At 26.9% G+C, this 56,464-nt stretch overlaps 1 protein-coding gene and 1 long non-coding RNA gene across 2 annotated transcripts; one reads left to right on the forward strand and one right to left on the reverse strand.

Annotated features, from left to right (window-relative positions):
* The first annotated feature begins 14,622 nt into the window (after positions 1-14,622).
* LOC135922180 (importin-5-like) lies at positions 14,623-41,235 on the forward strand. Its single transcript, XM_065456632.1, has 23 exons — positions 14,623-14,761; positions 14,801-14,881; positions 14,924-15,116; positions 15,161-15,354; positions 15,530-15,634; positions 25,966-26,130; positions 26,209-26,341; positions 26,978-27,241; positions 27,705-27,829; positions 29,141-29,230; positions 29,472-29,681; positions 33,733-33,897; positions 35,655-35,852; positions 35,965-36,097; positions 36,505-36,726; positions 36,886-37,058; positions 37,796-37,904; positions 37,983-38,164; positions 38,584-38,658; positions 39,139-39,283; positions 40,475-40,718; positions 40,828-40,969; positions 41,015-41,235. Exons 1-23 carry the CDS (start codon positions 14,693-14,695, stop codon positions 41,096-41,098), a joined length of 3,501 nt encoding a protein of 1,166 aa, XP_065312704.1. The 5' UTR covers positions 14,623-14,692; the 3' UTR covers positions 41,099-41,235.
* A 7,088-nt stretch (positions 41,236-48,323) lies between these two features.
* On the reverse strand, positions 48,324-48,906 carry LOC135922276 (uncharacterized). The gene is made up of 3 exons (XR_010570846.1): positions 48,769-48,906; positions 48,579-48,727; positions 48,324-48,538 (listed from the first exon to the last, which is right to left on the reverse strand). It is a non-coding gene; the product is annotated as an uncharacterized LOC135922276 (long non-coding RNA).
* Between the last annotated feature and the right edge of the window lie 7,558 nt (positions 48,907-56,464).

Raw genomic sequence — 56,464 nt, forward strand, 5'->3', positions numbered from 1 at the left:
TGGTAGTTAGAGCTTCCTTTTAGATGACATGATGGAAGCTAGATAAGTAATAGAGATAATTATCGTGAGATATTAAATTTCTAAAAGATTATCTTCCATTTTAAATGATATATAAACGACTACACCGTTGACCATTATTGTTTATCTAAAATACACAATCATATTCTCTCAGCCGTTGTTGTAATAATCTTAAATTACATAGCAACACAAATAATATACACTGGTTAATTTGCAGTAATAGCCATGACACTCGCAATGTAAACTTATATCAGAATTTATTATGTTGGATAAATTGATAAATTAAAAACACTAAAAATCTTTGAAAGAAATAATTATACAAATATATTGTAGCCTGGAGTTATTTACACACAGCAATGCCATATTAGAAATGAAACATTTTCTAACTATAAAATAAGGACCAGAATGATATGATGAAACAATTAAGATTTTATATATTGTCGATATTATATCTTAAAATAATAGTAGTTTGTAATAATATCAAAAATATACTTGTATTAAAAATTTAATTCAAAACTGTTTTTCAAAAAAGAAAAAAATAGAAAAGAGAAGAGAAGAGAAGAGAAGAGAAGAAAAGATATCAAATTTATTACATCTATTGCAGGATGGATAATAAAATGTTTAATTTTTAAAATTATTTTTAACTAAATAGATGGCGTTAAATACTTGAATGCATATTATTACTATATTTATTATCAAAACCATTTATTAGCAAAACTTATTATAATATTAACTGTAATATATTATATAGTTGTCAAATACGTCTATAAAAGTTTATCTAATATTTTATAACCAACTGTATATAATAGAAGTTTATAATCTATATCTCTATTTATTTACTTTTTATAAAGTAATCTCTTATACTTATTTGGATCTTGAAAATATTTATAGGAATAGGTATGATAATTAAATTTAAAATAAATATACAGTTGATTAGTCATTTTGAACTTTGCTAATTACAATATTAAATTTGTTAATTTTGAAATAATATATGATTATATTTATTTAATTAGGGTTATATAATAATTTAAATAATAAAGGTCAATTAAAATTCAACTGTTAAAGCTAAATTAATATTTAGTTATTGATATTATATTTTTAATACAGAATTTGATTGCAAGCTGACATAGTGAAAATATAATTTATATGTATTAATCTAATCTAATAATTAAAATAGTATTCAATTAATAAAAATTTAAATAGTCTTATTAATTTCTAAATAATTAAATCTATATATTACTTAATGGAATTATAAAAGAAATCATTCAGGGAGCTATCAAAAAAATTCATTTTAGTTCAAGGGGTTATTAAGGAGCCATTAAAAAAAAAATTTGCTTCAGGGGGCTCTTCAAATTTTTCTCAGGGCTCGATCCCCTGTGCCCCCCCTAGCGACGCCACTGAGCCACATAAATATAGATGCTGGTTAATTTGCAGTCATAACCATGACACTCACTATGTAAACTCTTAGAATTTATTATGTTATATAAATTAATAAACCAAAAACATTAAAAATCTTTATAAGAAATAATTATGCAAATATATTGAAGCCTTGAGTTATTTACATGTATAGGATGCTATATCAGAAATGAAACATTTTGTAACTATAAAATAAAAACCAGAGTGATATGATATGATAAAATAAATTAATTAAGATTTTATATATTATTGCCACCTCTAGTTGGTATATTATATCTTAAAATAATAGTAGTTTGTAATAATATCAAAAATATACTCGTATTAAAAATTTAACTCAAAACTGTTTTTCAAAGAGAAAAAATGGCTTTCCTAAAAACACATAAAAAAAAAAGAAGTAAAGTAAAGAATACCTAATAAGATTACATCCATTGTTGGATGAATAATAAGATGTTTAATTTTTAATAATATTTTTAAATAAATAGAGAGCATCAGCGTCTACATGACAGGATTTTCACTGGATGCAAACCCCCTTAAAAAACCTTTGCCTATCCCTTTAAAAAATTTCGGCCGCCTTCGACGGCGGTGTCTTTTTATCATTATTTTTACATATTTATTTATTGATACTATTTTCAAAGAATTCCTTAAATTAATCTATCTCTACTACCAGCGTCTACATGACAGGATTTTCACTGGATGCAAACCCCCTTCAAAAACCTTTGCCTACCCCCCTAAAAAATCGCCACCTTCGGCGGCGGTGTCTCTTTATTATTATTTTTACCTATTTATTTATTGATACTCTTTTCAAAGAATTTATAAAGGATAACCTAAATTAATCTATATCTACTATCAACTATCTATATTTTGTGATTATAAATAATTAATTTTATAGATAATCAATTCAATTAAAATGGCATTATGAGCTTGCTAAAATATCTAAACCTTTTAAATTACATTAAAAAGGATAGTTTATTTGGAAAACAATGTGTATGATTGTTTGCAATATATAGATTTTGTCGATGAATTGTATTATAATAATACTATAATAAAAGTATAATTTTTACAGCAATAAATTTTGTCCTATTTCATCTCAAAATTTAATAGATAACCCCCACCCCCCCCAAAAAATTTTTTTTTTTTATCATACCCCCAATAAAAGCTTACCTCCTACCCCCTCAAAAAAATAGGATGCAAACTGTTCCTACCCCTCCCACTCATGTAGATGCTGTATACTCCCCTGTACTGACTTATATGAATAAAATGATGCTGATTATTATTGAATAAAAATAAAACAGGATAGAAAGAAATTTACAAACTAGACATGTTTTTCAAATAAATATTTAAAATTTATTTTAAAAATATAAAAATAATCAATTGTCTCTCAATTATTATTTATATATTAAAACGTTAAAATACTTTTAAAAAAATTGCAGGAGAAATTAAAAAATTGCGGTCTGGAGATTTCCAATTGCGGTAGTTTTGCGGGAGAGAAATGTCTGCATGTAAACTAAAAAATTGCGGGAGTCTCCCGCTGATGGGGGGAGACATGGCAACCCTGGCACGCAAGGTTGTATCCAGGCTTCTTCCCCACCAGCTTCCAATAAGCTGGTGCCCCTATTCTTCACCATGATGCAAGTGAGGTGATCTTGCATTGAGATTTGGCCGATATATGAATGTGAGAATGGTTTAGAATTTATAATGATACAACTAAAGTCTTTATTTGTGAAGATTTAAATTTTTATTATATATCTTTGAATTTCTTTATAACAAAAAGAAAATTGCTCAGATTCAGATATTTGAAACAGAGAAAAAGGGTTCGGTTCATCCGGTGGAAAATTTGAAGTGATAGAACGGTAAATATTATTTTATTTTAATCATATTTATTTGCAGATTCTATGAACATTATATCTCAATATTTTACAAAAAGCAAAGTTGAGTTAATAAACAAATTCAATATAGACCATAAACTTAAAATTTACCAATACCCCTTCCTATAATATACATTTTACTTAATCGGGTACGGGCTTTTCTCTCTCTTCTTATCTCCCGTAGGCGTTTAAGCAAGTGGTTTCGCCTCTTGCGCGCACAGGTAACTGCAGCCTGCCCAAAAATTGTGGATGGGCTCATCTCATAGGCTACCCCCAAATTTCTTAACCCAATTAGATGGGATGAGATAGTCCAAGCGTAGCTCTGCTGTTTCATATAGCGATAAAGGGCAATTGTGCTTATTATGACGTATGACGTAAAAATCAATTTATTTATGAAAGAAAAATTTTATATACCGTTTTTCATTTTCCAATACAAATACACATATATATATATATATGTATTTAGATTAAATTTCTTTTTAACATAAATTGAACAAACAAAATGTACAATTTACATATCACATGAGAATCATAGATTGTGAGAATTTAATAGGGTTACAATTAGGAGAAAGATCATGATTTAAGGTTAACAAATATGTTTGGTAAGATTATAGTGGTAAGAAGAAATATATATATATGTGTGTAGTTTAATTCTGTTAGAAAATAGATAGTTAAATGCAGCCCACGCGCATCATAGATGTATATGCTACACCACCAATACAAACGGCAGCGGGTAGACGATGGGAGTCAGATGTGGTAAAGAAAAGAAAGCTAGAATGTTGGTCGTGTGCAAGTAATGAGAGTATGTCTAAATATCTTTGCAGCCAACAATAACTCGTAACCTGCAGAAGAAGGAACCAGTAAGTCAATTCTCGATAAAGATTCTGAAGGATATGGAGGACATAATTAAGTATGGGGGTGTTGTATACATGCAAATGATGTTGAAATTTTTTTTTATCAGAAATATAATTAACTTTTGTTATATTCATATTTTAGAATTTTATTTATATTTCAGACAAATTTGGATGTTAAAAATGAATGAATATAAAATTTGAATAATTAGTTAAAGTTCATAAAAAGTTTATATAAGAAAGAAATTGTTTTGATAACTTTTATTGTATTTTATACTTTCAAAAATTGTTATATTTAATAATAATAAATTAATATCTTATTCCATATTTAATTTCTGACTCTGATATACACAAATCTGAAAAGAAATCGTTATTTGCTTAGGAGGGCGTATATGCCTCTCTTAATATACATTAATGACATGTTCGGCTAGTAAGCTATTCAAATTCATAGCATTTTAATAAAGAAGATATGCATAACTAGTTTCCTTTTATAGTACTGAGTATTTTAACCTTTTTTAACTTTAATAATTTTATATTTTAAGTTTCTCCTGTTCTTTCTCATCTTTCCATAATCTTACACTTGGAAATATTTTTCTTTAAATAACTTCGGTCTAAAAATCATTGTCTCCTAATCATATTACACACTTTCAAACCTCTTTGTCAAGTGTATAAAAATTATATTTTATTTTAATTTCGATCTTAGTCACATTTTTCCAGCAATCAAAATTAACAACTACCAATAAATAACCTCATATTAAACCTACTCGGCCAATATCTCTTAAATAACCTTAAACGTTAATAATCTACAGTAAAACAGCATATAATCATTTTAAATATAAATGTAAGGAATAGAGGAGCTGTACGCCCAACCTCCTTCACATATATCTATTCATTTTAATTAAAATTTTTAGTTTCCTCGATTAAAATTTCCTGTGTATAATTCGTAGTATTGGTTCATTACATTTTCTGAATCTGAAGCATTGAATTTTTATGAAATTTTTTCTTCTTTTTTTATTCACAACTTGAATTGTAAATTGTTATAATAGAACAATCTTTGTTGAAAATGATTTTATTACTTTACTTTTTTATTAATTATTTATCTATCTTAATAAAGAACTTGCTTACCTATGACATCCGTTAGCGGAAGTCGTTCCTAAGTTAGCATGTTAAGTTATATCAAGCCCAAATAATTCTTCTTGTTTTATGAATAAGGTATTGATAAACCCAGTTCCCATGTGACTAAGCTCCAAAATACCTGGTAATCGACCGTTGTTGATCCCCATCCATCCTCGTCCTATCACTCGTGGAGTCTCTGTGCCTAGCCCAGAACACAACAGATGTTTTTTATTAAATAATAAAATGCCTATAAAGGCTAGTGGATATATTGGTTAAAATATTTCATTTTAATACAAAATACTCTTAGATTTGCAAGGATATCTTGTTGAACCAAGGGAATTTCATTTATCTGACTTGAAAAATTATCTAGATTTTTTAAAATGTGGTATATTAATATGTTAGTCAATAAAATAGTAACAAGCCCCAAGATTTTGGCAAATGTTGCAGACAAATTTGGCTTTTATTTGGTAAATCTTGAGGATTAGTTAATATTTTTGACTAAAATTGATTCTAGCCATTTTTTTTAAATCAGTTAAATTGATGCTTTTACCTACATTAAAAAATGGAGATGAAATAAAAAGAATTAGTCTATAATATTATTTTACTACTTTTACAATATTTGAAAGGTAGGCATGGGTGAAAGTCAAGGAATGCAAATATCAAATTTAGAAAGATCCGTTTAGAAAATTTAGCAATCATATTTATAAAATTCATAAGAATATTTATTTCTTTCAGCTCTAGTACAATATTTTATGTGATATTTTCATAATGACAATTAAATCAATATCATTTTTTTAAATATTACATAAAATACTAGCATCAGGAGCGTCGCTGGCTAAGTGCTTTAGGCGTTAAAGTAGTCCCTTTTTCAAAATTAGCACCAGATGTAGAAAATGTATTGGTGACTCTTTTTTTTAAAACCATTTTTTAAATATATAATTATAAAAAAATCGAAAATTAAAAGTTTAAAGTTTAAAGCCCCATTAGATGGGGGTGTCATATAAATGCAATAAGAGCAAGTAGCAAAATTGTATAACTATTCTTTTAGAGCAGAGGATTTTATTTAACAATGATGGTTGTTACTTTATATTATATGTCACGTAATATACTTTTTTAGATGTATATAACTGAGTAGAATAAGTCACGTGAAGGCATTGTGGGATGTCTTTTTTAAAAAATTATTCTATAAAAATAGCGTGAAGGTAGTGGGCAAGTCATTCATGGTACTAGCGTAATTTTATGATTATTTTATTTATATCATTATTATTGGAATTTTTTTTTTGCTGAATATTAAAAAAAATTTTGTTTATTTTTAAGAAGGATTCATTTCTTAAAAAAAAATTTAGCAAAGAATATTTTAAGGTTGTAAATTGTTTGGAGAGAAAATCAAGACTTTCGGTACAAGTACAACTATAAATATTTTATTGGAACAGTTCTATAGCAAATGTTTTTTCATCAGGATATTGTCGAAGCACAAAGTTTAACTACTTTAATAACAAAATTTGACACTATCTTTTTATTTTTTAAAATTAATCTTTTTCTGAAAATATTTAAAAATACTCACAATCTGATCTGCTGATATGGATATTATATCTGTAAATATAGTTAATTTTGAAAATTGTGGATACTTTTTTAATGATTTTTTAAATAATCGTTTAAATTTTCTCATCTATATGATATAAATATAAATAGTAGAAGGATAAAAAAAGGTCCTGAAAATTGATTTGTATATCCAATAAAAATGGTTATCAAGGATTCATATGAATTTGATAAAATTCGTATTACAATTATTTAATATATTTTAATTGATATTTGTTGTCTGAGTGAGTTAAAAGAAAAAATTTTCGGTGAAAATATTGAAATATTTAAGGCAATGAAACTGCTCAGTTGGTTTTCCAAATAATGATAGATTTATATCCAACCTTTTAACTTTGTAGATATTCTTTGCCCGAAAACGGAACTTCTAAATTTTTTTTATTTCCTGTTCATTATAAGAATAACTTGTCTGAGTGTAAATTAAATGAATAAATTGTATTATAAACGTATATTAATTGTGTACTGGCTAGTAATGTTGTTAAACGGATAGATTTGAGTTATTTTTTAGCCATGGAGATAGTCCCTAAGTCTTGAATAGATGTCCAAATCTTTGTGCTATAAAAATCTTCAAGCCTGCGTAATATTTTTATGTATAAAATATCGAGTTAACTCTTTACAAAAATCGATTAAATCGAGCCAATTGATTACACTACTAGCTAGAGTAGAATTATTTCATATAGAATTATTTTGTCCTCATACTAGTTATTTTAATAAATTACTTTAACATTAATTTGTATTTACTAGAATTTTTAAAGTGGCTCACTACAATTATCACGCTACCGCAGCGCACTATCATTTTTTGTTATAGCTAATAGCGTGCTTCTTTCTTTTTTTTTTATAAAATATGCATTGAGTTAGCACGCTACTTTTTAAAAATATAACTTTAAACAAGAAAATTAAAATATAGTTTCATTATGATTTATAATTTTAAATTTATTATTTAATTTTAAAATTTAAAGTCCGTGTAGACAGATTCAGGTGATAATATAAAAGAGGTATAAGTTACACAAGAAGATTTATGTATTAATAAGTTTTCACTTCCAAAATTTCAAAAGTATATTTAAATGTAAGAAAAATAAAAATATCAAAATCTGGCTATTAATTCATATGTTTGAATTGTAAAAAAGTAATATCTACTAATAATTCGAGCAGTTATAACCTTAAAAGACATCTAAAGATAATTTTTATTTTAAAATTCTATTCATATTTTTATTTTTTAAGAATGTTCATGTTAATTGTTTTAAAGAATTAATAAACTTTGGTCAACTTATTATGGACAGGATGATTTTACTATGGAGGGGGGAGCATTATTGGGTAAATTTTTTCCAATAAATTTTGTTAGAGATCTTTAACTCCATTTAGTGTGGGTCTTTAGCTATACTTGATTTTATAAAAATAATTTTTGGTTTTCCCTTTTTTTTGTAAAATGCTTTTTTTCTAAAATTTTTGAATTACTGTCGTTATTTTAAAAAGTTATTATTTTTTTTTAAATTTTTATTCAAATTCTTTTTTATAATGATATATTATATACATTTTTTGGGGAGAGGGGAGTGAAGGTGTGTTGGGCAGAAATATTTATTAGCTTAAAATGATGATAGGGAGGGGAACCCCCTCCCATTGGCTACGCGCCTGCAAATGGCTATGATTATTTTTATAAAATAATCTTAGGCTTTTATAGTCGTTATTTAAAAATATCAACCTTTATTTTACTTTCAAGTTATTGCTTAAAGTGATATATTGTATTGAGGGGAGGGAGTATGTATAAGGGTAACATTTTTATTAACTTAAAATGATATTTACAAAGCAGGCAAATTTTATATAGTGGGAGACACTTTTGCCTATGATATTTTTCTTTCTCCACCACCTCGCATTATCAAATATATATAAATATAATATTAAACTCTATATGTCTATTTTCAGTCCCACATTATTAATACGTAAATGTGATAAAAAAAAATTTGAAAATTTTTACGAAATAAAATATATTATTTAAAAAGTATGCTAATTTTGCAATATTATAAGCGGAAATATAATATCATGTAATACAAAATTTAGATATTTATTCTATAAAATATATATTATATTAATTAGCTTTATATGATATTTTTTTTAAAATCTTAATAAACTGAAATAAATATTAACGTTTTGAATAATTTTTTAACGTATATATATATTCAGATAGATCTCCATTTAAAATAAAAATTTGTTATCAAAAACAAAAATTTAGATAAAAAAAAAAATCAAAGGTTACTACAAATTTTATTGTTTATTTATCAAAGTGGTTATTAAAAGAATAATTACAAAGATTTTTTGATATTTGAGTATACAAAAAATGCTTATTTTCAATGATTGCTTATTTTCCAATTAATTTTATGCTCATTTTAGAATTAGTTGCATTATAATTCTACCAAAAATACAAAATAAAATCTAACTTGATAAAAATACTTTTTCTTATTTTTAAAATTCTTTTAATAGGGGGTTAATAGAATTTATTATTTGTTATATGGGCAAAGCATTTGAGTTAGTTTTGACATTTATGTTAGATTCTACATTTGTATAAGATATTATTTTTATTAACGAATTTATATAATAATAAATTATAGTTAGAAGATATAAATCTATGGATATAAACCTGGAACCAAGCAAAACTAGCTGAAAATCTGCCAAAGGAAGTATGGGAGGCTAAGACCAATATAATTTATATATAGATGGAGTTGAAAAAAATTGTAAACACCTTTTAAAAAATAATTTTATACCTTGGAGATAGCGATGCCTCTGACTAATGTAACTAAGTAACCTTTTGATACATTATAATGCAAAGAAAATTGGGTTATATTATCGAGTCAAAGTAAAATGTTTTTCAAAATTATACCACTTCCATAAGAGCACTCATAATAGGTTCTTATAAAAATAAAATATGTGATTACTTTATAGTAAAGACTTCTAAATGCCTTAATTATCTGCTCTTTGAACCTCTCCCATCCCACAGCCTATAAATAACTATTCTTTTAACTATTAAATTTTATATATTTAACATAAAATATTTGATAGCTTATACTATATATTACAATTTAGAGATCAGAAATAAACATGCCTTAACCCTTCAATACTCCGTTGAAAAAAAGGACGTTAGTACTCGGGTGGGGTTTAATAGACCCCAATTTCAAATGTATATATCTCTAGTTATATTCATTATATTTTCATTTGATATTTGGATATAAGATAGATCTAACCTTAAGCTTGATAAAATATTTATATTTCTTAAGCCTATATTAAAGATGTTGAGGATAATTATAATTTATGCCAAAAATTCTTAAAAAAAGCTTACTTTTTTAAAATTTAAAAAATAACTTATCCATCATATAATCGGTTAATGATGCCTATTACCAAATGAATGAATGGAAATATTCTAAATACCAACTAATTTGCTAAATACCGACCAAAATTTATTAAAATGTAATAAGACCCTTATTATTTAATATATTATAACGGAATCACGTGGTCGAGTCCGGCCTTCTACATATCATCCCCCCCCAAGGATGGAACCACCAAGTTAGATTAAGAAAAAAAACATGACCATTCCTGGGATTCGAACCCGCGACCATGGGATCAGAAAGTGAAGTTCTTGCCTACTAGGCCATAGAGGCTTTCTAAAAGTCACGATTTTTCAAATATATATTATAAATATATTTGGTAGTGCCTATCCAAATGAAAAATAAACAAAAATTAAATTTGATAGGTAGAACCTTAAGGTAGTAAGCACCATTAACCCATATAATCATGATAATTCATAATATGGATCTTTATTCTTCAATATAAAAAAAAATTACACTAATACATTCTAATATATAAAAAATATAGAACATTGAAATAAATTTGACATGCAAAACATTTATTACATAAAATATTAATGTGTTCTAAACATAAATTTATTTTACATATTTGACAAAAATATTATGTTTTTTTATGAAGAGTATAGTTTCATGCCATATTTTGATGGTTTATTTGGCATTTATTGCCTGAATGGGCATTTGCCATGAAATTCTGGAAACATTTCATCTAGGGTTGCATGTTCTAATATTGTAAAAGATCTGTGGCAGTTATCAACAAATTCTTGTAAAATATTTATAATGTGGGTTGCTTTGTCTACCATTTTTCTCTCTTCTCTTGTTAATATGTCATCAAATCTTATTGTATGAATTAGAATTCTGAATCTTTTTAATGTCATTGTTGCTCAAAATATCTCAATCAAACCCATCAGATTTCCATAATTGAGTCACTTTATTTTTAGCTAATTTTAGAGGGAAATAGATATGATAAATAATTGCATATTTACCTTAATCTTATCTTATCTAGCACGTTGGTCATAAACCTGCCCAAAATGAGCGAACGTGAATTTATGAAGGCCCGCCCTTCATAAAATTATGCCGATTTTTTTTCTCAAGGATACCAACGAACCTTGTACCCAGTTGTAGTTTAACTAAATGAGTGAAACTTACCCTTTCCGATATTGTAATTGTAATTTAATAATTAATAATATAAAGACATATATATCTTATCTGTTTTTTAGTCTTGAATAATTATATTCATGATGAGGAGTGAGTTAAGAATATTTGAATCCATAGACATCAAAATTCCATTTCATTTGTTAGGTTATATTCTTCCAAAAGATGAACCGGAAAATCTTCGCCATTTGGGATGGATAGATCTATTTATCTAAATAATATTTAAGTTTATTGTCTGGTATATGATAAAAATAATTTGAGAAATGAGTCAGATGGTGAAAATAAGAATAAAATAACTCCATCAAAAAAAATGTTTAAGTTTTCTCTTGCATATATCTCAATCAAAATTAAAGATATTTAGATTTTGTTATAATAAATTTTATAATATATTACTCTGGTGGGGTCACACAAACCCCAATCAGTCACAAAATGCTTATATCTTAAAAACTACTCACCGAAATATATGAAATTTGGAATATAGATTCTAAGATATATTTGATGAAGCTACTGAAGAATCCAGATCATAATATTTAACCGTTTTTATGTAATATCATTTCTAGCATGCCTGAGGTTTCATATACCCGACCAGAGTATTGAAGGGTTAATTATCTGCTCTTTGCACCTCCCCCCTCCCACACTAGCCTATAAATAACCATAGGCGTAGCCAGGATTTTCATAAGGGGGGGATTAAAAAATTACTGGGGTTTAGCCCCCAGATCCCATTTTGGGCTGCTTCGGCCGTGTTACTTTAGTCTATATATAGTCATTAAATATTTTTACAAATTTTAATAAAAAAAATAAGCATGGAACAAATATGAAATATATTTTTATTAGTTTATATAAAATAAAAATATAATAAATTACTTGTATTGTATATACCATAATATAAAAGCATGGTATAATTTATTCCAAATAATTATAATAAATTTATTTATAAAAAGTAAGTAGACATATAGTTGATTTTACTCTATTATACAGAATTAGTTATAAAATACTAGGTAAAATTCCACTTGTATATTACAGTTAATATTTTAACAAATTTCACTAATCAATGCTCTTGATATTAAATATAGCAATAATTTTCATTCAATTATTTAACGCCATCTATTTATTTTAAGTAAAAATATATTTAAATTTAATCTTCATATTGTTCATCCCACAATGTCTTTAAAAGATATTTTATGATGTCCTTATCAATATTTTATAGTTTTCTGTAAAATATATAATTCGCTATATTGGTAAAAATTAGTTGATTGTCATTTGATAATTAGATATACTGTAAATCTACACTGTTTGTATTGTGCTTTAATGTTTTTTTAATTTATGATTTAATTTTATCAATAGTTTTATAATTATATTTTACTTTTATTAAGATAAATAAATTAAAATTACTCACTTTATAAAAAATTATATTTGATATATTATATTATTTAGTAATTTTATGGATCTTTATTAATAATTATAATACATTTCTCTTCTATCTTAAGACTTATCTTTGGCTTATATTTTTGGTTCATTTTACATATTTATAAATTTATTTTCCCAAAAATCTATAAATTATGATGAATAGTTTTATAAAAAAATATCAACTTTTACATTCTTTCTTTTTAATTATATGCATACATATCTGAGGGTCAGGGAGTGGGGGGGGGAGGACTAAGGGGAATATTTTTTATTAGCTAAAAATGATATTTACAAAAGGTGATAAATATCTGAAGGAGGGGGGGATTTCCCCTTACCCCCCCCGGGTACGCCTATGTAAATAACTATTCTTTTAACTATTAAATTTTATATATTAAACATAAAATATTTGATAGCTTATACTATATATTACAATTTAAAGATCAGAAATGCCCTGCCATGTTTTAATTTCACTCCATAGGATTATATATAGTTGTTTATTTTGGTGTTTAGCAACATATATATTAATCTAAACCTTGATATTTAATATTATGTCATTTTAAAGGCATACCATTAAGCTACATAATAAATTTCATATGATATGCTTCTCAATTAAATCCAAAGATACCTGAAATTAGAAGAGCACATTTTTCTCAAAATACTTCATAGGCTTATGTCTCAACTCTGTTTCGAGTTAGAAGCTAAATTTTTTTTATTAGTTATAATATATGTATTAGCAAAATATTTTGAAAAATCTAAGGGGATGGTTAAAACTCTTGATGATGATTCCCCTTATGCATATAAAATTGTATGTAAATTGGTTGAATTTTATAAAAAATTTTTTTTATATTACTTATTGAATTGTAGAGGAGTTTCAAGATTAGCGAAGTTTAAATCCTTGACTTAAAGGAATTCCGGCTTTGATTTTTTTAAAAAATAATGGTTATGATTTTGATCCTTATAAATTATGGATTTAGTTGCAGGTCTCTTATAAAAGAAATTGTCCTACTCATTAAAATTTTACTCAAAAGGCTTGGCACTTTAAAGGTTTATGATAAGGCCCCAGTCTCTTACATTTTGCTTGAAAGAATTTTTCGGGCATGTCATTTTTATATGTCTATTTTTTTTCCAATGTCAATAATGATACTTATACCTTTCATATGGCTATCTGTTTTTACAACAACATATCCATATTGAGCATTTCTAATTTTATCAGATTATATCATAAATAAATTGTTTATTAATTTTATTTGATTTAATATATAATCTTAATAATATTATTAATTTAATATTTATTTAGACAGCTCCTAAAATACAAAGAAATACGCACACGCTATTTATTTTCTGATAATATTAATCAAAATATTAGCTTGAAATTTAAAAATATATAAAAATATTAATGTCCGGATTGGCCTATTATAATTTAATGAAAAAATAAATTTGCGGTGCCCTGCCTGATATCTTCTATATAAATTGTTCGGCCTGAAAATGATTAATGTACAAATTTCCCAGCCCTTTATTATTTTTTTCAAAGAATTTCCATACTCGTCCTGTTATTTTTTTTTAAATTTCTTGAGCCACGTTCTGATCTTGAAAATTTAAATTTTGTAGGTTTCTTATTTCGATTATTTTGCACCTGTCCAACTCCGTGCCAGTTAGCCTTAAAAAACCCGATACTTCTTCAATTTGAACCAAAATTTATATCCTAAGTGAACACATATAGGCTATACACGCTTCACAAACTCGATGATATTTATATATTTATTCTAAAATTATATAATGCAGTGGTGATCAAACCATAAATATGTTATACATATAAAAACTGAATTATTGGTTAATAGTTTTAACATTTCATTCATTCACAAAATTTTTATTTGGATTCCCCGAATCGACATTTCTCAGATCCTCTTATTATTCATTCAATATGACTTCAATTGAAGAATTATTAAATCTCTTTTTGAGTACTGACAACGACACTAGAAATAAAGCGGAAGTTATTTTCATTATTAATTTTACTTTACTGCTTATTTAGGAGGCATATGAAAAGCTTTCAAATAACGATAAGGTTGCACAACTGTTATATATATGCCAAGAATGTAATAAGGCATATGAGGTTATTAATTACTGCCACAACATTTAAAAAAATACATTTTAGATTAGAAAATTAGGTGCAGTTCTTTTAAGAAGACTCTTGGGCAATGTCAATGATGAAGTATATGATAAACTTTCTGAAGAACTTAAACAACTTTTGAAATCTACATTATTGTTTATAATGAAAAAAGAAATGGATGAATCTATGAAAAAGAAAATTTGTGATATAATTTCAGAAACTGCAAGATATTCAATAGGTATAAATATAACTCTTTTTTAAAAATATACTATTTTTTATTAGATGACAATGGTGATAACAATTGGCCAGAGATTTTGCATTTCATGTTAGAAGCAGGAAATTTACCCCAATTGAAACAAAATTTCTATCAAATATTAGCTTCATTTCCTTCAATTTTTGGATCTGAGGAAAAAAAAAATTTGCCTTTCATAAAGCAAACAATTGTAAGTGGTCTTGCTGACGACCAAACTAAAGAAGTATATTATTCAGATATATGTATAGTTTTTAAAATATGTTAAAATTTTTAGACCTCCATTATAAAAAATTAATATAAGATAAAAAAAATTTTGTGTTTTATTTTATTATTATAAAATTGTTACTCCTGAATTTATCTAAAATCAATTCATTCTATATTTTAAATTAATATAATAGATGAAATTGTCAGCAGTCAAGGCCTATTCTGCATTCATAGTTGATAATGAAAAAGATTCTACAATTTTATCACAATTTTCTGATGTAATCCCAACTTTATTAAAGGTTAATTTGATAAATGATTTAAATTTTAAATATTATTATGAAATGCTATCTTAAAATTATATATGGAGTAACTTTATAAAATTAACATTCACCCTCCAATTGTTTAAAATAAATTTAACCTTTGCCTTCCCACTGGTTTTTAAATTTTTTTTTGCCCTATTTAACCCAGCCAACTCACCCTAAATGTCTTAAAATTATTTTAATGGTTGGTTTAGCTCTATTTATTTTATTTAATGGGTAATTCCATACCAAATTGATAATTTTTTGGCCCGACCTTTTTAATTTTGATAAAATTTTATATGCTCAGAGGATATCATTTGAAAGCACCGAATCCAAAATTTTAGCTTCCTAGTACTCATAGTTCCAGAGATATCAATGGTCAAAAGTGCCCAATATGACCTTTTTTCGAAAAATTAGATTTTTTGAAATTGAGATAAGTTAAAAAATAATGATTTTAAAAATATAAGTTATATGCCATTTTGTAACTCTATTAAAGGCCTTTTATTAAATATTAAGGATTTTTTTAAAATAATGTTGTGGTTTTTATTTACGTTAAATTTTAAACATAAAAATTCCAGGTGTTTTGCATTCCAAATTTTTTTGAATTTAATATTTTCTAACCTTATATTTATTCATAAAAAATTAAACTTGGGACAGCCATGGATATTACGATTTAAAAAATCAAAAAATAAATATTTTTTTCAAAAATAGATGGCGCTCCTTTAAAAAATAACGTGTTTTGTTATAATTATTATTTTTTTAAACTTTTTTTCATTTTTAAACATAAATAAAAAGATTTTCCAGCATTACTATCAGGAAAAAATATTATATAGATCGTTTGATAAGCTTACTTATTATTATTGCTATATTGATAACTTGTAAAAATTAGTTTTTATAATAAATGATTAAATTTCCTAAAAAGATAGTTAAGATTCCGATATCCTACAAGAAAATATAATAATTAATTGTTGAAAAATAAAAGCAAGTTTTCACCCACCTGAATATTAATTAATTTTTATTTTACAAATATTTTAATATTAATTATTTTTCTTCTTAAAATTATTTATAATGTATAAATATAAAATAAATGCGTAAATCCTTTTAAAGAATCTAAACACTTTAATTATAAAAAGAACATGCGTAAAGTTATGACGTGGATGACACAATATCCAAACATTGAGGCGGAACACTATATTTGTGATAAATGTCGTAAACGGTTATCACAAAAAAATATTGAAAATATAAATTCTGATAGTGAATATGTAAATAATAGCACAGCATCAACATCAATAGATAAAATCAATATAATTTTAAATGAAATTGGAATATCTCCTATTAAGAAAAAAAAAACTAACCGAAAAAAATATCCAAAAAAAGGTAGCAAAAATAACAAAAGCGATTACAGATATAATAATTAACAATCCAGAATCGGATACAAAAGATAATAATGATATACTCAATAACATGAAATTACAATATCCTAATTTATCTAAAAATAAAAAATATCAATTGCTGACCATTCTGCCTCCTAATTTGAGCATAAATAAAATAAAAACGACATTCAACGCTACATATCATATGGCATATAATTCCAAAATCATTTTAGAAGAAAAGGGGATTCTTTCAATTCCAAATCGAAAGTTTGCAAAATATCTCAATAAAAAAACAGTTGATATTGTTAAAAAAAATTTGCAGTGATGAAGTTAGTAGGGTATTACCAGGAAAAAAAGATTGCATATTATCATTGAAAAAGGGGAACGAGTGAACGCTCAAAAAAGGTTAGTTCTTAATAATTTGAAAGAATTATATAATCATTTTAAGGCGTGTAAATTAACAATTGGATTTTCGAAATTTGCTAGCTTAAGACCAAAAAATTGTATATTTGCAGGGGCTAGCGGAACACATAGTGTATGCGTTTGTAGCATACACCAGAATATTAAACATGATTTTAATCTATGAATTAGCAACATTAACTAAAAATGGTGAGGATACATTAACAACTTATAGAGATGTTATAGGCAGAATGATTTGCAATCCCCCGTTACCCACCTGTTATTTTGGTGTCTGCAACGAATGTCCTGGCTCGGCACTCTTGAAAGAACACATCAAAAAATTATTTATAAAAAATGATATAGCTCTTGTTACTTTTAATCAGTGGGTTTCGGTAGATAGAACAACTCTGGAGACTATTTCTCAATCTTCAGACGAATTTATGAATTATTTTTTCGATAAAATGAAAATTCTCATACGCCATTCATTTATTTGTGAACAACAAAGTTCATTTCACAATAACTTTAAAAATAGTTTAGAAAATAATCACTATCTAATTATTTGTGACTTTTCAGAAAATTATTCCTTTATTGTCCAAGACGAAGTTCAGGGTTATCATTGGACAACTTAGCAAGTTACGTTGCATCCATTCTCAATTTATTATAAATATGAGATCAAATAAACAATCTAAGTTTTGTGGTAATATCGGAATCCTTAATTCATAATACTGTTTCATTACATTTATTCCAATCGCATTTGATTCATTTTTTAAGAAATAAATTCGACACTCCACCAGAAAAAATTCACTAATTTTCTGATGGTTCAGCAGCGCAATATAAAAATAGGAAAAACTTCATCAATGTTTGCTACCATGAAATTGATTTTGGTGTTCAAACAGAATAGCATTTTTTTCCTACGGCACATGGTAAAAGTGCCTGCGACTGCATAGGCGGCACAGTAAAAAGGTTAGTTGCCAAGGCAAGCTTACAAAGAAATAATTACACCTTTACAATTTTATAAATATGCGGAGGAGCATATAAAAGGTATAAATTTTTCTTATGCCACTATACCAGTTTATGAAGAAGAAGAGATAAAGCTAAGTGAGAGATTTAGTTAATCTCTCTCAATACTCGGGACACAAAATGTTTCCGATTGGCTTAACTAAACTCAACACTAAACTATATTCTAATTCCCAGACATTTATTGTGGAGAATATATATCCACGTGAGGATCCTTTGATTGAGGATCTGTTAATCCATGAGATTAGAGGATATGTAACATGTGCATATGAAAACGATTGGTGGTTAGGATTTCTACAAGAAGTGAATGTAATTAGAGAGTAAAAATTAATTTTTATCACCCTAAAGAACCAGCAAATTCTTTTGTTTATCCAGCTGCACAAGATATCCTTTTCATACCAAAAAATAATATTTTAACAATAGTTAGCCCATCAACGGCTACTGGGCGTATATAATTTATCGCAAAACGAAATTATCATGGCGTCAAAAAAACTAAATTTAATGAAAAATCGAAAATAGGTAATATCTTTCATGAATTTTAATTTATATATTAAATTTTCAAAATTTATAAAATAATTTTTCGAAAATTAAAATTTTTTATAAAAAAAAATGATTATAACCGCATCTAAATAATCTCATTTCGTGATATTAATGCTGGAAAATCTTATTATTTATGTTTAAAAATGAAAAAAATAAATAATTATAACAAAACACGTTATTTTATAAAAGAGCGCCATCTATTTTTGAAAAAAATATTTTTTTGATTTTTTAAATCGTAATAACTAAAAAATCCATGGCTGTCCCAAGTTTAAATTATTTTTATTAATAAAGGTTAGAGAATGAAAATATTAAATTCAAAAAAATTTGGAAAGCGAAACACCTAGAATTTTTATGTATAAAATTTATAACGTAAATAAAAACCGCAACAATATTATTTCAAAAAAATCCTTAATATTTAATAAAAAGTCTTTAATAGAGTTACAAAATGACATATAACTTATATTTTTAAAATCATTATTTTTTAACTTATCTCAATTTCAAAAAATCTAATTTTTCGAAAAAAGGTCATTTTTGGCACTTTTGGCCATTGATATCTCTGGAACTATGAGTACTAGGAAGCTAAAATTTTGGATTCGATGCTTTCAAATGATATTCTCTCAGCATATAAAATTTTATCCAAATTTAAAGGGCCGAAAAGTTATCGATTTGGTGATACACCAAATCGATAACTTTTCGGCCCGACTTTTTTAATTTCGATAAAATTTTGTATGCTTAGAGAATATCTTTTGAAAGCATCGAATCCAAAATTTTAGCTTCCTAGTACTCATAGTTCCAGAGATATCAATGGTCAAATGTGCCAAAAATGACCTTTTTTCGAAAAATACGATTTTTTGAAATTGAGATAAGGTAAAAAAATGATGATTTTAAAAATATAAGTTATATGTCATTTTGTAACTCTATTAAAGGCCTTTTATTAAATATTAAAGATTTTTTTGAAATAATATTGTTGCGGTTTTTATTTACGTTATAAATTTTAAACATAAAAATTCCAGGTGTTTCGCTTTCCAAATTTTTTTGAATTTAATATTTTCTTATTCTCTAAACTTATATCTATTCATAAAAAAATTTAAACTTGGGACAGCCATGGGTTTTTTAGTTATTACGATTTAAAAAATCTAAAAATAAATATATTTTTCAAAAATAGATGGCGCTCCTTTATAAAACAACGTGTTTTGTTATAATTATTATTTTTTAAAACTTTTTTTCACTTTTAAACATAAATAATAAGATTTTCCAGCATTACTATCAGGAAAAAATATTATATAGATCGTTTGATAGGCTTACTTATTATTAGAGATTTGCAAAGTTAGGCCCGGCCCGGACTGGCTTTGTGCCTAATTCTATTTAAAATAATCGGATTCGGGCCGGGCTAATATTTTGAAAAAAATTTGGGCTGGGTCGGTTCGGACCTTGGAAACTTTTTTAAATATATATAAATTTATCAATTTTATATTGAATTTTTTATGTAAAATAAAAATATTTGATTTTATTTATTGAAACTAAACGACATATAACATATGTCTTTTATTTTGAGTAATTATAAAAATTAATTCCTATATTTAAATAAATTCGGGCCGGGCCGGGTAAAAAAAATTTCGGGCCGGGCTTGAAAAATTAGGCTCGATGCAGATCACTACTTATTATTATTGCTATATTGATAACTTGTAAATAGTTTTTATAATAAATGATTAAATTACCTAAAAAGATAGTTAAGATTCCGATATCTCATACAAGAAAATATAATAATTAATTGTTGAAAGATAAAAGCTAGTTTTCATGTACCTGCCCTAATATTAATTAATTTTTATTTTACAAATAATTTGATATTAATTATTTTTCTTCTTAAAATTATTTATAATGTATAAATATAAATGCGTAAATCCTTTTAAAGAATCTAAACACTTTAATTATAAAAAGAACCTGCGCAAAGTCATGACGTGGATGACACAATATCCAAACATTGAGGCGGAACATTATATTTGTGATAAATGCCGTAAAAGTTAATCTCAAATCGAAAATATAAATTCTGATAGTGAATATGTAAATAACAGCATCAACATCAATAGATAAAATCAATATAACTTTAAATGAAATAGGAATATCTCCTAAAAAACTAACCGAAAAAAATTATCCAAAAAAAAAGGCAGCAAAAATAACAAAAGCGATTACAGATATAATAATTAACAATCCAGATTCGGATACGAAAGATAATAATGATACTCAATAACATGAAATTACAATATCCCAATTTATCTAAAAATAAAAAATATCAATTGCTGACCATTCTGCCTCTAATTGGAGCGCAAATAAAATAAAAACGACATTCAACGCTACATATGGCATATAATTCCAAAATCATTTTAGAAGAAAAGGGGAGTCTTTCAACTCCAAATCGAAAGCCTGCAAAATATCTCAATCAAAAAACAGTTGATATTGTTTAAAAAAAATTTTGCATTGATAAAGTTAGTAGATATTATCAGGAAAAAAAGATTGCATATCTATCATTGAAAAGGGGGAACGAATGAACGCTCAAAAAAGGTTAGTTCTTAATAATTTGAAAGAATTATATAATCATTTTAAGGCGAGTAATTTAAACTTAATTGGATTTTCGAAATTTGCTAGCTTAAGACCAAAAAATTGTATATTAGCAGGGACTAGCGGAACACATAGTGTATGTTTGTAGCATACATCAGAATATTAAACTTATGATTTTAAGCTGTGAATTAGCAACATTGACTAAAAATGTTGAGGATACATTAACAACTTATAGAGATGTTATAGGCAGAATGATTTGCAATCCCCCGTTACCCACCTGTTATTTTGGTGACTGCAACGAATGTCAATATATCCACGTGAATATATTTGATTGAGATCTGATAATCGATGAGATTAGAAGATATGTAACATGTGCATATGAAAACGATTGGTGGTTAGGATTTGTACAAGAAGTGAATGTAATTAGAGATGAAGTAAAAAATAATTTTCTTCACCCTAAAGGACCAGCAAATTCTTTTGTTTATCCAGCTGCACAAAATATCCTTTTCATACCAAAAAATAATATTTTAACAATAGTTAGCCCATCAAGGGCTACTGGGCGTACATATAATTTTTCGCAAAACGAAATTTTCATGGCGTCAAAAAAAAAATTTAATGAAAAACCGAAAATAGACAGGTAATATCTTTCATGAATTTTAATTTATCCTATATATCTTAAAAATTTATAAAATAATTTTTCGAAAATTAAAATTTTTTACAAAAAAAAATGATTATAACCGCAGCCAAATAATCTCATTTCATGATATTAATGCTGGAAAATCTTATTATTTATGTTTAAAAGTGAAAAAAAGTTTTAAAAAATAATAATTATAACAAAACACGTTATTTTATAAAGGAGCGCCATCTATTTTTGAAAAAAATATTTATTTTTTGATTTTTTAAATCGTAATAACTAAAAAACCCATGGCTGTCCCAAGTTTAAATTTTTTTTATGAATAGATATAAGGTTAGAGAATAAGAAAATATTAAATTCAAAAAAATTTGGAAAGCGAAACACCTGGAATTTTAATGTTTAAAATTTATAACGTAAATAAAAACCGTAACAATGTTATTTCAAAAAAATCCTTAATATTTAATAAAAGGCCTTTAATAGAGTTACAAAATGACATATAACTTATATTTTTAAAATCATTATTTTTTACCTTATCTCAATTTCAAAAAATCGTATTTTTCGAAAAAAGGTCATTTTTGGCACTTTTGACCATTGATATTTCTGGAACTATGAGTACTAGGAAGCTAAAATTTTGGATTCGATGCTTTCAAATGATATTCTCTCAGCATACAAAATTTTATCGAAATTAAAAAGGTCGGGCCGAAAAGTTATCGATTTGGTATGGAATTACCCCCTAATGTATTTTTATTTAAACTTAAAATATCCAACATTATGAAATAAAAAAAAAATCTATTCTACTCATTTTGCAAAAAATTTTAAAAATTAATTAGCACATTGTTTTAAAAGCATTTTCTAACTTGCTCACCCACCCACCTAATGTTTATCTTTTAAAGCCCACCCATTGCAGACCTCTAGCTTGTTGTATAATATTTCTACTTGTGATGAAACATCATCCCATCCAAGATTAGTATTCAAGAGATTATTGATGGTCAACAGTTCTTAAATTGGGGCTGAAATTCATGGCTGCTGTGACCAGTTTTCTTATTAATATTTAAGTTTGCCCTGCTGTTCAATTCATATAATTTTTTTGTTTATTTTATTTTATGCTACTTTTCTGGAGTTATTTTAGTTTTTGTGAATTTTTTGTTTTTAACCAATTTTTACAATATATTATGAAAGCAAAAAGGTTGTCAAAAAGCCTACTTTTAAATTAAATATTTATCAGAGACCTGCAGGCCCAGCCTGGCCTGGGTAACTGGGCCATATTTTGATTTTTTAAATATACCAGGGCCTGAAATTTTTTAATTAAAATACCTGGGCCAGGCTTGAAATTTTTTTAAAAAAAATACCCAGGCCTGGCCATATATTTTAAATCGCCATTATAGCTTTAAAAATTAAAAATAAATATATATTTTAAAAAATCCTGGCCAGGCCTTAAATTATTTTGAAAAAAAATCTGTAAATGGCCCAGCCTGAAATTAGAAAGCCAGGGCCATACAAATGGTATCTCTGCAGATCTCTGATATATATTATTATTCATATTTGATATTTTTAATGTTATATTATTTTTAATAATATGATAAAACAAGAATTAAATTTAGTAAAAATATTTTTAAAATTACAAAAAAATTAAAAAATTGATCCTGGACCTATCTTTTTATTTAGGACCATGATCTGGTTCAGTTTTTTATTAGGATTGTCTTCTGATCCATAAGTATTGGTCCAAGCAAATCATAGACCAGACCATAGCTTTCATTATTTGGGGAGATGCAGCCAATATAAGGTCAGAGTTTATGGTATGGCCCTTTAAAAAAGACTGAAAAAGAATATTTTTTAACAATTTAAAATTATATATTTTTTTAATCAAGTTTTTATTTAAAAATAAATTATTTTTGAATTTTATTAATAAAAGTTATTTCTTTATAAATTTCATTGAATGGCTATTTATATTGAAAGTAAACATGTTTGGGAAACTATATTTTAGTTAAAAATTAAAATAAATAATGAATATATATAAATAAAAATGAAGTATATTATGATTTTGGGATGGAAAAGCTATTTTTTTTACCAAAGTTCTCATCTTTGGGATATTGATCCAGTAGAAGGATTAAAGAGAGGGCAGGCAGATGTTTGATCACCTCTCAATCTTAAAGATCATATGAGGAGTTTTTAGAGCACAATCATTTATTTGTTTTAAATTATGTAATTAACAATTATATAATTTTTTGTATTTTAAGATATAATATAAAGTAGATTCTTGCATCAACCCATTTTTTAGGCCCAATCTGATGCGAGAAATAAATTACAAATATCTTGCCCAACTAATTTAATTTTAATATTCTTTTCTATTATGATTTAATTTCCAAAATTTTATATTAGAAATTGGTTTTGAATTGATAAATTTTTATTTGTTGAACTGTTGAATAATAAAATTGTTTTTGAAATAGTAGAGCAATTGAAATTGAAAGAAACTAAAAAGAAACTTTTGGTAATCTTTTGAAAAAAATATTCATTAAAGTATTAGGAAAACAAAATATTTACAAATCTGGTCCAAAATAAGTTTTAAAGTTAAGGCCCAGATTTGAATGCGTTCAAAAGAATGTCTACTTAAGTCTGACCAACCCAAGTTTGGTTGGATTGAACTGTTAAATTTAGAGTTGTTAACCCGAATTAGGGCCAGAAATTTAAAACTCTATATAGCGAAAATTTTGATGAGAGTAACTTTAGCCAATTTTCTAAAAGAGATACCCCGGGCTTGATGGGTTGCCCACAAAGCGGTCTGTCTTTGGTCTCAAAATGTCTAACAAAACAATTTTAAACTTCGAATCCTAAAATGAAGATCATTAATCTCAAAAATAATTCACTGTTCTAAAATTGTAAAAATAATAAATATATATTTTTCAAAAATTAGTACATAAATTGAAGTATGCAGGAGTCAAATGTTGAGGCCCTATCCATATTTGAAAATTCTTTCCCCTTTTCAAGTCTGGCTAAAAAAATTATAAAGAAAATATATAATTTTCCAGATATTTTTTAAAATCTTGTCATTTAAAATTTTTAAATAATTTTGTCTGATCGGGTCTATATTTAAATAAAATTGATCCAATTCGATATTTTTATTGTTTTTGATTATTTTATGATTGTATATATTAGTGATGGGCCTAATTTTTCAACCGAAATTTTTTTAAAAAAGTTTTGCCAACCTGGCCCGCACCCGAAATTTATTTAAAAAAAATTTACCTGCCCGACCAGGCCCAAATTTATTTAAATATAGAAATTAATTTTTATAAATACTTAAAATAAAAGACATATGTTATATAGCATTTAGTTTCAATAAATTAAATCAAAAATTTTTATTTTACATAAATTCAATATAAAATTGATAAATTTAGATATATTTAATAAAATTTCCAAGGTCCGATCCGACCCGGCCCAAATTTTTTTTCAAAATATTAGGCCCGGCCCGAACCCGATTATTTAACTTTGTAGATCTCTAATATATATTATTATATAATTTTTTTTTATTTTATAAATAATTCATAATAATAAATTAATGAAAGAAACTAAAATACAATTTATTTGTTGTAATGTTTAAAATAATAGTTAAAAATTTTACGCTATTTTTTTAAAAAAATTGTCTTTAACAAGAAAATGATTTAAAAATATCTAACGAGTCACATTCAGCTAGTGTTTATGAACGTTTATTGCCTTTTTTAGGAACCTCCTTAACTAATGGGGAAGTGGTATTTATTTGAACTTATTTATTATTTTAAAATTTAAATTCAAAAATATAATAACTTGTTTACATTTAGATTATAGCCGATGATCATTTGAAAGCTATCAATGACTCACAAATTGAGGATGACATTTTTGATGACGAAGAGGAATCCTTCTTGAAAAACATTGTAGAAATATGTGATTCTGTACCCAAAATTCTAAGACCTTATTTAACCCCTCTTTTAGAACTTTGCACTAAAGTTTGATTTTGATTTATCTTATATATATATATATATGCATATATATATATATATTTAAAACTTATTGTTTTATATCAGATTATATCTACTCCAAATATGTCTGACGAGATTAAATTACTAGCCTTAGAATGTATTGTGTCTTTAGCCGAAAATGGGGCTCCAATGTTTAGAAAATTTTTAAATCATCATACCAACTTCCTACAAACATTGAGTACACATTTTTCATTTATTCATTTAATTATGTTATTAATATACATATACACACTAGATACATGCAAAAGTATGCTTAGTTTCAGGCTAGGCTTATATTTTTTTATTTGCTGACTCGGTTTTAATTTTTTCCCAAAGATTTATTTTGAATCCCATTTTTAGCTGCTAAATAACGTTTTAAAGCTTAATATAAAAGATAGTATTTATATGTAACATTTCTCATTGTAATTAATTATAAGTAAAGTAATATTGCCTTGATCCATTATCATAAAAAAATGTGTTTTATATACAAATCCCACCTTGATAAGCTTGATCTTATTTTGCATATTAAAAACCTGCATGCCCCGGGTTTTTCAAATCATTTTTTTGCCGAAATCCAGGCTTAGGCCGGTGGATGCGTACCTCTCCAAATTAATAACTGAACTTTAACGGTTAGAGAAATAATATCTCATGCTTCCTTCATAGATCTTCATAGGCAACTTTTTTTAGTTACTTAGTTGTTTTTTTATAGAAACATGTGACTTTTTTCTTGCCACCTAGATTGAAAAGGGAAGCTATATGACTAAAAGAGTTATATATATTTTGGCAATATTAATTTACGAAAATTTAAATGGCCAATGTATTGTATAATTTATAGTACCCACGATTTTGACTCTTATGGCCCAACTTTCGGATGATACTGAAGCTTGGTCCAAAAAATTGAGCGACGATATTCCTATAGAACCAACTGAATCTAACTCACAAACCTCAAATGGGCAACCCGAACTTGACGACGAGGATTTTGAGGACAACGAGATTTGCACCGAGGCGGAAACGGCACTGGACAGGCTAGCCTGCGCCCTGGCAGGGAAAACGTTTCTGCCACACGTTTTGAATTGTGTGGCTACCATGCTTAATAGCCGTATACTCAATATATTTCATTATATGTTCTTTTTAAATTTTATATATCTGGTAAATTTAATCTCTTCAGAAATTCATTATATATTCTCGCTCTGTTATTATAGTATTCTAACTCCACATTTGGTCAAACTTTAACTAGGATCACAATTCCATTTATACCAAAAAAAAGAATTTACTCAAGGTTATTTTTTAAATAATGTTAGGTATATCCTATTTAAAATAAAGTTCATATTTTAATATCCTATTTTTTAACATATTGATATTGCTCATATAATATATGTAGGTCATTAACATTTTTATTTCATAATATATAAACTATTAATGTATTGTATTTAAATTTAAAAATTCGAGATATAAAAATATAACTTATCGATTTAAATCATCGTATTTGTTCTCAACGCAATTATTTGTGATTTTAAAAGATGAATATGTTCATATATAAAAAAATTTAATAATAAAAATAGAAAATTGGAAGGAAAGACATGCATCATTAATGGCTCTGGGGGCGGTTGGTGAAGGATGTCATAAATATATGGAAACATTATTGGGTACCATCGTCGATGGCATCATAATCTATCTTAATGATGCGGTAAATTTAGTTATCATATTAATATAGGAAATATAGATTGTGCCACGTGAAACCATTGTATAAGTAATTGGTCAATCTTTCCCTTTTACTTATAGGGTTATATTTGAGGTTTGACGATGGAAAGAGGAGGCTTCCTCCTCTAAACGTGAAATTATACTTTCTTTAATGATAAATTCGTTTAATAAGAGGAAAACATTAAATATTGTAAATAAATTCTGCCATGCCAAAAAATATAAGGAAGTTACCCATTTTTTTTTGTACAATATTTTTTGGGTTTGGCATTATGCGAATATATTATGTTTAAAATTTTTATTTATAGTTAAATGAACCTGTCTTATATTGAATGACGCTCCTCCAGTAGCGTAAAATATACCACATAAATATTGAACATTGTTTTTTAAATATCAAAATCCGTTGTGAGTTTCATTGTCCCAAAGTGGGGCTAGCTCAAAATCATTTTTGTTATACCAGAAATGCATCTATACTAGAGATCGGCAAAGCATGGCCCATTAATAATTTTAAGTTACATGGCCCATAAATTCTTCGCCTACCAGCCCATTAAGCTTTTTGTCCGAATTTTCCAGCCAACTATTTTTTCCCCCAATATCAATGAAGAGGCTCTTATATTTTCTATCTATTTCTACACCAGCCTTTTTATAAATCAATAGGTTTGATATCTGTACGGTGTATTTATAATTAAATCATTTCACGAATAACTTGTTTAAACCTTAAAATACAAAGAAACAAACATCGTAATATTTTTTTTGAATACTATTTATTAATGAAAATATTAGCCTTGAAATTCAAAAAAATCTCAAAATGGCTGGCCTATTAAAATTTTAAAAATCAGAGATTCGCAACGCTCTGTTTGATTTTTTTATATATGGATTGCTCAGCTTGGTCCGAAAGTTTTTTATGTATGGGTGCCTGGCCTGTTGATTTATTTAAAAAAAATATTCTCTGACCGTTTGGTTGGGCTTTGCAGATCTCCGATAAATATATATACTCAATTTTTTTAAACATATTTTCTTAAAGAGAATCTATAAGGCTACAAAATATATAACTAACTTATACATTTAAACGAAATATATATCGAGTAATTTAAAATTCTTAAAACCACATATTGGAATTCGAGAGCCCATAATTCCGGTTTGAGCTAGAGCTTTAAAAATTTATATATATATAAATAGGGTCCAAATCATTGATCGATTTGAAATAGATACAAATTTCAGCACAGATTATGCTCAAGCTGTACTTTTTAAAATTCTTAATTGAGCTTTGTAAATTTTGATGTTTTATATTTTTGAATAGCATCCTAGGGTACGATACGCAGCATGTAATGCTATCGGACAAATGGCCTCCGATTTTGCCCCATTATTTGAAAAGAAATTTCACGCCAAGGTATATTACATTAAATGACATTGTTTTTTCCCTAGCCTTTAAAATAAAACATAAAAATTTCTATATTTATTTTAAAAGACACCATGCCCTCTACTCGATTTTATCACTATATTTTTTTTATATGGATTCTTTTTTTATTGTAAAAGAGGGTAAAAGAGATCTTAAAAGATAAGATTTATATAAAAAATTGAGAATTGAAACATGATAAAAATCAAACGATTTTATTTTTTTACTTTTTAAGATAATTCCAGGCCTTACAAAGGTATTGGAAGACGTTCAAAATCCAAAGGTGCAATCTCATTCAGCAGCAGCCCTAGTTAATTTTTGCGAAGAATGTCCCCAAAATATTATTATACAATATTTGCAACTTTTACTCGACAAATGCGAGATTGTCTTCACTCAAAATACCAAAGATTTGTTCGATAATCCAGCTATCAATCAACAATCTATAGTATAATTTACTATAATTTTTTACATATTATTCAGCACATCAAATCTTTTTTTAAAAAACAGCCCATAAATTACGATTGCAATTGGGATCTGCAAACGGGATATTATACATATTTTTTATTATTTGGGATGAGGTGGGTAGAAAAAGTATTATTTTTCGGATTTGGAAAATGAAAATCACGCGTTCAACGTTAACCTTCAAAAAATGGGACATGTTAACTGTTGTGTTTGGGGCCACGACCGCGAGCGGTTCTACCGGGGGATATGGGTTGGGATCGGCAGAATTCCTGGGACCGGGTTTTTCTGGTAGGTTGACGTTGGGACCGGTTTTGTCATCATCCAGAGTAATTTAACTTTATTGTTAAAATGTTACAATTTACAAAATAATTAAAAACTACGCACAATAAATTTTCATAAAAGAAATGTATTTTAAATTTTACAAAAAAAAATATTTAATGGTCCAGAAAAAGGTATTTTTCCAACCTTTATAATTTTTGCAAACAAAGAGAAAAAAAGGTTGTTATATAATCGCGATACAGTCATTCTTGAAACTGGTTAGAACCAGTTTCAAATGCAATATAAAAATAAGGTATAATATCAATTTCATAACAAAAAAAAAGGAAGATGGGAAAACAAAAGAAGCAAGTAGAAAACAAAAACGTAAAGAGAAGAAATAAGTTATACGGGACAAGTGGGGAGATAGAACATAACATTAACGTTCGTTCAAAACCTTATGATTAAATTTTTTTTAAAATTTTTATTTCATATTTAATTTATTATAAATAAATTAATGGTTTATATTTTCTAATTCAACATATTAGCCATGTTTAAAATTAATAGTTTTATTTTGATATATATGTATATATATATTTACAATAAATATAACAGTGAATAATGAGTTTCTTATTAATTTTCGATATATAAAAACTTATATATCATATAAAATTTAATTATTTATAAAATGTATAAATTTATAATACTTTGAATTGTGTGAATATAAAACCCTTGATAAAATTTAAAAATAATAGTGATTAAATTTTATTTTCAAAGAATCACACTAAAAATAAATAAATCCTAAAAGTTATTATTGAAAGTGAGCAACAAAAATATTGAAAGGGCACGGAAACGACAAACGGATAATAAAATGTAAAACGACCTGACAAATATTACGCAGGCGGACAACAAAGAAATGAGTGCTTCACTTATTATAAAATTTAAATATTGAAAACAAAAAAATTTATAATTTCCCGAAAAATATAATATATTATAAAAAAATATATCAATTTCCAATTATATTTTTAAAAAATTTTTTTTTATCAAAAATAATTAATCGCACTTCTTCACATAAACGAAAATACAAACGGAATATACATTTTTAACCTATTATAACATGTCCTCTAAAAAAAACACCAACACACCTAAATGACTATAAATGAATCGTCTGTCCCCAATAGGAGGTCCTCCAGGTCATCTGTTAGCCCCTCAGCTGTTTTTCCCGCTAAACTATCCTCAGTTTCCGCCACAACCGTCGTCCTCTGAATCGACACCATCGGCATCACCACTCTTTCTCTTCCAGTTTCGTTCCCGATCTAAGCTCCTCTTTGACACAACATATAGTCGGATACATCACCTTTTTCCCATTTCACAGCATAATATGTGAGTTTCTTCATCTGGGAAACGGAATGTGGTTCTCCACCACCAGGCGAGCTTTTGATGCCTCTCTTCCCCTTCTGGAGACGCCTCGTTATATAGCCCACACCACCGCACCCATGGCAGGTGACCGTCATATGGATCCTTCTATGTCACTAATCTTTCTTGCCCATTGAGCAATTGAAGTTTAAAGATGGAAACATAATATACAAGATCAGTTCTACCATTATGGAATCAAATTCGGTGGACATTCGCAGTTCTACAGGCGTCTTATGGGAGGATTCAGGAAACTCTGTTGGTTGACATGCATGATCACATTGGGATTTGGGAGTGAGCAATGGGCGAGAAAGATTAGTGCCCAATAGTAGGATTCATATGACGGTTACCTGTTGTGGGCGCGGTGTTGTAGACCAAGGAGGAGAGGGATTTCTCGACTGGTGGTGGTGGACCACATTCCGGTTTCCCGGTGGAGAGACTTTCATGTTATGCAAAGGAATGGGACAATGGTGATGTCTCTGGCCACAGGTTATGTCAGAGAGGAGCTTAGATCAGGGGCTGAACGTAAGTCCAATGCCAGGGATCATATGGTGAGAGATACGAATCTGGATCCAGCTAGAAGAGAAAGAGTTGTGGTGGCTATTCCGGGGGCAATATATGCAGAGTACGGAGAATCCCTAGGTGGGAGAGTGGACAGCCAAGACGCTTATGGATGATCTGGAGGACATTGGGGCAAGATTGAGGCGATTCTTTATGGTCAATTTGGTATGTTGATGGTTTTTTTAGAGGGGACATGTCATTATAGGTTAATGATGTATATTTTTGTGTTTTTGTTGAAGGATGATTAATTATTTTTATTATTTCTGTCCTAATATTATTTTATTTTTTCGCGGAAATAATATTTTATTTGTGCACATTTCTTTGTTGTCCGTCTGTATAATATATGTCAGGTCGTTTTGCAATTTATTATTCGTTTGTCGTTTCCGTGCCCTTCCAATTCGTGATCTGCATTGGGCCTAATTTTTCAAACCTGGCCTGGCCCGAAATTTTTTTAAGAAAGTTTTGCTGGCCCGAGCCCGAGATTTTTTTAAAAAGTTTTGCCGGCCAGACCCTGCCCGAATTTATTTAATATATAAATTAATTTTTTTAATTACTCAAAATAAAAGACATGTTATATGGCACCTTGTTTCTATAACTAAAATATTTTTATTTTACATAAAAAATTTAATATAAAATTGATAAATTTAGATATATTTAAAAAAATTCCAAGGCCCGACCCGGCCCGATTTTTATTAGGCCTAGCCCGAAGCTCGTTCAGGCCGGGTCTACTTTTGCAGATCTCTACTTTCAATATTCTTGTTGCTCACTTTCAATATTTATTTATTATAAAATTTCCACAACAAAATTTTCCGCGAAAAAAGAAAATATATTATCAACATAAAAGAAAATATATCAATTTCCAATATATTTCTTTTTTAAAATTTTTATCTTAGCAAAATAATATTCGGACAAAAATATTTATACATCCTTCAACAAAAACGAAAATACAAACAAAATATTCATTTTTAACCAATTATGACAATATTAACTATTTTATATCTAAATATATAATATTTAATGATTTTTACTTTATGTATCTATTATAATAATCATAATAATTTAGTAAGCCTATGAAATACAACAAGCTAAAATTATTAATAGGCTAATTATAGTTATACAATTAAATTTTTTTTTAAAATTAGAACTTGGACATTTTTAAACTGATATACTTTTAGGGCACATTTTACATTTGGTAATGTTATAATAAGTTCTTTAGATAGAGGTTGCTTATGATGCAAAATCGCTCAATTTTAGCCAATTTTTTAAAACTGGTGCAGCTTCGACATTTCGCTAAAAGATGTACAACTCTTTGTGCCATCTATGAGTAAAAAATTTTTTTTAAAAATCGGATTTTGCATTATTATAAAATATAATTTATTTTTATGGAAGTGGAATTCAAATTCAACTAATTTCTTATCTTGGTACATGTTGATGTAATTCAAAATCAGATGATGATGAATTAACATCCATGCTTATGCTTATCTATAAAGTATAAATAATATTCAAATTAATAAACTTAACTTAAACCCAGGGATGCTCACGACCATGGACGTTAAGAGAATCGGTTATGGATGGAGGAATATCGGGTTACCCTAGTAAAGATAACTTCCGTTGGTGTTTAGTTTTAGGGTGCTAGCTGCTTCAATTATGGCTTTTTTTAAAAAATAACAAACCAATTTAAGCAATGATAAACTTTTCCATCCATCCATATTGTATATATTTATATTTTATGATGACAATTTAAAACAATTTTATAAAAAATTGCGAAATCAATTAAAATAATCATATTTCTACATTATCTATAGAACAAAAATGTAATTCAATTTGCGAACGCTAAGAAAAAAATATTGGAACAAATAACTACAGCCATAGCCTCTATTGCAGACGCCGCGAAATTATCATTCATTCCGTTCTACTCCAAATTCGTGCCTTGCCTGAAATTTATAATCCAACATACCACCGATTCTATCGTATACATAATTTTTATATAAATATAAACAATATAATATTTTTTTTGGTCTTAATTTTCTTTTACTATAAAGGTAAGAAGAGATTTGTGAATAGTTTGACTAGTTGACTAGGCTTCATTGCTTTATTTTTATTAAGTCATCCTTAGACAAAATTCTTTGACTTTTGATCTGGTCCTAGACCAATCTAATACCATGATTAAGAATTTGCATATATTAAGGCTGTGCTTATTATAAATATCGAATCGGCACCGATATTTAGTGTCTTCAAACAATATCGGATCGGGTCGATATTTTTTAAAAATTTGATCCTATATTTTTATTGTTTAGTTATTTTATAATTTTAATTTATAATTAAGGATTTTTTTATTTGATAAATAGTTTTATAATAATAAATTAATGAAAGGAACTAAAATACAATTTATTTGTTGTATAGTTTAAAAAAATAGTTTAAACTTTTCACTATTTTTTTAAATATTATCTTCAACAAGAAAATGATTTTAAAATATCTAACGAGTCACATTCAGTTAGTGTTATTAAAAACTCGATTTAGCTAATTTTTATAAACGGTTAACTCGAGATTTTGCCCAAAAGTAAATTACTCAAGCTTATTAATTTTGCCTACAGATGGCAGAAAGTTTGCACTTCTATTGGCCAAATTTTGAGGCTTAAGTATTAATATTTTGGCTAAAATCGTTTTATCCTCTTTATTTTAAATCGGCTAAATAGCTGTTTACTAACACTACATTTCACCCATAAGCATTGCAAATATTAAATAAGATGGTTAACTGAAAATAAAATCAAAACACACATAATCACTCGTGAAAGTTAGTTGGTTTCTTTTTAAAATATAAAATTTGGATATTTTTATGAAATTTGTTTTCAAAGATGGATGATAAATAAAATATAAATCACCGGGCCTAAAATAATAAGAAATTTTTAAAAAAAAATCCAGGTCAGGCCGTGCAAATGGTACCTCTGCATGTCTGATATAAACATAGGATAGGGATTGGATATTTAGTAATATCGATAGATAGGATTGATAAAAAATGGATCTACACAGTTCTATAAATATTATTTAAATTAAAATGGTCTGTGATAATATTCATATATTTAATATTTAGTAATATGCTTATATAGTCAAAATTATTTAAATGCATCCACCAACCTGTAGATTTTCAGGATACATTTTAAAAAAATGAGAAGTTAAATACTGGTCTTGGATTGATCTTGTTATTTAAAATCGTAGTGTGGGTCAGTCCTTTTTTTATGAGCAGCAACCCATTCCCATCTTTGATTTTATGGTTCAGACTAAAGACCGGATCGTTAACTCCACCCGTACCCTAATAAAATAATAACAAAATAGTTAAATCTAGAAAAATAAAAGGTTAATGCGCAAATATTAATAAATACTTAAATCAAAATATACCCTAATAATTTAATTGTCAGTGAAATTGAAATAAAATGACGATTAAAGAGACATTTAATCTATATACAATCTTTCTAAATGGTCATACTTCATCATCATAAATAATTATTTTAGAGATGATTCGTAAATTATTAATATAAAATCGTTTATCGTTTTCCATTTAGCTCTTTTATATGTGATTATTAAAACAGTGGTTATCTTTAAAAAAATGGAATAATCTGGATATGGATTTTAAAAATGCTAAAGTGGCAAAATATTATACACCAAATTTAATTATTGAAGTTAAATTAAACAAGTAAAGTTTAACATTTAAAAAAAAACTAATTCATAGCAACAAACTCCCAACGAAATGTCCGGAAAACGTCATTCTATGACATTTAGTTTGCTAAGAGGCAAAGCCATCGAATGTTTAACTCTGATAGGCATGGCGGTGGGTAGGGAAACCTTTCTACCCGATTCTCACGATATAATGAAGCTCCTCCTTCCTTTACAAACGGGCCAACTTAAAATTGCCGATGATGATCCACAGGTTAGTTAAAAAAAATTCTATAAACCTTACTTTTATGTATGCCTATTGAGACTCTTATCTAGTGCGTAGTACTGACACCTATTTATATCATTTTTTATATTAAAAATAACAGCTGTCATATCTAATATCAGCATGGGCTCGGATGTGCTCAATCATGGGTCCAGAGTTTGTACAGTATCTTCCAATTGTTATGGGACCTGTCATTCAAACTGCTTCTTACAAACCCGAAGTGGCTTTTGTCGATTGTAGAATTTATATTATTTCTTACTTTATATTATATATTTATTCACTTCTAAAGATTTTTACAGTATTTGGGCTGGGAACACATTATTTTAAGATTTCAAATATTTGAGAAATTTCTCTTTTAAATAATATAATTTACAAAAATTTAATTTTTATGGGTTATTTAATAAAAAATAAATTTAAATGAGATATTTATAGGCCTAGAGAAAATAATATATAACCAAATTTTAAATAAAATGTAATTATAAATTCCTTCTTATTATGTAATTAATTGATATCAAATAGTTATGGTTGGGAAAATAAAAAATAATTCATTTTTTTCTTGGAATTTTAATTTTTGGTTTTGAATTATATAAAAATATAGAATGATTGTTAATTTTATTTAAACGAAAAAAATTTAAACTTTAAGCTGAAACAGCGAAAGAAGTCAATACGAATGACTGGCAGTTCGTAAATATCGGTGAAGGAGGTCAAAATTTCGGCTTGAAGACGACCGGGTTGGATGATAAAGCGACAGCTTGTCAAATGCTGGTCTGTTATGCTCGAGAACTAAAGCACAATTTTTCCCCCATTTACGTTCAACAAACTCTCTCCATCATGATACCCATGCTCAAATTTTATTTCCATGATGATATCCTTTTTTATGCCATTATTAGCAATTTTTTGCTAATAATATTATTTAATCTATCAAAAATATTTATATTTTAGCATTATTGGATATTTTATCACTCAATTTTAGCTCCAAATTTAAATGAAGAATTTTTTTAAACTTAACTCGATTTTTAAAAACGTGTTAGAACAGCTGCCTCTGAAAGCTTTCCTTATTTATTAGAATGTGCCAAGGGTAAAGATGCCGCATTTGTTTTAGAAGTTTGGAATAGCATACGCCCGGAATTGATTAAAGCTATAGATAATGAACCCGAAAATGAAGTTTTGGCCGAACACATCAATAGTTTGGCTCAGGTATTATTAACTCTATAAATCAGGGAGGTTCAAGTTTAGGTCCAGATAAGCATAATAATATTCATTCCGTTTGAACCTTTAAAAACCGGGGTTTTTCATCTTTTAAAATTCTAAAAAATAAAATTGAACCATATATAATTAAAATATCTTTGAGATTCTCTTATCTCAAATTTTAGCTATGAAGAGTAAGAATATATTTTTTAACTGAGAACACTTATATATGCTAACTTGGGTAGCTGGCATTTGTCAAATAGCAATAAACAAAATATCTGAAAATATATGATAAAGGTTTTGAATTTTTTAATTCAGTTTAGTAAATAATAACGGTTAATACCGGTTAATACCGGTTTTACGGTTCAGGTTCGATTTGTATCTGTTATAAATTTATCGAAAAAAATATCTTTTTCTTATGACCATTAAATCTCAATATAGATGATCCTTATGTTCGAGGACCGAATAATGCTGGCTATAAACTGAGTTATAGTAAATTTAGTTTTCAAAATATTTCACAAATAGATATGAATTAAAATGCAATTTTTTAGACTAATTAACTATCTTATATAGACAAAAGCAGTTTAAGTTGGCAGATATTAGAATTAGTTCTTGACGAGTTACGTTTGAAGCCTCTTTCATGTAATTTTATTATAAAATATAGAGAGTAGTAAGTAACCAACTCATTCTTTATGTAACTCATGTGACTAGAAATTTTAAACAAATTTAATCTTGTTATTATTAAGTGTATAGATTTATTGGGAAATGGTTGCGTAAACTCTGAAATACCGGAAATTATGAGGATACTCGAGAAATTGTTCAAGATTCATATTGAAAAAGAACAAGAAAGATTGGGTAAATTTTTAACCTAGCATTAAAATATAAAATGTATATATTTTTCTTTCTTTTTTAATGTGGGAAAAAAAAATAAAGACAAGAAAAATGATGAGGATTATGACGAATTGGTTGAAGAGGATTTATGTATGGAAGGAGACGAAAACAATTATATATTGAGTAAAATGTGCGATTTGATTCATTCGTTTTACAAGGCGTACGGACCGATATTTAATCCCACCTTCGTGGCCGTTATCTTACCACATGCCCTTAATTTATTGGTTTGAAATAATACAAAATTATTTTATTTATTTTTTTATATCAATAATCTAAATTCAAAGTTTTATCATTTTTGATGTTATATAAATTAATATTTAATCGAAAATTTTTTTCCTAGTTCAAATTCTACTTTAAATTTGGTATTTTACGACCTTTACCACAGGCTTGCAAATCTATCTGGGTAAATGACGTGCCTTGCTCATAGTAACTTAAGAGGCTATGTGAAATAATTAATCTTACTGATAATTTTAACAGCATCCTATATTAAAGAAATTATTAATGGTGTAATGTAATATTAATTACTTTATTTTTATATTTGCTAACATATTAAAGTAGGGGTATCTATCCATATAAACAGTTGATAATTAAAAAGAAATAAAAGATATATTTTTTTTGTAACGCTTTTTATATATTTTTTTAGAAAGTTGGACGACCGTGGTCAGATCACCAGTGGGGAATTTGTATTATTGACGATTTTATTGAATTCGCGGGCCCGGTAATTATTTATTTCAATGTAATCAATAGAAGTTTTACCGAATTTTGAGGCAGATCGAATTTACCGATAGCAGCTGAACCAATTCTTAATATTAACACTATGGAAAAATGTGTTTATATAATGGAATAAACGAAATATTAAAGCCTATCCGATATTTTAATAAAATTGGCACACCACTAATAAGCATATTTGGGTAATGGCTAAAAATAAGCGAATTCTCTTTAATTTACAGGACAATGCCTAAAGGTTTAGCTATATTTTGAAGAAAGAAACTCAGAGGCTATAACTGTTTACAAAATAGAACTATTTCCAAACTATAATAATCTGATTATTAGCTAAAAATTATATTTTTGTAAAAATGATTATTAGTCCTTATATAATTTCAAGAATTTGCAAAAATATGAAATAGAATTATATTAGATATGAATTATAAAAGTTTTTTTTTAAATTCTAAAATATAATTTAAAATATGATTATTAGGAATCCTTCCAATACAAAGACTCGTTTTTACCCTATTTAGTAAGTTTTATTTCGGATGATAGCTCAGAAGTCAGACAAGCCGCAGTTTATGGAATAGGTATGATGGCTCAAAATAATCCACAAATTTATCGCTCGATTTGTTTAGGTATATTATTACTCGATTTTAAGCAAAATATTTTTATCACAAAAATTTTTTTGTACATAACCCTTAGCCCACGATAAATTTCAATTTTTAGATATATTTTTTCTTAAATGGAATAAATGGGTTTTATTATAGTAGTAATTTATGTCATGTCGATCATTTCTCACTCCGGCAGTCAATTTTAAATTTTGCATAATGATAAAACATTAAATCCAAAATTTTAAATATCCTGACAGGCTTATTAAAATTTTACGAAAAATCAAATTTACGAGGCTCTGACTGATTTTTTATTTGTAATTATCCTGCCCAGCCCGAATTTTAATGCACAAATTTTCATATCTGGCCCTTTATAATTATTTGCCAGGTATGGCCCCTTATAATTTTTTAGAAAATTTTCCAGGCCCACAGGCAGAACTAAGTATATCTAATGTAATATACCTTAAATTTATTTGTTAATATATGAAATAATAAAACAACCTTTTTTTTCCTTTTATATAATGATGTGATTCAAAAAAATAAATAACATCCGGTAAAGATTCTACTTCAGCTTTAAGAGATATATTTCAAAAAACTTGAAATTTTACATCAACTGGGAAACATAGTTTAAAAAAAACTTAAATATTTTTAAATTCTGAAAAGTTACTTTTTTATGAATTATCAAAACGAGGCTGGATCTTAGAAATTGATAAAATGTTAGGATATATATAAATTTGCTAAGATTCCATTGCTGTCTTGGTTTCATTATTTATTAAACTATGAGTATATATTTCAAATTTTTAAATAAAAAGCTATAAATTACTTGAAATTTTCTGAAGAAAATTTATAAAAAAAACAAGATGAACTCAATTAACAAATATTTTAATATTACCCACCTTTTGCTCTGTTTAAAAAAACTCCTACACCTTTATTAGAAGCGTCCACAACCAATAGGGTTAGGGTTTTCTCTAGAAAAATAAAATTAAGGATATTTTTTGAATCTATAAAGATTTAATTGAGATATCATTAAATATGTTAATAGATTTTTTAAATATAAAATACGATTTTATTAACCCTTATAGCTTAAAGATACTTGACTTTTTACTAATTTAAAAAAAGAATAAATATTTTAAAAAGCGGAATATTTTTAGCCTGTTTTATCAAATTTTTCATCGTTAAATTAGGTTGCGAATTTTTTTTATTAATTTTAACTTTAAGAGTTATTGCCGCTTCTCAGACAACTAATAACTCATCCAGATTCAAGGGCGATTGAAAACATACACGCTACCGAAAACGCCATATCCGCGTTCACTAAAATTTGCAAATTTATTGTATCAACAAATCCACAAGATATGACAATGCTAAATGAAATGATCCATGAATGGTTTGGTTGGCTTCCTGTTAGTGAGGACGTTGAGGAGGCTCAACATATATACTCCTATTTTTGCGATTTAATTGAAAGGTTAGATTATAAATTAGTTTATATACTATGGGCAGTAATTAAAAGTATATTTTTAACAAATGCTTCTTCAACTACGCAAATATTTTTATGCAAAAATATTATAATTAAGTAATAATCCGATAGTCCTTGGCCAGAACAATTCCAACATACCAAAAATAGTTAACATAATCGCCGAAGCTTTTAATAAAGGTGTTGTGGATGTCAAAGATCTAGCTGGAATCAGAATGCGAAATATTCTACGACAATTACAAGTTTAATATACTAAAATTCGATGTTATTTATATTTATGTGTGTAGAACAACATCGATTTCTTCAGGCATTGTATAAGCTTATTAGATTCTCCACAGCAAAATATATTAGAGAAAATATTGACTCAATAATTATATTTATATATTTATTTAATTTTTTGGAAAAAAATCTTATTGCATGTATATTCTACATTTTTTTTAAATATTTTGTATTGTAAATAAAATCACCACGCGTTTTATAACCTTATATTTAAGTTCTACACAAATAGCGATGCGATTATAATAAAAAACGGAAAAATTTGTTCAGATGCTGAAATCAGGGTTTGGAACGGGAGAATCTGGAACTACCTTAACCAGAACATATCTTAAGAACCAAAACTCATTTTAATTTACCAGAAGCAGTTTGAAAAGTTCAAACTAATTTATATTATATTAGTTCGAGATGATATGTGAATCATTTTGGAGGATTTATTTATTGTGTAAAAAAATTTCATTTTCTGACTTTGAAACTCTCTGGTTGACGGTGAAGAAATAATTTTATTGCTTACTATTTCTTAGAATTTTGAATTATATTTTTAGCTCCACCATTTCTATTTATTTATGTTTTTCATTTGGAATTCACGTTAATACGAGAGCATTTTGAATCCCATCATCGAGTCGCCAGTAGTGAAGTGGAGAGGTATATTGATCAAATTTAAGAACTAACTCATTGTTTTAAAAATATATTTATCCAGTTCACCTGCCCACCCAAAGAGTCTTATATAAATAATCATCAAATTTCATAACTTAGATTTAAAATTATTACGATTGGATTCACCCGTTAAAGATTTATTACAAAATTAAAATTTTTAACCAAGCAGCTGATGCTCTAAATTCTGAAATTAAAAATACTCTGGAAATTTTAAAACTATTATTTGAATCATCACTCTCAATAGTATACATTTAACGTTATTTTCTTTTAAGCACAACATAGTAGCAAAGCAACTACTATTTTTATCATAAATGTTTTGACACTTTCTGATAAGGTTTTCATTTTCAACTCTTGTTAACCTGTTTTCTTTTTAAATATGTTTTACAATCTTACTAGTATGAAATATTCTACGTCATTTTTTCATACTGTATTTTTTTTTATGTTAGTAAATTAATTTTTTCTTTTAAATATCCATTATATTTCAATTTAATATTTTGAATCGTTGCAAAAAATATATTATTTCTATAATTGTTTCTCCTTTGTTTATTTTTGGACAGCGACATGGAACGGAACTTGGGTAAGATTTTCGATCGGAAACAGTGATCCCGAGAACAGTTCTGGAACATTTAAATATTAAAAATAATTTTTTACATAAAATGGCTCATTCTTAAGTATTCGTTTTATTATCTCTTAATTCCAAATTACCCATTATTATTTTTATATTTTAAGAATTATGATTATAATTTTTTTAAAAAAAACATATTTGAAATAATTTTAACTGTTTTAGCTATAAAATCAATTTTTAATTTTCAATGGATAATATTGTTATCAAGATATTTTTAAGAAGTATTTTTGACAAAATTTTTAATAACACCCATTTCACATATAGATATAAAAGATAATTTTTTTAGAAAATGTCTATTAATGTTACATAGTGTAAAAATTGGTATAATATTTAAGTAGAGATAAAATATAATTTTTTTTTGGAATATTCCGATACATAGAATAACACATTTTTATGAACGCAAAAATGCTTTTGGTCTGGTCAATGATTTATATATATGAGATAATTTTAATGTTTGATATTTAATGTAAATTTGAAAAGTGACAACTACTTGATTGGCGATTCATTTATTAAATGTATTTAAGTGCCCATACAAAGGGGGCACCTGTATCACCCTTTTGTGGTTTGCACTCGATTAAATAACATAAAGACAATTAGTAGACATGTAAATACAATGGCATCACAGCTGATTCTTATGTATGTACGCTTTTAAAGTGAAACGAGTGTTAACAATAAACTTACAATAAAAGGGGGTAAACATAATAAGATTTTATTTTGATTTAATACATATTGAAATTAAATACGGACAAGCAATTAATTAACAAGATTAATCGTTAAAAAGAAATGTTTGTAGTTAAATATTTATTAATTTTTTTTTTTTAATTTTTCTCAAATAATAAAAAAAAATGTTTAATATAGAATCTTTATTATCCAATAGTAATACTAAATTTTCCAATTTAAATGAAAACTCCCAATTTTCATCGAGAATTTAAAGACCAAAAAGAATACAAATATATTGGAATCAAGAAAAAATAGATAGAGTTACTAAAATGTTATCAATGCCTAAAAAACAACAAATGAAAATCAAAGACATCGCAAAATTCGAAATGTCTATGGAATCGGTTCATAAATTTAGACGGGACACATTCCCAGATATAAACGAAGATCTTTAAAAGAATACAGTATTCAAAAAACAGGAAATAAGAAAAAAGATTCTTCTCTAATTGAAAGATACATCATAAGCTTATTAATGGAAAATAACACTTACTATCCAGGAGATAATAGAAAATTTACCCTCTGGTAGTCCAAAAACGAAAACAACAATTAGTAAATATATCAAAAATATAGGTTGGTCGAAAAAAAGAGCTGTCAAGGAGCCTGATAGAAGAAATACTCCCGGGGCAATTAATATTCATCAAATCTAATATGTAAAGATCATAAATATCCCAAGAGAAAAATTATATTACTTAAATGAAACTGGAATAAACTTGCTTGTTGTACCAATCTACGCCTGGGCGCCATACAATGTCCGTCCAATAATAAAAATCCCATCCTCTAAGGGTAAAAATATAAGCATAGTACAATTGGAATTGGAGCGGTAATCCATTATAAAATAATCGAAGAAGCTTATAATGGGTTATTATTCCGTAATTTTATGACAGATCTTATCAATGTCTTATCACCAGGTGCAATTATTGTAATGGATAATGCATCTATCCATAGAAGTCATCCTATCAATGCTTATGAAGATAGGATTGAATACCTACCACCATATTCACCTCAGCTAAATCCCATCGAAAACTTTTTTGGAGTCTTAAAAAATAAATATAGAGAAATCATTCCCGCCATAATTCAAGAGATGAAATTGTTAGGAATATTATTCAGCTTTACACAGATTTATTCTTTATGATTTTATTAACTTTTACAATCACATGCAAAGAATTTTGGGGTTGGGTTATCGCGAACAATTAATTAATTAGGTAATCCTTATAATTGATTTGTATTAATAATTATAATATTAACTCTTTTAATTTCTAAAAAGGTACCATCACAAATTCGTGGAACAATAGAATATTTTGATAAATTATAATTATATTTTTTATGTATTAATTATTTTATCAAAGTTATTATAAAAGTTTATAGTATTATCATATTTTTATCGAAATCAAAGAATACAAAATTGCAAAATAGATTACATTTAAGTAATTCTAAAATATTTATATTAAATACAAAAAATGATTTAGAATTTTAAATGAAATTTAATCAAAAATCTTACTTGAATTAGGCATTAATTAGTTGGTTGTGTAAAGCGTTATCGAGAAATGGATCCAACAACCACTCCAATCACTTGGCTATGCCAACAATTAATATCTTAAAGAAATCTGGTGCCGTGCGGATATGCGGAGATTTTCGTTTAACAATCAACAAATATTTAGCGATAGATAACGATTTACTACCAACTATCGTCGACCTGACAAATAGGATCCCAGGTGGTAAAATATTTTCAACGATAGATTTAAGAGATGCATTTTTACAATTCGGAGTTTGTCTAGAATGTAGGGACCATTTAGAAATTTCGACTCATTTCGGTTATTATTTGGGTTGATTAGTGCTCCGATAATATTTCAACGCTTTATGCAACCTATTAAAGGGAATTCCTATGGTTAGTGTATTTTTAGATGAGGTAATTATTGCAGGCGAGAATAATTTTGATCATATAGTTAACCTAGAAGAACGATTAAGATTTGATAAGGCTGGACTGACAATGACGACCGATAAAATTAAAATTGGGAAAAGTCAATTACTTATTTAGGTTATTTTATTGATGAATTCGGAAAGAATTACGTTCGTTTCTTGGAATGGTGAATTACCATGAGTTGTTTATAAAAAATTTACATTCTATTTGTGCGCCTTTAAACCCACTAACGAATAAAAATGTTAGTTGGTTTTGGTCAGCTCAAGAATGAAATATATAATAGAGTTAAAAAAAAACAAAAGAAGATACAATAATTCCTTATTGCCGATATTCCTGTGGTGATTTCTTGTGACGCTTCCCAAGATGGTCTAGGAGTTGTTATTGCACACCGATTTCTTACTGGCCAGGAGAAACCGATTGCTTACGCATAGAGGACACTTTCGGAGGCAGAAAATAATTACGCCACCATTGATCGGGAAGCTTCGGCGATCATGTTCGCTATCGATAAGTTTCATCAGTATATTTATGAAAGACATTTTATTTTGGTTACAGATAATTAACCTTTAAAATATATCTTAGGTGGTAAAAGAGACCAAATAAAATAACCGTTGAATACGTTGGGCGATGAAGCTATTAAATTAGGACTATGAAATAATTCATAGACCTGGTAATCAAAACAAATGTACCGACTCTGTCCCTTTTGGGGGTAGAGAGAGAAAAAACTAATGGAGTTGTAAAAAAATTCGAAGCTGAAATTAGAGAATTAAAAATTTTAATACAAGATTTATCTTTCACTCGCAGTAAAGTCGTAAATGAAACCAGCAATGATATCAATCTGAAAGAGATTATTAAATTAATTAAAAATGATATACTGATAATATAAATAATTATTCGGAGATTTTAAAAAAATTCGTTCGAAGAAGGATTATTATTTTATAGTGATAGAATTATTATTCCCGATAAACTATAGAAGGAGGTGTTGAATGTTATTCATCAAGGACATCCTGGGATAGTGGGGATGAAATCACTATGTAGATAATATGTTTTTTTGGACGAATCTTGATCGTGATGTTGAAGAGTTCGTTAAATGCTGCAAAGTTGTCAGGAAGGAAGACCGGGAGCTGAGAAGTGCCGTTATACAATTGGAACATTCCTACCCGAGGGAACGAATACACGTTGATTTGACAGGTCCTGATCTAGAAAGTATTAGTTAATTTGCATAGACGCTTTGACCAAATGGGCTGAAGTTGCAATTTTAACATATATTAATTCGCGAGTGTAATAAATAATTTGCGCAATTATTTCGTTAGATTTGGGTTACCTCGCTCCATTGTCTCAGATAACGGTATTCAGTTTACTGGATCTGAATTCAAAACTTTTCTTTTTAAAAGCAACATAAAGCATTTTAGATCAGCCCCTTATAGCCCTAAATTGAATGGTTTGGCTGAGCGTTAAATACGTACGTTAAAGGCGCGTTTCTATGATGGAAGGAGATATGGGACTCCGGACCAGTTAAATTTAGCGAATGTTTTAATTAAATACTCCAAATGCAATTACCAGTAAATCCCCCCCTGAAATGATGTTTGGAACCGCTTAGGACGACGTTCATCAATGGATATTATCTATGAGAGAAAATACTGAAAACGTATTATGGAAACAAAAATTTTATAAAGATAGGAACGGAACGTTGAGCCATTTGGAGATAAGCAAAAGGTTTGGGTAGAAAACGAAAGGACTGCGGGATGGCATGAAGGGACAGTGGTTCAATAGAAAAGTGCGTGTATGAAGCTGAATCTGAGGTTATTGTTAAAAACAAGTATGCCGACCAACTGAGGGATGCTCATGTACAAACTAAGGAAATACCCATAACAATGACTGAGGATTTGGACAATGCAGGGCATAATGATAATACAACTTTCGAAACCCTCATTACATTATCATGATGAATTCAATTTGTAGTGGGGAGAACTGCAATGTATTAATATAAATTGTATTTTGTTAATCTGGTTTTAAGATACAATTTAAAGTAATAGATTAAATAGATAAACGATTTTGTAAAAGTATATATGAATATATATTTTCTTATATTATACATAAAATAAATAAATACTATTTGATAAACACCATCGGTAGCTATGAGCATGAACCCCGAGCATAGACCCTCAGACCAATACATTTTAAGTTATTTTTCTTGATCTAATTAAAGTATATAAATATATGGTTATTATAGGTGCCAATCGATAGATAATTAAAAGATCTATTGAATAGGGAACAAAACGCTACCTCTTGATGGGAGAAGCTATTGCTATGGGGGACAGGAATAATTTAATCAAACCGAATATTGATATGATGATGGATGGATGTATTATATAAGCTTAGTTCTACGTTAAAGTGATGTATATGAAGTAGATTTGTGTGGGGAGGAGGGGGAGGGCGTAAAAATAGATATTTGATATGGTTCATATAATCATAAAAAATATTTTTGAGCATCGCAAGGCTCTAAATTGGCAGGTCAAGATCTTAGGGGCATAAATTCAATATATATTACATATATTAAAAATATTTTGATTGCAATACAATCTTCCAGGGACTTGCAGAGGTACATTCGCACAACCCAGATTTTTTTTTTTCAAAAATTTTTTTGGCCCAACATTTTATATTTTCAGGCCTGGCCTAGATTTTTTTAAAATATATTATATATTTTTAATTTTTATAGCTAATAATGGCGATTTAAAATATTTAGTTTTAAAATATACAGCCTGGCTCAGGTATTTGTTTAAAAAAAATTTCAGGCCCAGCTCAGGTATTTTTTTAAAAAATTTCAGGCCCAGCCCAGGTATATTAAAAAATTTTGGACCAGGTTGGCTTTTAAAAAAATTAATTACACAGCTTTATACCAACCAATACCAAATTATTCAACCTGATAATTTATATAAATAATTTTTTGATGCTATTTTGAACTTAAAAAAATTATAATTTTTTTTGGCTCTCTTCTAAAAAAATGGAGAATCAAGATTTTAGCCAAAATATTATTACATAAACCTTGAAATTTGGCAAATAAAAGTCCAAACCTTTCTGATGTGGGAAAAATGAATAAGCTTGAGTAATTTATTTTAGGCAAAATCATGAGTTAACCATTTTAAGAAATTGGCTAAAGTGCTGTTTAAAGTTGAATATGACAGACACTTTAAAATTCTTTACTTTGCAAATAATATAACAAAATATAGTATAAAATAAAATATATCATTATACAATCATAAAATAAACCATAATAGAAAATTTTTTTTATATGTCTTTTAGTAAATTTTAAATAGGAATTGACCTGATATGATATCCAGAAGTATTACCAAATATAGGTGCATCTCAGTTATAGACATATTATATATCTTTATCAGTTTTGCAACAATTTAAACACAATAACCTTTATTCCAAATAAATAAAATAACTAACCGATAATATTTTTTTTATAATTTTGATCAAAATAAAAACATAAAGATTATTTAGCACTTTGGCTAAGTATTAATGGTTAGGAGGTTCATCAGTAACATAGCCCACACCTGGCAAAGGATTATAATAGGGATTGTAAAACAAAGGAGTTTTTCCATCTTTCCAGAAGAATGGCTAAATATAAAATTAAATTTAACAAATAAAGACTTTTAACCTTTGAAATCTTTCTCATATATGAATATTCTTTGTAAGGTGGCCTGTGACCATGTGTTTTTTTCTTAGCAATATACACATGAATATGAGTTAAGATTGTCAAAGGGCAAAAAACATAAAAAAATACGTTTCTCCATAATCTAGCTTTCTCTTTAAATGTAATATAGTAAAATACACTATATCAATATTACCGCGAACATGTGCAACGTTAACCTCAGCAGACATACTTCTTTTTCCATGATAAGTTTTTGACAGCGAACTTAATATTAATCTTTGCATTATCGAATCCACTGAAGATAATAATAAAATGATTTTCGTTACAATTATTGACAGCTGTAAATTTTTAATAAGTTTCTTAATATATTAAATTCTTTTAAATTATTTGTATTAATTTCAACATTTTAGGTGGGGTTCAGGAAATATTTTAAGATTTAGATGTTTAGCAGTTGGGCTAATTTTTAAAAACCCCGATTTAGATTTTAGCCAAAATAATATTATATGAGCCACAGGATTTGGCAACTGTTACAAGATTGTAAATTTTATTAATATATTATTCATATTTTAATGTTTAAGGCGTTATTTTATATTGTATTGTGACTTGATAATTCGACATATTATGTTTATTTTGAGTTTAAAAGTCAATTGTTTAAAAAGAAAATATATATAAAAAGGATAATTTTTATAATAATTACATTGAAATTTCTTGAATAAATACCATTAATGTGTCATCATCAATTCTATACCGTTCTTATATCGACTCCAACCCCAACGTTAGAGCAAGTTTCCCCGCTTGCAACAACTTGACAGAAGGAATCGTCCTAAGACCAAGTGCATTTGGCCGACGAGACCGTAAGAAAATCTCAATTTTGAAGGCCGATCAGTAAAAAAAATAGAAAAAAGAGGCCAACCAGAAAAAAATATGTAAAATATATATTATTTCTCTTTATCATATATGTTATGACTTTTCTTTTCTTTTCTTTTCTTTTATCATATTCATATATTTTATATAAAAGTTATCATATTCCCTTTTTAGCATTTTAGAATTTCATATAAATACATTTTATGAGGATAATCATTTAGATATTGCAATTTTATGGTTTAAAAAAAAAAAAATGTTTGTCCATTTTACTGAAAATCAAGTTATGATTAATTTTTAATGCCGCTATAAGTAAAATTAGGAATTTAATATTATAATTAGTTATACAAATATATAGTATAAGACAACCAATCATCTAGTCGAAAATAATTCATCTGGCTAAAGAAGTTGTTAAGTCTTTTTCACGTGCCCACATGATTAATAGCGTTTACGCCTGAACTCTATAAGGCAAAAACAATTATCAGTAGCTAAATCTTTAACTGAGAATCCGAGAAAATTTAAAAAGTTAAATCCTTTTTGATTTTTTTGAAATAATGCGGCTCTCATTATATCTTCAAGGTAAAAAAAAATGAAAATTTACGAGCTTGGAAAATAATTTAAGTTGCGAAATCTTCTGTATCTTTCATAACATTCACCTCCATTCGAAATAAACCTATAAAATTGGCTGCAAATTTTATTTAAAATATTACTGATTTAAAGCTGATAAGATAACATCTGGATACAAAATGAAGTGCTAAAACTGGAATTAGTCTAACAAGGAGATGTATAGTGATGAATGCAATGATGAAGGTTCAAAGATTCGATTACTCTCTATATTTTTAAAGCATTTTATCCTATAATTGATCAAATTATAACCATTATCGGTGAATAAAGAGCTTATAAAGAATGTGTTATTTGTAGGTCAAGATAATAATAACTCCAACCAAGTAATCAATGCATAAAATGTATCTATGAGATTCTTTAATGCAATGATATGCATTACAACCAGAGTTTAGCATGCTACTTATTTCGTTACATGATTAAAAATAAGAATAAATGAAAATATAAAAATGCGATTATGGATTTTATTGAATCACTTTTCTGTAATCTAAAAATAAAAGTAGTACAATAAAGAAATGAAAACTTATTAATTTTTATTGTCTAATATAAAAAAATCAAAGATTATCAATTTAAAATATTAATTCGATCAATTAATTTTTGTCTAGGGTTTAGTCTTACAAATTTGCAAATCAATAGTGCTATACGGGATTGGTAAATATATATTGCAATGAATAATTTTTATATTATTGGATATTTATGCTATATATTTATTTCAAATGATGAATCGTGATATAAATTTATCTTTGTACTAAAAACTGCGGAAATAAAAAAATAATTTTTATCGGTTCTATCTTGTAAATTAATATGATGTTAAATAGTGATAATGTTTTTAAATGAAACTTTAAATAATCTGTTTTTCACAACCGTACAAAATTTGTTTTTACCAAAACACTATCGTCGTCCTGCTGAAAATATTAATTTTTCAATAGCTGTCATTGTTTAAAAAAATAAATACGATATATAATTAAATCCCACAATGAAAAGATTTGAAATTGAAGAAATCCTATTTACAGTTATATTGAAATACTTTGCTTTCTGTTGATCAATACAATCAGACATCCCATTTTAACGTTTAATATATTTTATGAAAAATATATTTTTAATTAAAAAAATCACTTTTAAAATAAAGTCAAAATGTTTTAAAAGCAACGAAAAACAAACGTTACTTTAAGTAACAAAAACAAATATAATGGTTACATAAGCTCTCGTTTTTAAAATGGGAGGTATGTTATATGTACCGTAACTCAATTTGTAACTTTCTGCCTAACTCTGCTTACAACGGCATATATCAATCTATTTTTGTTAATATATTAGTAAATTGTGCAAGAACATTTAGTAAATTTAAAATTATAAAATATAGACTGAAGGTAAATATGGGACATGATTAATTGGAGATAATTTTATTGATGCCCGTTCAAAAAGATATGTTGATGCAAAACTTGAATATATGTTTATTTGCGGTAAAGTTGAGAGATAATGCGAGATTTATTAGCTTAAAAATTATAAAATATTCGTTTGATATATAATTTGAATATTATGGAAGCTATATTTACAATATGCCTGATTTTATATATATATACAATTTGTCTCATACTCGGTGCAATATGATGTATTGTATGTAGATTTTATAGTGCAGTATGTAATACTTTTATAAATTAAATTAGTATGATTTTATAAGTGCAATTCTTAAAATAAATTATGTGATTATCATTTAATATGAGTCTTTTTTGAAACTGTAATATTGTGTTTAATCCAACGTTTTACACATTCCAAAAATATAAGAAATAGGTATGATATGAACAAGCCATTGAAAGGGTCCCGGCCGAAGGTCAGGACCGGGTCAAAAGTCCACACGGGGAATGGGGTTAAATCCGCCAAGAAAATGAGGCCGCTAGAAAACATTTGCCCACGAGGCCGCAGCATCGCCAGTCCTCCTCTGCAACTAGATACCCAAACATTTTACCATCTATAGGCAAAATTTAGGTTTATATAATATTATTTTGGTTATGATCTTAATTGGGCCATTTTAAGAACAACTCGAATTGGGTTTTTTAAGAACACTAATTCTGAGTGTACGAAAAGGGCAGAGTACAATATATCCTTATACCCCATAGTATATATGATTTTATGAAATTGGTTACCAAAAGATGGTATCAAAAAATATGCTAAGGTACAAATGGGAACTATATTTTTATTAGTTTGTATAAAATATAATAAAATACTTATATATATATATATATTAATACACTTATATTTTATATTAATGCATTTATATATGTTGGCATCAATATGTTTTTTCCAGCAATGTGTTATTTTTACAACTTAAATCATTTTAGCGCGTTTTTTAAATTTAGAAATTGGATTTTACATATGTTCTATCATGTTTGGAATACCAATTGTAGGCAATTTTGCTGTTAACCTTTGAGTCATTTATCATTTATATAAAAAATATATGCAAAATTTAATAAAAATTATATTAATTTATGGGAAAATTATCTGAAATTCACAGGGTAGGTTTTCCAAACATGACTGCATACATTTCTGGCAAAATATGATTTTTTAATTTTTAACAAATGCGCTCAAAATATGATTTAAAGTTAAAAAAATAACACATTGACGCTAAAATATATAAATGCTTTTATCCAAAAAAATAAATTATAGTGTTTAGTTTTAGTTTAAAAAATTATTAACTTTTACTTTCTTTCTCTCAATTATTGTTTAAGATATATGCATAAATTTTTGGGGGAAAGGGGGTGGGGAAGCTAAGGAGGATATCTTTTATTAAAATTATGTTCACAAACATATTTCTAAAGAGGGATTTATCTTATCGCCCCCCCCCCCCCGACTACGCCTATACTGATGAGTGATAAATACATGCTTAATAAAACAAGTGGATTTTAAATAAATTGGAAATACAGTATGATTTATAATTAAATATATGAATTTTCTATTCGCTAAGAACATTTTTCTAAGTTTAAAAAAACAGGATTATGTTGATCTTTAATAAATAAAAGGCTTAGGCAAATTTTATAAAATTATTTATTAAATAAAATAGTCTAAAACTTAATTTTATGATAAATTATGAATATATTTATTATATTTTGCAAGAAAATATATATTTTTCTGTGCAAAATTGCATTGAAAAGTTATCCACTAACCTTTCATCAAATATCTCATTGCCCTTAAAACTCTTAAAATATATTTTAAAAATATCGCAAATGGTAGTGAATAAAAAATGGATCACAAATAGTAGGGAAGCAGAGATTGCTATATATCTAAAAAAAATGTTTAGAATAGGTCGTTAGCTTAAATATGTATAGAACAAAAAAGTAAGTAAGAAAATATTCGAATACATAAGTCAAAGCTGCATTAAGATTTTTGGTGACAAAGGAAAAAATATTTTGGTGGCCCTTTAAAACAAAATCCAATTTACCTAGCGCTAAAAAATAAAATCAACCAAAAAGGAAATTTAAATGGCAAAAATTATATAAAATCAAAGAGAATTCCGTTCGTTCATTCGCTTGCACGGTCTTGGTATCAGATAAAAAAAATTAAATGATTGTAGGGATTTTAGCTCAGGATTAAGAATATCACTAGTATTTAATTTGATTAAAGTATATGTAAGTAGAGTGAATAATAATATATATATCATAAAATTTTCCCTTTGCTTATATAACAAGAAAAATAATTATGTATATCGTATATAGCCGCAGAACAGTAAAATAAACATTTATATAACACAAAGCTAATAAGTATCTTTTTAAATTGGTATATTAACTTTTTTTGTTAATTAAATAAACGTACTATATAAAATACATACAACAGTGATGAAATATAAATTTTTTAAATTTAGCAAATTAGATACTAAATTAAAATATGTATTATAATAAATTTCATTTTGGTATGAAAGAAATAAATGGGTTGGGTTATTAAAACTCTCAGCATAATATATATATCTAGAAAAAATGGTAATAAAATCACAAAAATAATATATCTAAAATATTTTACTAACCTTCTAAATATTTACCACGTGTGTGGATAGAAATCCAGAGGTTTGAAACAATTATGGCCAGCATTGAGCTGGAAAGTTGCAACACTTGAGAGGCATATGTTTATTATGAGCAGTTGGTTTAAATTAAAATACGAACTTATACGAACTGGTTGTTAAATAAAATTATGACATATGTGAACCGGTTGTTTAAATATTTTCTAAAAAGCGAAAAATTAAAAAGTGATTAAAGCAAGAAGTTTGCAATTTAGCCCACGGGTTATTGTGGGAAAAATTTGAAGGGCCTCCTCAAAATTTTGAATATTTTTTAATACCAAATGTAATTTTGATAATGTTAGCTAAAAAAAAGGTAATTTAAAAATTCTTTTTGAACCGCCTGAGATTGTAAAGGATAGTGGTGCCCTTGATTTGGCCAAAGGCCAACTTACTGGGAGCTTATAAATTAATTATGAGATCAATAAAGGCAATTGTAAATTTAAAAGATAATTTTGGTAATTATGACAAGGAAATTTCAATTATAATTGAAAGTTAGGCAGTTAAATACATTTCTACAACTGAAAAAAAGTATTTTCTGCTTTACTTAATTATTATTAAATGTAAATGCATTTAAATGATATATATCAGAGAAATGAAGAGGTAGCATTTGTACTGCCCGGCCCGGATTTTTTTAAAAAATATTTTAGGATCGACCCTGATTTTTTTAAAATATAATTATATTTATATTTTTGTTTTATAGATAGTAATGGCAATTTAAAATATTCTGTTTTAAAATATTAGACTTGGTCCTGGTAATTTTTTTAAAAATCTATCTGATATATATTCTTTAAATGTTTAAATTTCATATTTTATAAAATAATATTTAGCGCACTAATTTTTTTCAAGTAACGGAAGCTATTTACTTTTTGAATTTAGTAGCTATTATTATTTTGAAAATTGGCTGTAGTGGCTACTGTTCCTAAAACGAATTATTTGCTGTTCGATTTTACTAGATTCGTATTTTACGAATACGAATAACAAATTCGAATGGAATACGAATAAGGAAAATATATTATTCGTCGAATAATTTTTTATACATTATTCGATCAAGTTATTCAAAATTATTCGCAATAATTTTTTTCTTCTTCTTCATATTTATCAAAATTTATATTATATATTCGACATTATTCATAAATATTTGAAACTATTCTTAAAAATTAAAAATCATAGTTGTTTGTTTTTATATATAGTAAATAAATTTTGATTTTTAATGTTTTTGAATTTTTTTTATTATTAGTCCATAGTTCTAGCTGCAACTTTGTAAAAAAAATAGATAATATTTTCCTTATGGATTCAAAATGAATAAAAGATAATTAGTAATAATAAATTTCAAGTAATCCCAAATGTTGGGATAAGGTAGGCTAAAATGTAGGGGAGACCGGGGATGGTTGGGACACTTTTCGTTCAAACCTTAATAATAAAAAATTTTTTTTTGTCCCAACTATGACAGACTCTGTGTACGTTGGGACACACATATGTGATAGTTGGGACACTCGTGAAATAGAGGTCTAAATAAATTAAAAAATTTAAAATCAGTAATCCAGTAAGACTAGAGACTATGACACATATGATTTTATTGATAATATTATAATTCATAATCAATAACTATATAAAAAAAATTTTAGCAAAATTTAGGAAATTTATTTTGGCGAAAAAAAAATTGTAAAGAAAAAAATGTAAAAAAATTTTTTTTTAATCATAAACATAGTGAAAAATAAGTATTTAATTATTTTTTATTCACAATACTAAATTAATAATAAAATTATACAATTGTTGATAAAATGAGCTAAAATGGCGTGTCCCAACTATACTATGACCAACTATGACCGAGCCCACTAACTTTATAAATATCCTTCAAAATCATATTAATTCATATTTATTGATTCTGAAAGTTTGCCAGATTGGAAAATAGGGTTTAGGCTTTCCTAAAATCTATTTATTATGATTTTTGAAGCTTTATTTATAAATATAAACGATAAAGTTTGCAAATATTTTTTATTACTTTTGGTATGCCAAAACACATTTTCTTCTGTAAAAATTAAAATACTAACTATTTTTCAAATCTTTTTTAGCCAATCATGTGTGACAAAATTATATATGTTAGGCTCAAATTTCCAGTCTTATAAAATAATAGCTCAAATTATAATAAGAATGTCCTAACGTTCCCCTGATTTTTGGAAGATATATAGATTTTATTAAGAGGTAAAATATTTGAAAATTGGGATGGTCTTCGATGTCTTGAATATTAACGAAATCGCTTGGGAGTTTGGCGGAGAAGAAATTTATAGTAAAAAAAAAAGCCACCGATAGGAGCACCAAAAGATAGGGGCATGGTGATTGAATCCTGGAAAAGTAAATCTCGGAT

The sequence above is a fragment of the Gordionus sp. m RMFG-2023 genome, chromosome 1 (genome assembly GCF_954871325.1).
Source record: "Gordionus sp. m RMFG-2023 chromosome 1, tfGorSpeb1-WG-v2, whole genome shotgun sequence".
NCBI lineage: Eukaryota > Metazoa > Nematomorpha > Gordioida > Chordodea > Parachordodidae > Gordionus > Gordionus sp. m RMFG-2023.

Coding starts and splice junctions, on each gene's coding strand:
- LOC135922180 (XM_065456632.1), top strand. CDS start 14,693: ATGACTTCAATTGAAGAATTATTAAATCTCTTTTTGAGTACTGACAAC. Junction 27,242..27,704: donor GGCTACCATGCTTAATAGCC/GTATACTCAATA, acceptor TAATAAAAATAG/AAAATTGGAAGGAAAGACAT. Junction 40,719..40,827: donor TTTTGCGATTTAATTGAAAG/GTTAGATTATAA, acceptor ATTATAATTAAG/TAATAATCCGATAGTCCTTG.